Raw genomic sequence first — 72,089 nt, forward strand, 5'->3', positions numbered from 1 at the left:
TACTTAGAATGCAGAGAGAGGAGGGACTGGGATAGCCAGCCTTTTTGGTGATGTCACCAGGTTAAACTATAACTGTTTTGGCCGGACTCCAGCAGTGAGTCTGTTGCTGGAAGAACATGTGGGTCTGACCTGAAGAGCTGTACCTCATGCATTGGGATTTTTGGGACCCCCTCCCCCCTAGCATGGTGTTTGCCTGAACTGATATGAACTAAGAACATGTGAGTTATCTTTTCTTCCTTTAATCCTTTTAGTTTCATAATTACCTTGTACATATTTGCAATTGTCTCATTTATAACATCTTTGTAAAAAATTTTGATAAACACTGCATAAACTTTATGGGTATATTATTTCATGCCAGTTATTTCTCCATGCTCTAAAAACGTACCGTCTCTTGAAGGGAAAGTACGCTACTGTTTTGGGGTTTGCTTCGGACCCGTTTAATTGAGGCTGGTGGCAGTGATACCGTGTACTGTGCAGGCCTTTGGGTTTCACTGTAGCGACTGCGGCTTGATAATTATTGTTCCTGCCTTAGTGGGAGTAGTTATCGCGTCGCTGCAGCGCGCCCAATAGCCAGTACATAGCAGGCAGCCTTTCTGGCGACCAAGTACCCTAGGTGCAGTACCTAATCTGACCTGAGAGTAAGGGGGGCGCCAGAGAGCTGCAAGTGTTAAGTGGAACTGTAAGCGGGATATACACACATCACTGCAGTTCATGGTATATTGAAGAGCAGTGGGATACCTAAAATAAGCCCCTGCTGTAAACTAAGAGGTCAATAACCTTGTGTGTGTTCTTTTCATCACATTGTGGCAGTGGAGGGATAACTAGGATAAGCCCCTCTGCACATGTGATAGCCGTCTGCTGGTCTAAAGTTACCCCGATCCGTGACATATTGTGGGCAGCGGCTAAGGGATCTTGACAGTCGCGGTGTGAATCGTGACAAATTGGTGGCAAGGCGGTGGGATATTAGAGCATTAGTGATTTGGTTTGAGCAATCATTCCTCACTAAAAACTTGCAGAAAGTTCTTGCGAGAACTCTGCGCAAATAAGTTTGGAGAACGAACTCAGTGTTTATTAGCTGTGAGACAATTGTGTACTGGTAATTATCCCCTCCCTTTCTCTTCGTTTTTCTATTCTATCTTTTATTTGGCAACCATGGCTGCGAAAGGAGAAGCCTGGTACGCCCAGCAGAAGAAAGACACTCTTGCTGGGATATGCATGTACCATGGCCTGAACCCCCAGAACAAGACCAAGACTCAAATGGTCGCTGAACTGGTGCAGTGGGAAGCCGCTCTAGACCACTCACAGAGCCCAGAAGCCGCAGATGCCAGCACCAGCGAGCATGGTGCTGCAGCAGAGGTCCAACCACCGAATACGGGCCCTACTGGCAACCAGGGAGGCGCAGACCTCCTCCTGCAGCTGGCTCTGCAACAATGCTCTGCAGATGACCTAGAGAGATGCCTGCAGCTGATCCAGCAATACCAGGAGCGAGCCGAGCGAGAGGCAGAGAGAGGCCCAAGCGGAGAGGGAGTACCAGCTGCAGATGGCCCAACTACAAATGCAGGGGTCGTCCCAGTCCAGTCGTGAGCCCAGCAGCGCTCAGATACCGAAGCCCCGGCCTGACCACTTTCCTGTTATGGAAAAGGATGGGGACTTGGACACGTTTCTGCGGGCCTTTGAGAAAGCCTGCAGACAGTACCAGCTGCCTACACAAGAATGGGCACGGTACCTTACACCAGGGCTGAGAGGAAAAGCTCTGGAGGCGTTTGCTGCCCTCCCTCAAGAACAAGATGGTGACTATGAGGCCATCAAGCAGGCTCTCAGCCAAGTACCAGCTTACACCAGAGGTGTACCGTAAAAAGTTTCGGACCCTCCAACGTGGCCCACACGACAGTTACAGTGATGTGGTGCATGGACTGGGGACCCACTTTGACCAGTGGACCCAAGGACTGTCAGTGACCACCTTTGCACAGCTGCGAGACCTGATGATCAAAGACCAGTTCTTCCATCTTTGCCCAACTGAGGTGCGACAGTTCGTGATGGACAGAGAACCCAAAGACGTGACGAAAGCAGCGCAGATTGCCGATGCCTATGAGGCCAACCGTAGATCGGAAGTGCGGAAGCCAGTCACCACCAGCTGGAGAGGGGGTAAGCCTGCCAGCCAACCCACCAGAGGTCCTGTCCCCGTGGCCAACAGCACCAGACCTACCACCGAACTTCGCCAGTGTTACCACTGCAGGCAGACTGGACACCTCAGTCACCGATGTCCAGCCAAGCAGAAGAACCCCTCATCCCAGGGCCTAATGCAGCAGTTCTTTTGGTGGGTGGTGTGGCTGGGAGGGGGTGTGATAACGTACAGTCTGTCATTGTGGGAGGTCATGTTGCTACAGGCCTCAAGGACACCGGGGCTGAACGAACCCTCATCCGACCCGAACTGGCGGCCCCTGAAGAAATCATTCCGGGGAAAACCCTAACTGTCACTGGGATTGGGGGCATCAGCTGTCCCTTACCGATGGCTCGGGTTTTTATTGATTGGGGTGCCGGAAGCGGGGTGAAGGAAGTGGGGCTGTCTGATAATTTGCCCACTGATGTTTTGTTGGGGACTGATTTGGGGAGGTTGGTTGCATACTTCGTGGATGACCCTCCTCCCCAATCTACTAATGAGGGTAACGTTAACCCTGATGATGATGATGATGATGGGAAATCGCATGTGTTACCTGACCATGCTTTATCTTGTAGTGATGCATCTGTTAACCATTTTTTCCCTAGGATTGATGGTGAAAATGTTGTACCTGTGCCAACTGTATCTGATAATGATGTTTCTGTGAAAGTTGATGTGTCCATAGGTACAGGAGTGCTCAGCCACGTCGCTCTGCGGAGTGAGACGGCTGAGGAACCCCTAGCAGGGGCAAGTGTCGGTGCTACCGGAAATGGGGAGATACATGGGAACCGTGAGGAAGGTGATGCCATGCAATTGACCAGTGCCACCGAGGAAGGTAACTGGCCCATAAGTAGCAATGCTCCTGAGGTAATGGGGGTGGATGGGGAGGTAGAGCCCATAGCACCATCGGCTGATGGGTCTGTAGAAACCCCCGGGGAGACAGCCTATGTAGCTGCTGTCACCCGCAGTCAGAGTGCCCGGAACGCAGATAACTGTTTGCCTCCCGGACCCTCCTCAGTCATCAGTGTGACTGAACCAGAGGTGGACCCAGAGCAGGTCCAAGAGGGTTCCCGTGGGGAAGGGACCCTGACATCGCTTTTGGCTTCCCCTAGCCAGGAGTTTCAGGCCGCTCTGCACACAGATGCGAGCCTAGAGAGTTTGAGACAACTCGCCGGGACGTCATTCTCCGAGACTGATAAGGAGAAGGTGTTCTGGGAAGGAGGAAGGTTGTACCGGGAGATAGTACCCGGAGAATCACAAAAGGAGTGGTTGAGGGAAAGACAGCTGGTCGTCCCGCCGCAATTCCGGGGTGAGTTGTTGCGGATTGCCCATGAGATCCCGCTAGCTGGACACTTGGGGATCAGCAAAACTAAGACCCGGCTGTCTCAACACTTCTATTGGCCTAAGATGGGGACAGATGTGTCAAACTACTGCCGCTCCTGTGTCACCTGTCAAAGAGTGGGGAAGGCGGGGCCTGCTCTTAAGGCTCCCCTGATCCCTTTGCCAGTGATAGAGGAGCCTTTCCAGAGGATTGCGGTGGACATTGTGGGCCTGCTGGCCGTCTCCAGCAGCTCTGGAAAGCGATATATTCTTACTGTGGTAGACTACGCTACCCGGTACCCAGAGGCAGTAGCTCTGTCGTCAACTAGGGCAGATAAGGTGGCGGATGCCCTGTTGGCCATCTTTTCACGGGTAGGATTTCCCAGGGAAATGCTTACTGATCGAGGGACCCAATTTATGTCTCACCTAATGGAGGCTCTCTGTAAGAAAATGCAGGTGAAGCACCTGGTATCAAGTGCGTATCACCCACAGACCAATGGCTTGTGTGAACGCTTCAGTGGTACCCTCAAACAGATGCTACGCATGCTGGTTGAGACACAAGGGCGCGACTGGGAGCGGTACCTCCCACACCTGCTATTCGCTTACAGAGAGGTTCCGCAGGCCTCGACGGGGTTCTCCCCCTTCGAGCTCCTGTACGGCAGGCGAGTCCGGGGACCCCTTGGGTTGGTAAGAGAATCCTGGGAAGAGGGTCCGAACCCTTCTGAAGTGTCCATAGTGGAGTATGTCATGCGCTTCCGTGACAAGATGCAGACCTTGACGGAGTTGGTGCATGACAACATGACGCAGGCTCAGGCTGATCAGAAGCACTGGTATGACCAGAATGCCCTGGAGCGGACCTACCACGTGGGTCAAAAGGTGTGGGGGCTGGTTCCTGTACCAACGGATAAGCTTCAGGCAGCCTGGGAGGGCCCGTACGTCGTCCACCAACAGCTCAACCCGGTCACCTATGTGGTCACGCTTGACCACACTCGGGGTAGGCGAAAGGCCTTTCACGTCAACATGATGAAGGCTCATCACGAACGTGAACCTTTCGTCCTACCGGTCTGCAGCGCACCCGAAGACGGGGAGGAAGACGCCCTCCTGGTCATGCTGGCCCAAGCCAAGGCTCGTGGGTCCATTGAGGACGTGGAGGTAAGCGCCTCGCTAGATGAACCACAGCGGTTGCAGTTGCAAACCACACTGGAACCCTTCCGGGTCGTGTTCTCCAACCGGCCTGGAAGGACTGAGTTAGAGGTCCACGAGGTGGACACCGGGAATAACGCCCCACTACGGCGAACACCCTATCGAATCTCTGACCAGGTGCAGCAGATTATGCGCCAGGAGATCGATGAGATGTTACAGCTGGGGGTGATTCGACGGTCAAAGAGCGCGTGGGCCTCACCTGTAGTTCTTGTGCCAAAGAAGGACCGGACCACCCGGTTCTGCGTGGACTACAGGGGGCTCAACGCCATTACAGCCTCTGACGCGCACCCAATGCCGCGCATCGAGGAGCTGCTTGAGAAGTTAGCTGGCGCAAAATACCTGACAATAATGGATCTGAGTCGCGGATACTGGCAGATTCCCCTGAGCCCCGAGGCGCAGGAGAAGTCCGCCTTTATCACACCCTTTGGACTGTACGAGTCCACGGTCATGCCCTTCGGCATGAAGAATGCCCCTGCCACTTTCCAGCGGATGGTCAATCTCCTGCTTCAGGGACTGGAGAAGTACGCTGTGGCGTACTTAGATGACATTGCCATCTTCAGTCCCTCCTGGGATGAACACCTGCAGCATCTCGAGGAGGTGCTCGGGCGAATTCACCAAGCAGGCCTGACTATCAAGCCGGGAAAGTGCCAGATGGGCATGAGGGAGGTCCACTACCTGGGACACCGGGTAGGCAGAGGCACCCTGAAACCGGAGCCTGACAAAGTGGGCGTGATCGTGAACTGGCCCACTCCCAGGAACAAGAAACAGGTGATGTCTTTCCTGGGCACTGCAGGGTACTATAGGCGCTTCGTGCAGCACTATAGTAGCCTGGCAAAACCTTTGACGGACCTCACCAGGAAGAAGCTACCCCACATCGTCAACTGGACAGATGGCTGTGAGGGGGCCTTCCAGGCGTTGAAGACAGCACTGTGCAACGCCCCTGTGTTGAAAGCAGTCGACAGCAGTCGACCATTCTTGGTACAGACCGACGCCAGCGAGTTTGGCCTTGGTGCTGTGCTCAGCCAGGTGGACTCGGAGGACCAAGAGCACCCCGTGTTGTACCTGAGCCGGAAACTTTTGCCGAGGGAAGTGGCCTACTCCACCATCGAGAAGGAGTGCCTGGCCATAGTCTGGGCCCTGCAGCGCTTGCAGCCCTACTTGTACGGTCGCACCTTCACGGTGGTGACCGACCACAACCCTCTGCGCTGGCTAAGCACCATGTGTGGAACCAATGGCAGGTTGCTACGCTGGAGCCTTGCCCTTCAGCAATTTGACTTCACCATTGAACACAAAGCGGGCAGGGAGCATGGGAATGCAGATGGACTGTCCCGCCAGGGTGAACCCACAGAGGTGCGCATGGAGGCATACCGAGAAGTTCTGCCGCCGTAGCGCACGCTAAAAGGGGGAGGTGTCACGATATGGTATGAAATATCATATAAGTTTAGTTCTGTTGCTAGCAAGCTGTGGGTTAAAAACCCCCCTTCCCTTTCACTCAGCCAAGAGCTGCCTTGCCAATGTATGTGAGAGGGGAGTTTTATTGAAGAAAGGCATTTACGACCGGCATTTCCTGCCGTCTAAGCTCGTGTCCAGGTATCACTGGACTAGAAGCTTCTAGAATCATGAAAGTCTTTTGTTCTGTTTTTGGAAGATATTAGGCAAATCGTTTAAGTTAAGACCACGAAAACATATATTTGTAATCTCCATCGAAGGAGCTACCCATCACTCTAAACATGAGCTTTTAACTCCATCAGGGGAAGAAGTAGGGATTTCTCTGTAAATATACATCCCAAATAGGACATATTTGATCTCACTAGAATGCCAGCGATAATACGAGATGAATGAGGGGTACGGTGCGATGATGATATGTTCAGCAGCGGAATTACAAGTCTTAGAAAGATTTAGCTTATACTTAGTCAGAATGCAGAGAGAGGAGGGACTGGGATAGCCAGCCTTTTTGGTGATGTCACCAGGTTAAACTATAACTGTTTTGGCCGGACTCCAGCAGTGAGTCTGTTGCTGGAAGAACATGTGGGTCTGACCTGAAGAGCTGTACCTCATGCATTGGGATTTTTGGGAGCCCCTCCCCCCTAGCATGGTGTTTGCCTGAACTGATATGAACTAAGAACATGTGAGTTATCTTTTCTTCCTTTAATCCTTTTAGTTTCATAATTACCTTGTACATATTTGCAATTGTCTCATTTATAACATCTTTGTAAAAAATGTTGATAAACACTGCATAAACTTTATGGGTATATTATTTCATGCCAGTTATTTCTCCATGCTCTAAAAACGTACCCTGTCTCTTGAAGGGAAAGTACGCTACTGTTTTGGGGTTTGCTTCGGACCCGTTTAATCGAGGCTGGTGGCAGTGATACCGTGTACTGTGCAGGCCTTTGGGTTTCACTGTAGCGACTGCGGCTTGATAATTATTGTTCCTGCCTTAGTGGGAGTAGTTATCGCGTCGCTGCAGCGCGCCCAATAGCCAGTACATAGCAGGCAGCCTTTCTGGCGACCAAGTACCCTAGGTGCAGTACCTAATCTGACCTGAGAGTAAGGGGGGCGCCAGAGAGCTGCAAGTGTTAAGTGGAACTGTAAGCGGGATATACACAAATCCCTGCAGTTCATGGTATATTGAAGAGCAGTGGGATACCTAAAATAAGCCCCTGCTGTAAACTAAGAGGTCAATAACCTTGTGTGTGTTCTTTTCATCACATTGTGGCAGTGGAGGGATAACTAGGATAAGCCCCTCTGCACATGTGATAGGCGTCTGCTGGTCTAAAGTTACCCCGATCCGTGACATATTGTGGGCAGCGGCTAAGGGATCTTGACAGTCGCGGTGTGAATCGTGACACCTACCCAGGAAGGCAGATGATGGTATGTGGGCAACCGTACCACCTAAACGCCTAAGTTTTACCATAAACGTCCAGGCCCCTGACCAGATACCAAACTTGTCACGGTTTTTTTCTTGCATTTCTACCATCTCTCCATACCGGCCAAGCCACGTCATGATGTCGTAACAAGAAAGCGACTCGTTACAAGTCATCACGGTCACTTTCTTGTTTTGGTTATGACGAGACACCACCTGAATGGCAAAGTCTCGCCAGCCAGGCTCGTTTTTTGCCAACTCATAGTTCGACCAGAAGAGCTCAAGCCCCTCCGGCCGAACAAAGCTGACATCAAAGTCAGGTGTGGAATAGGGATGTATCAAGGCATAGATGTCAATCACCCTGAAGCCCATCCTCAGCAGGAGCTCCACAACTTTAGACGTTGGAGGACATGCATCACTGCCCCTACACCGAAGACGGACCACATTCCTACACACACACTACCCAGCCCGGCTGTTGGGAGAGACCACACTGTATCCCTCCTCTTTGCTCTCTGAAGGCCCCGAGGCCATGCCTCTCTTCAGAAGGATAGATCAACCTCTTGACCCTATACCATTAGTGATCTCTCCCTTCTTTAGAGCCTCAAGGAGATGCCGCTGCAACATGCCGTCCCCGGAGACGAGGAAGACGCCCTATTTCCCCCGGAGGTGACAGCGGTATAACTCCTGATGGGTGCTGCCACCACTGGGGGGGCAACCGGACCAGTGACCACATCTACACCAACAACATCACTATTACCCACCTTCATAACCCCTTCACCCTCTACCAAACCAGCAACCACACCACTAGACAAAGAATTTTCCTCATCCATACCCACCACCACATTCACACCAGTCAGTGTGCTGTACGGCGAGGACGCGCACACTGCCGCTGTGCTGCAAGGCGAGGATGGGCACACTGACTGCCGCTGTGCTTCAAAGCGAGGAAGCGCACACTGACTGCCGCTGTGCTGCACAGCGAGGATAAGCACACTGCCGCTGTGCTGCACGGCGAGGAGGCGCATGCTGACTGCCGCTGTGCTGCACGGCGAGGAGGCGCACGCTGACTGCCGCTGTGCTTCAAAGCGAGGAAGCGCACACTGACTGCCGCTGTGCTGCACGGCGAGGAGGCGCACGCTGACTGCCGCTGTGCTGTATGGTGAAGAGGCGCACACTGCAGCATTGCACGGCAAGGATGCGTGTTATGATCCTTAGTGGTTGAGGATCACAAATTACTCCAGCTAAGTAACAAACATAGGACAAGCTCTAGGGAGGTGGCAAACTGGACTGACCGCAAATCTGAACCTATCCAAACACACTAGAAGTAGCCGGTGAACGTGCCTAAAATCCTAGACGTCTCAAGCCAGCCTGAGGAACTAACTACCCCTAGAGAGAGAGAAAGACCTCACTTGCCTCCAGAGAAATAATTCCCAAAGATATAGAAGCCCCCAACAAATAATAACGGTGAGGTAAGAGGAAGGCACATACACAGGGGTGAAAGCAGATTCAGCAAATGAGGCCCACTAATACTAGATAGCAGAAAATAGAAAAGGGGTCTGTGTGGTCAGTAAAAAACCCTTACAAAATATCCACACTGAGATTTCCAGAACCCCCGCACCAACTGACGGTGTGGGGGGAGAAACTCAGTCCCCTAGAGCAACCAGCAAGCGAGGAAATCACATTTTAGCAAGCTGGACAAGAAACATGATGAATGCTGATAATCAAAAAATGAACAAACAAAAACTTAGCTTGTCTTGGAGAGACTGGGAGCAAGGTAGTCACAAGGAATCTGAAGAGCACTGAATACATTGATAGCAGGCAAGGAACTGAGTATCCAGGTGAGCTAAATAGGAAACCAGCCAAGGATAACGAACCAGCTGATGCTGCCAACCTGCAGAAAGACAACACTACACAGTACCGCTTGTGACCACTAGAGGAGCCCAAAAATAGAGTTCACAACAGTACCCCTCCCTTGAGGAGGGGTCACCGAACCCTCATCAAGACCCCCAGGGCGATCAGGATGAGCCGCGTGGAAGGCACAAACCAAATCGGCCGCATGAACATCAGAGGCGACAACCCAGGAATTATCTTCCTGACCATAGCCCTTCCACTTAACCAAATACTGAAGCCTCCATCTAGAGATACGAGAATCCAAAATCTTCTCCACCACGTACTCCAATTCGCCCTCGACCAGCACCGGAGCAGAAGGCTCAACAGAAGGAACCACAGGTACCACATACCTCCGCAACAAAGACCTATGGAACACATTATGAATGGCAAACGATGCTGGGAGATCCAAACGAAAAGACACCGGGTTAAGGATTTCCAAGATCTTATAAGGACCGATGAAGCGAGGCTTGAATTTAGGAGAGGAGACCTTCATAGGAACATACCGAGAAGACAGCCACACCAAATCCCCAACACGAAGTCGGGGACCCACACCGCGGCGGCGGTTGGCAAAGCGCTGAGCCTTCTCCTGTGACAACCTCAAATTGTCCACCACATGGTTCCAAATCTGCTGCAACCTATCCACCACAGAATCCACCCCAGGACAGTCAGAAGGCTCAACCTGACCCGAGGAAAAACGAGGATGGAAACCAGAATTGCAGAAAAAAGGCGAAACCAAAGTAGCAGAACTAGCCCGATTATTAAGGGCAAACTCGGCCAATGGCAAAAAAGTCACCCAATCATTCTGATCAGCAGAAACAAAAGATCTCAAATAAGTTTCTAACGTCTGATTAGTTCGCTCGGTTTGGCCATTAGTCTGAGGATGGAAGGCCGACGAAAAAGACAAATCAATGCCCATCTTAGCACAAAAAGTCCGCCAAAACCTGGACACAAACTGGGATCCTCTATCAGACACAATATTTTCAGGAATGCCGTGCAAGCGAACCACATTCTGAAAAAATAGAGGAACCAAATCGGAGGAAGAAGGCAACTTAGGCAAGGGCACCAAATGGACCATCTTGGAAAAACGATCACACACCACCCAGATGACAGACATTTTCTGAGATACTGGAAAATCCGAAATAAAATCCATGGAAATGTGCGTCCAAGGCCTTTTCGGAACAGGCAAAGGCAAAAGCAAACCGCTGGCACGAGAACAGCAAGGCTTAGCCCGAGCACAAATCCCACAAGACTGCATAAAGGAACGCACATCCCGCGACAAGGAAGGCCATCAGAAGGACCTAGCCACCAAATCTCTGGTACCAAAAATCCCAGGATGACCCGCCAACACCGAAGAATGGACCTCGGAAATAACTCTGCTGGTCCATCTATCCGGGACAAACAGTCTCTCTGGTGGACAACGGTCAGGTCTATCCGCCTGAAATTTCTGCAGCACTCGTCGCAAATCTGGGGAAATGGCAGACAAAATCACTCCCTCTCTGAGAATACCAGCCGGCTCAGAAACTCCCGGAGAGTCAGGCACAAAACTCCTAGAAAGTGCATCAGCTTTCACGTTCTTCGAACTAGGCAGGTATGAGACCACAAAGTTGAAACGGGAGAAAAACAACGACCAACGAGCCTGTCTAGGATTCAGGCGCTTGGCAGATTCAAGATAAATCAGATTTTTGTGATCAGTCAAGACCACCACACGATGTTTAGCTCCTTCGAGCCAATGTCGCCACTCCTCAAATGCCCACTTCATAGCCAACAACTCCCGATTACCAACATCATAATTCCACTCGGCAGGCGAAAACTTTCTTAAAAAGAAAGCACATGGCTTCATCACAGAGCCATCAGAGCTTCTCTGCGACAAAACAGCCCCTGCTCCAATCTCAGAAGCATCAACCTCGACCTGGAAGGGGAGAGAGACATCTGGCTGACATAAGACTGGAGCTGAAGAAAACCGGTGCTTCAGCTCCCGAAAGGCCTCCACGGCCGCAGGAGACCAATTAGTCACATCAGAACCCTTCCTGGTCAAATCCGTCAAAGGTTTAACCACGCTAGAAAAATTAGCGATGAAACGACGGTAAAAATTTGCAAAACCCAAGAACTTCTGAAGACTCTTAACAGACGTGGGCTGAGTCCAGTCATGAATAGCCTGGACCTTGACTGGGTCCATCTCCACAGTAGAAGGAGAAAAAATAAAACCCAAAAAGGAGACCACCTGTACTCCGAAGAGACATTTTGAGCCCTTCACAAATAAAGCATTAGCACGCAAGACCTGAAACACCATCCTGACCTGCTTCACATGGGACTCCCAATCATCAGAAAAGACCAAAATGTCATCCAGATAAACAATCATAAATTTATCCAGATATTCTCGGAAGATGTCATGCATGAAGGACTGAAACACAGAAGGAGCATTAGAAAGTCCAAAAGGCATCACCAAGTACTCAAAATGGCCTTCGGGCGTATTAAATGCTGTTTTCCATTCATCTCCCTGCGTAATGCGCACAAGGTTATACGCACCACGGAGATCTATCTTGGTGAACCAACTGGCACCCTTAATCCGAGCAAACAAATCAGACAATAGTGGCAAAGGATACTGAAATTTGACTGTGATTTTATTCAGAAGACGATAATCTATACAAGGTCTCAAAGAACCGTCCTTCTTGGCCACAAAAAAAAATCCTGCACCAAGAGGGGAAGAGGATAGGCGAATATGTCCCTTCTCCAAAGACTCCTTTATATAACTCCGCATCGCGGCATGCTCTGGTATAGACAAATTAAAAAGTCGTCCCTTAGGAAATTTACTACCAGGAATTAAATTTATAGCACAGTCACAATCCCTATGAGGGGGCAGGGCACTGGACCTGGGCTCATCAAATACATCCTGGTAGTCAGACAAAAACTCAGGGACCTCAGAAGGAGTGGAAGAAGCAATAGACACCAACAGAGTATCGCCATGAATTCCCTGACAACCCCAACTTGACACAGACATAGCTTTCCAATCTAAAACTGGATTATGAGCCTGCAGCCATGGCAGACCCAAAACGACAACATCATGCAAATTATACAAAACAAGAAAGCGAATCACCTCCTGATGTACGGGAGTCATGCACATGGTCATTTGCGTCCAATACTGAGGCTTATTCTCAGCCAATGGCGTAGCATCAATTCCCCTCAGAGGAATAGGAAATTCCAAAGGCTCCAGGACAAAACCACAGCGCCTGGCAAACGACAAATCCATCAGATTCAGAGCAGCACCCGAATCCACAAAAGCCATAACCGGGTAAGACGACAAAGAACAAATCAAAGTAACAGACAAAATAAATTTAGGCTGTATAGTACCAATGGTGACAGGTTTAGCGAATTTTTTTAAGCGTTTAGAGCATGCTGAGATAACATGAGTAGAATCACCACAGTAAAAGCACAACCCATTTTGACATCTATGACTCTGTCGCTCAATTCTGGTCAGAGTTCGGTCACATTGCATAGACTCAGGTCTCTGTTCAGAAAATACCGCCAAAGGATGAGCAGATTTGCGCTCCCGCAAACGCCGATCAACCTGAATGGCTAAAGCCATAGAATCACTCAGACTTGTAGGGGTGGGAAACCCCACCATAACATTCTTAACGGCCTCAGAAAGACCTTCTCTGAAATTTGCAGCCAGGGCACACTCATTCCATTGAGTAAGCACCGACCATTTCCGAAATTTTTGACAATACACCTCTGCTTCATCCTGACCTTGAGAGATAGCCAGCAATGCTTTTTCTGCCTGATTCTCAAGATTAGGCTCCTCATAAAGCAGTCCCAAGAGCCAGAAAAAATGCATCTACATTAAGCAATGCAGGATCTCCTGGCGCCAGAGAGAAAGCCCAATCTTGAGGGTCGCCACGCAACTAGGAGATAACAATTTTAACTTGCTGAGCGGAATCACCAGAGGAACGAGGTCTCAGAGATACAAATAACTTACAATTATTCTTAAAATTTAGAAACTTAGATCTATCTCCAGAAAACAACTCAGGAATGGGTATCTTTGGTTCTGACATAGGGCTATGAATAACAAAATCCTGAATACTTTGCACCTGTGCAGTAAGATGATCCACACAAGAAGTCAGAGTCTGAACATTCATGTCTGCAGCTGAGCTCAAAACCACCCAGAGTTCAAGGGGATGAAAGAAGCTAAACAGACTGCAGCAAAGGAAAAGCGGGAGGAGAAAAAAAAAATGTACTCAGGTCTTCTTTTTATCCCACTTCTGCGATGCATTAAACACTTTTTGGCCTGCTATACTGTTATGATCCTTAGTGGTTGAGGATCACAAATTACTCCAGCTAAGTAACAAACATAGGACAAGCTCTAGGGAGGTGGCAAACTGGACTGACCGCAAATCTGAACCTATCCAAACACACTAGAAGTAGCCGGTGAACGTGCCTAAAATTCTAGACGTCTCGAGCCTGCCTGAGGAACTAACTACCCCTAGAGAGAGAGAGAGAGAGAGAGAAAGACCTCACTTCCCTCCAGAGAAATAATTCCCAAAGATATAGAAGCCCCCAACAAATAATAACGGTGAGGTAAGAGGAAGGCACATACACAGGGGTGAAAGCAGATTCAGCAAATGAGGCCCACTAATACTAGATAGCAGAAAATAGAAAAGGGGTCTGTGCGGTCAGTAAAAAACCCTTACAAAATATCCACACTGAGATTTCCAGAACCCCTGCACCAACTAACGGTGTGGGGGGAGAAACTCAGTCCCCTAGAGCAACCAGCAAGCGAGGAAATCACATTTTAGCAAGCTGGACAAGAAACATGATGAATGCTGATAATCAAAAATGAACAAACAAAAACTTAGCTTGTCTTGGAGAGACTGGGAGCAAGGTAGTCACAAGGAATCTGAAGAGCACTGAATACATTGATAGCAGGCAAGGAACTGAGTATCCAGGTGAGCTAAATAGGAAACCAGCCAAGGATAACGAACCAGCTGATGCTGACAACCTGCAAAAAGACAACACTACACAGTACCGCTTGTGACCACTAGAGGGAGCCCAAAAATAGAGTTCACAACAGATGCGCACACAGACTGCAGCTCTGCACTGCGAGGACGCGCCCACTGCAGCACTGCCCAACGAGGACGTTCAGGCTATGTGCACACGTTGCGGATTAGGCTTAGGAATTTCTGGTGCAGATTCTAGGCTTAGGAATTTCTGGTGCAGATTCTGTCTCTCCTGGCAGAAAATGCACCTGCGGTTTTTTGTGCGGTTCCGCAGCGGTTTTTTTGTGCGTTTTTGGTGCGGTTTTCTTGCGGATTTGCTGCGGTTTTTACCCCTGCGGTTTTCTATAATGGAGTGGGTACAAAAACGCTGCAGATTCACAAAAAAGAAGTGACATGCTACTTTCAAACCGCAGCGATTCCGCAGCGGATTTTTTCGCAAAGTGTGCACAGCATTTTTTTTTTTTCTCATTGATTTACATTGTACTGTAAATCAATTGTGGATCTGCAGCGTTTCTGCACCTCAAAAAACGCTGCGGATCCGCAGCAAATCTGCAACGTGTGCACATACCCTCACACTCACTGCACTGTCACAGAATATGTAACGACCCCACAGGGGGTTAGTATGTGGACAGCACAACACACAATGGGATGGTACAGGGGAGAGAAAGGCCCTACCGATGGGGAAAGAGGGATAGTCACCACCTGAACTCAAACCTGAGTCTGTCCCTGCACTCCCCTAACGCCCTAAGTGGGGAACTTCTCCCTGCCGCCATCACGAACCTCGTCCCTTGCTGTCACCTCACACTGCCCTGGCTGGTGCACTGGCCAGCAGGGGGCGTGAGACTCACCACTGCAGATAATACCACACAGGGGACAGTGACAAACATGAAAGGGATGGGGGTAAAAACACAACTTAGCTTCAACTTCCTCTGCTGCAGTGCACCGCACAGCAGAATAAAGGCACCAGGATCACAAGGTCACGAAACCAGCAGTGGTGTAACAGCAGCCAGCGAGCTCCTTCCTCCAAGCTTGGTCACTGTAGATTGCTCTATCACCGACAGCCACCTGATGCATTTAAAGGATGGCGGGGTTGGTCACCACCCACCTCCGCTGACCTAGCCATACTGCAGTTACAGCTCATTGCCAGTGGGGGAAAACTGTTATTAACCCCCGCTAAAGTAGAGTGAAACCAGAGCTTCCAAGAATCCAAACATGGATCGTGACATGGACGGCGCGGTCATGCTCACTGACTGCCGCTGTGCTGAACAGCGAGGACGTGCACACTGACTGCAGCACTGCATGGCGAGGACGCGCACACTGCCGCACTGCATGGTGGGGACGCGCACACTGCCGCACTGCATGGTGAGGTCACGCTCACTGACTGCCACTGTGCTGCACGGTGAGTGCATATTTATATATACACACACACATACAGAACTCAGTGTAAATGTCCTGTAGTCTGTGACAGTCTAGAACTGGTGCGTCGTGTCCAGCATTTCCGACTGCGCACGCGCGGCCGGAACTCCACCCCCGCCTCCCTGGAGCTCTCAATGGGGCAGCGGATGTGTTGAAAAACAGCATCCGCTGCCCCCGATGTGCGGCGCTTTCACAGTAAGCGTCGGTACGTCGCCACATCGCATTGCGACGTGCGTCGTACGACGCTAGTGTGAAAGTAGCCTTGCACCACATATTGGCTGCTCTGTGCGCACAGGACCTGTGATGAGGTCACAGGAGGGGAGGAGTCAGGAGTCACATGATCGGGACCTCCATGGAGTGCAGGACTCGGCTGTGCTGGTTGCCAACTTACCTCATCCAGCAGCACCATGTGGCAAGTAAGCTGCCTTGTGTGGGGTCAGGAGGTGTTTACAGTGTGGATGTAGCAGAGCCATGTGTGTATGAGGTGTATGGAGCGGAGCTGAATGTGTACGAGGTGTATGGAGCGGAGCTGAATGTGTATGAGGTGTATGGAGCGGAGCCGTGTGTGTGCGAAGTGTATGGAGCGGAGCCGTGTGTGCGAGGTGTATGGAGCGGAGCCGTGTGTATGAGGTGTATGGAGCAGAGCCGTGTGTGTGCGAGGTGTATGGAGCAGAGCCATGTGTGTGCGAGGTGTATGGAGCGGAGCCGTGTGTATGAGGTGTATGGAGCGGAGCCGTGTGTGTATGAGGTGTATGGAGCGGAGCCGTGTGTATGAGGTGTACGGAGTGGAGCCGTGTGTATACGAGGTGTACGGAGCGGAGCCGTGTGTGTATGAGGTGTATGGAGCGGAGCCGCGTGTGTATGAGGTGTATGGAGCGGAGCCGTGTGTGCGAGGTGTATGGAGCGGAGCCGTGTGTGCGAGGTGTATGGAGCAGAGCCATGTGTGTGCGAGGTGTATGGAGCGGAGCCGTGTGTATGAGGTGTATGGAGCGGAGCCGTGTGTGTACGAGGTGTATGGAGCAAAGCCGTGTGTGTACGAGGTGTATGGAGCGGAGCCGTGTGTATACGAGGTGTATGGAGCGGAGCCGTGTGTATACGAGGTGTACGGAGCGGAGCCGTGTGTGTATGAGGTGTATGGAGCGGAGCCGCGTGTGTATGAGGTGTATGGAGCGGAGCCGTGTGTGTATGAGATGTATGAAGCAGAGCTGGAGGTGTATGGAGCGGAGCCGCGTGTGTATGAGGTGTATGGAGTGGAGCCGCGTGTGTATGAGGTGTATGGAGCGGAGCTGCGTGTGTATGAGGTGTATGGAGCGGAGCCGTGTGTGTATGAGGTGTATGAAGCGGAGCTGGAGGTGTATGGAGCGGAGCTGAATGTGTATGGAGCGGAGCCGTGTGTGTATGAGGTTTACGAAGCGGAGCCGTGTGTGCAAAGTGTATGGAACGCAGCCGCGTGTGTAGGAGTAGCTATGTGTGGCCATTATATGGTACGAAGTATTATGTCCGGCCAATATACAGTATGGAGCATCATGTGCGGCCAATATACAGTATGGAGCATCATGTGCGGTCATTATACAGTATGCAGCATCATGTGCGGTCATTATACAGTATGGAGCATCATGTGGGGTCATTATACAGTATGGAGCGTCATGTGCGGTCATTATACAGTATGGAGCATCATGTGCGGTCATTATACAGTATGGAGCATCATGTGCGGTCATTATACAGTATGCAGCATCATGTGTGGACATTATACAGTATGCAGCATCATGTTCGGTCATTATACAGTATGGAGCATCATGTGTGGCCATTATACAGTATGCAGCATCATGTGCGGTCATTATACAGTATGGAGCGTCATGTGCGGTCATTATACAGTATGGAGCATCATGTGGGGTCATTATACAGTATGGGGCATCATGTGCGGTCATTATACAGTCTGGAGCATCATGTGCGGTCATTATACAGTATGGAGCATCATGTGCGGTCATTATACAGTATGGAGCATCATGTGCGGTCATTATACAGTATGGGGCATCATGTGCGGCCATTATACAGTATGGAGCATCATGTGCGGTCATTATACAGTATGGAGCATCATGTGCGGTCATTATACAGTATGGAGCGTCATGTGCGGTCATTATACAGTATGGAGCATCATGTGCGGTCATTATACAGTATGGAGCATCATGTGCGGTCATTATACAGTCTGGAGCATCATGTGCGGTCATTATACAGTATGGAGCATCATGTGCGGTCATTATACAGTATGGAGCATCATGTGGGGTCATTATACAGTATGGGGCATCATGTGCGGCCATTATACAGTATGGAGCATCATGTGCGGTCATTATACAGTATGGGGCATCATGTGCGGCCATTATACAGTATGGAGCATCATGTGCGGTCATTATACAGTATGGAGCATCATGTGTGGTCATTATACAGTATGGGTAAAAATCAAATTCACCGCACTCTCTTAGGGAATATTATGCAAAATACTTTAAATTTATTATAATATGTTCTGGGAGCATAACGGAATATTTCAATAAAGCGATAAAGCAGACGTTTCGGCTCCACCGGAGGCTTTATCACAATTGCTGTAGACCAAAAGAAAAGCAGAAAAAACAAAATAATGTAGACAACATAAATGAAATATACAAAAAATATACAAAAAATAGATGATAAGTCTGTGAAAAGAGGGACAAGTATCGAGCGAAAGGAGGAGCAGAGAAGGATGTGTAATTACCTTATTCCGATGAATAGGAGCAGGTGTAGGGAAATTGGGGCTAAGGATCCCGATGGTGCTGTATAGAGACTGTAGGGAATATTGAAAGGTGCATTAGCACTTGGATAGTGAGAGTCAGAGGTAATGAGAGGGTTAACACTTGTACCTAATCCTGTGTGGTGCCCATGCGTAGTAGCGCAAGCTATAGCTGCTCAGAGTCTGTAATGACAAATGTCCCAATATGTGAGTATGCGGTATTGTACAAAGGGGCTGGTCAGGAGGAGGAGAAGCTGCCGTAGTCGGGTATTACCTGTGAATATCTCTGTAAATAGCGGCGCTCCCGCGCCTTGCTGTGGTGGCGTGTGGGTAACTGGCCGCAGGTCGGCGTTTAGTATCGTGGGGCCAGAAGGTATCGGTCTAACCCGGAAGTGAGGTATCGCTGCGTCTGTGTATGGACTGCGCATGCGCGGCCTCCGCTATGGAAGCCGGTGTCCCTGACTAATAGCAGCTGTATCTCTAAGGCCTGTCCCACATGTCCAGATAATTCCGGTACCGGAAAAATCGGTACCGGAGTTATCCGTGTCCGTGTGTCCGTAAGCTCACGTAGGCCATCCGTGCGGCACACGTGCGGCAGCCGTGTGCCGCCTGGGTACCACAAATCTTTTTTTTTTTGTGTTTTAAATAAACTTTAGGGCATCCTCCCACCCCCTGTGCGCCCGGCCGTCGGCATTAAAATACTCACCCGCCGCCCTCGACTCTTGCTCTCCGCCCCGCAGCTTTTCCTGTATGAGCGGTCACGTGGTGCCGCCCATTACAGTTGATGAATATGCGGCTCCACCTCCCATAGGGGTGGAGCCGCATATTCATTTCTGTAATGGGCGGCCCCACGTGACCGCATACAGGAGAAGCTGCGGCCAGGACAGGACACTGCGAGGGAGGCAGGTGAGTATTTTAATAACAGCGGGCGGGCGCACAGGGGGTGGAAGGGGGGTGGGGACATGGATCTTTACGTTAAACACGAGAAACCAAAAAAAAAAGGATTATTCATATCTTCTCTACAGCAAACGCTGCTGCAGAGAAGATATGAATGGCGGCTTCAGCACCATGTGGGGGGGACAGCACTTATTGTAGCGCTGTCTCCTGCACGGCACACGGACTGCACACGGACAACGTCCGTGTGCGGTACGTGTTTTACACGGACCCATTGACTTTAATGGGTCCGTGTAATCCGTGCGCTCCCACGAACACTGACATGTCTCCGTGTTTGGCACACGGAGACACGGTCCGCAAAAAATCAATGACATCTGCACAGATGCATTGATTTCAATGTGTCTACGTGTGTCAGTGGCTCCGGTACGTGAGAAAACTGTCACCTCACGTACCGGAGCCACTGACGTGTGAAACCGGCCTAAAGGAACGAGTCTTTTAGCATATGCTTTGCCCGGTCTCAAGTACAAAGATGTGGGTCATTGTGAGTACGTGTCAGGAGAGACATGTGTATAAAGATTGATAGACATCTAGCGCTATTAAGGATGGGCAAAATATAAGAAAACTAAAATGAAAAAAAATGAAAATGAAATACAATAAAATGGTAGAAAATGAGTGAAAATAAATAAATAACTGGAATCAAAATGGGAAAATAACCGTAACGAAGGAATAAATAAGGAAAAAATAAAAAATAAGGAAAAAATAATAATAATAATGGAAAATAATAAATATGGAAAAAAATAAAATGAAATGAAATTGAAAAAAATGAAAATTGTAACAAGGAAAAAAAATGTAAAAATTGAATTTTTCCTGACCAGGCCCATTGTCCAATACCGCATACTCACATATTGGGACATTTGTCATTACAGACTCTGAGCAGCTATAGCTTGCGCTACTACGCATGGGCACCACACAGGATTAGGTACAAGTGTTAACCCTCTCATTACCTCTGACTCTCACTATCCAAGTGCTAATGCACCTTTCAATATTCCCTACAGTCTCTATACAGCACCATCGGGATCCTTAGCCCCAATTTCCCTACACCTCCTATTCATCGGAATAAGGTAATTACACATCCTTCTCTGCTCCTCCTTTCGCTCGATACCTGTCCCTCTGACAGGCTGTACATAATGTATATAATTGTATGTAATTATATGTTGGTTCACTGATGTTGATCTGTTCTTAATAGGATGACTTGGAATTCTGGGGATTCACAGATTTATCATCTATTTTTTGTATATTTTTTTGTATACCGTATTTTCCGGCGTATAAGACGACTTTTTAACCCCTAAAAATTGTCCCAAAAGTCGGGGGTCGTCTTATACGCCGGGTACGGCGTGTGCAGGGAGCGATCCTGGATGTTCCCAGGGTCTGAAGGAGAGGAGACTCTCCTTCAGGCCCTGGGATCCATATTCATGAAAAAAATAAAGAATAAAAATAAAAAATATGGATATACTCACCCCTCCGAGAAGCCTGGCTGTCACCGCTGCAAGCGTCTGCCTCCGTTCCTAAGAATGCAGTGAGTGTAGGACCTGCGATGACGTCGCGGCTTGTGATTGGTCGCGTGAGCGGTCACATGAGCAGTCACGCGACCAATCACAAGCCGCGACGTCATCGAAGGTCCTTCACTCTCCATTCTTAGGAACGGAGGCAGACGCTTGCAGCGGTGACAGCAGGGTTCGTCGGAGGAGTGAGTATATCCATATTTTTTATTTGTATTCTTTATTTTTTACATGAATATGGATCCCAGGGCCTGAAGGAGTCTCCTCTCCTCCAGACCCTGGGAACCACATGCCGTATAAGATGACTGGGCGTATAAGATGACCCCCGTCTTATACAGCAGGTATATCCCAAATTCCATATTTTATATGGAAAAGTTGGGGGTCGTCTTATACACCAGAAAATACGGTATTTCATTTATGTTGTCTACATTATTTTGTTTTTTCTGCTTTTCTTTTGGTCTACAGTGATTTTGATAAAGGCTCTGGTGGAGCCAAAACGTCTGCTTTATCGCTTTATTGAAATATTCTGTTATGCTCCCAGAACATATTATAATAAATTTAAAGTATTTTGCATAATATTCCCTAAGAGAGTGCGGTGAATTTGATTTTTACCTGTATTTGTGACCATCTGGTCCATTACACCAGCACCTCATTTACTTGACAGAGTGCACGCTATATCTATCACTATATTATACAGTATGGAGCATCATGTGTGGTCATTATACAGAATGGAGCATCATGTGGGGCCATTATACAGTATGGAGCATCATGTGGGGTCATTATACAGTATGGAGCATCATGTGTGGTCATTATACAGAATGGAGCATCATGTGTGGTCATTATACAATATGGAGCATCATGTGGGGTCATTATACAGTATGGAGCATCATGTGGGGTCATTATACAGTATGGAGCATCATGTGGTCATTATACAGAATGGAGCATCATGTGGGGCCATTATACAATATGGAGCATCATGTGGGGCCATTATACAGTATGGAGCATCATGTGCAGCCATTATACAGTATGTAGCATCATTTGCGGTCATTATACAGTATGGAGCATCATGTGTGGTCATTATACAGTATGGAGCATCATGTGGGGCCATTATACAGTATGGATCATCATGTGCGGTCATTATACAGTATTGAGCATCATGTGGGGCCATTATACAGTATGGATCATCATGTGCGGTCATTATACAGTATTGAGCATCATGTGGGGTCATTATACAGTATGGAGCATCATGTGCGGTCATTATACAGTATGGAGCATCATGTGGGGTCATTATACAGTATGGAGCATCATGTGCGGTCATTATACAGAATGGATCATCATGTGTGGTCATTATACAGTATGGAGCACTGTGTGGCCATTATACAGTATGGAGCATCGTGCAGCCAATATACAGTATGGAGCATCGTGCAGCCAATATACAGTATGGAGCATCATGTGCAGTCATTATACAGTATGGAGCATCATGTGCGGTCATTATACAGTATGGAGCATCATGTGCGGTCATTATACAGTATGGAGCATCATGTGCGGTCATTATACAGTATGGAGCATCATGTGTGGCCATTATACAGTACGGAGCATCATGTGTGGTCATCATACAGTATGGAGCATCATGTGTGGCCATTATACAGTATGGAGCACTGTGTGGCCATATTTTTTTGTTTATAATTATTGTATATGAAACAGTGTGATCAGCAGTGCTAAATGGGTGTGGTTGGGATGTGGATATGGGTGTGACTAATTATGAATGGGTGTGGTCAGAGGCATGGCCTAAAATTTGCCGCGTTGTGCGCCGCAAACTTTGCCCCTCTTTCCCATCTTCAAAAGTTGGGAGGTATGCCACCACTCACACCAATTTGTCACGAACCCGGGTTGTTTGGTTGCCCCTGGTACCTTCTGAAGGGGATTTATCTATATCTCACTTCCGAATTCCGGTTTGGAACTTGCAGCTCTCTGGCGCTCCCCTTACCCTCACGTCAGTCTGCGTACTGCACCTAGGGTAATTAGTCGCCAGAAAAGCTGCCTGCTATGTACTGGCTATTGGGCATGCTGCAGCGAGGGCGATATAACTACTCCCACTCAGGCGGGAACAATAATTATCAACACCACCATCGCTACAAAGCCTCCCAAATGCACAGAACAAAGTATGCTGCCACCAGCTCCGATTTCCTAATTATTAACAGGTCCAGAGCCAACCCAAATCAGTGGCGTAATTCACCTCAGAGGACACGACATTTCATTTAGAGCATGGATGACAAGCTAGTAAATTTATATTTTACTCCAAAAAAGGTAAGCAGTGTTTACAAGGTATAAAAAGATATAAAGAAGACAAAATCATGTGTACAATACAATTACAAATAAAAAAAAGGATTAACATTGAAAAGAACACTTACAGGTCATTCAGATCATTTCATATCATCTTGGCTGGCCGTGTGCTGAGAGAAAATGGTGAGCATATATCCAGATGCATGAGGACAGCTTGCAGAGCTGCTGTTAGCTCACTCCCTGGACCAACACTCACTTACAACTCAGCAGGGGTAAGATATGCCTTCTCATCGTGACTAGTGTTGAGCATTCCGATACCGCAAGTATCGGGTATCGGCCGATACTTGCGGTATCGGAATTCCGATACCGGGATTCCGATACTTGCCGCGTATCGGATACCGGAATCGGAAGTTCTAAGATTCAAAAAGCAGAAATTCAGCCAATGAGATTGATTCCAAGTGTGGGCACATCCTGTTTAGCATGGAGGGCATGAAACTACTGGCAAGGCTGTGATTGGCTGGTGTAATGATGTCATGATGCAGTTTAAAAGTCGCTGGCGCCATTTTGCGATCACTCTGCTGTGAATTCAGTTAGTGACAGGACGCTGTTTGCTGACTGAGGGACAGTTTAGAGATAGCGATTTGCTTCTTTGTGCTTTCCAAAGGCTAATTTAGCAACCGCTGTGTTCACCTACTAATCACCTTCCTTTTGCCTTGTAGCGCTGTTTTCACAGCGATCTGCAGGGTCTGTGTGTGTGTGTGTGTGAGTGCAGCCCAGTCTCCAGTCTGAGTGCAGCCACATAGGCCATCCATAGTTGGTTGTATTCAGTTCAGGGAGGGTGGTTCATTGCCTCATACTGTTCCTTTTTTTTTTTTTTTTCCCAAGTAGTGTAGTCTGCTGCTAATTTATTCAAAAAAATCCTATTAGTGTCTTTCCACCCGTCTCCAGCTAATTTGTGGAAAAACACTACATAGGATAAAGTAGAGGAGGGTTTTTGGGCCTTGCAGCGCCGTTTACGGCTGTCTGCACGGTCTCCGTGTGACTGCAGCTCGCCCTGTAGTCTGTGAGCAGCCATAGCCTGGTTGTCTCCAGCTCAGGGTTGTTCACTGCGTCATACCGCCAAATCAATTTTCTTTTTTTTCAAAGTAGTGTAGTCTGCTGCTAATTAATTTAAAAAAATCCTATTAGTGTCTTTCCACCCGTCTCCAGCTAATTTGTGGAAAAACACTACATAGGATAAAGTAGAGGAGGGTTTTTGGGCCTTGCAGCGCCGTTTACGGCTGTCTGCACGGTCTCCGTGTGACTGCAGCTCGCCCTGTAATCTGTGAGCAGCTGTAGCCTGGTTGTCTCCAGCTCAGGGTTTTTCACTGCGTCATACCGCCAAATCAATTTTCTTTTTTTTCCAAATAGTGTAGTCTGCTGCTAATTTATTCAAAAAAATCCTATTAGTGTCTTTCCACCCGTCTCCAGCTAATTTGTGGAAAAACACTACATAGGATAAAGTAGAGGAGGGTTTTTGGGCCTTGTAGCGCCGTTTACGTCTGTCTGCACGGTCTCCGTGTGACTGCAGCTCTATCTGTTGTCAGTTCAGCCCCCAAAAAATAAATAAATAATAAAGTTCACCAAACACACCAGTTACACCACTTTACATTTCTGTAGGCCACATTAGCTCATATTAAAGTCTAGTCCACACTTTAGATAATTAGTGCTTCTTATACCTGTTAGGAGGAGTTGCTCAGGAATAAGCACACAAATCCGTTAGTACTTTTCTGCTTATCTTTATCAGTCAACCAAGATGAAGAAGGCAGTGAGTAAGGCACGTGGGCGTGGGAGCCGTCGCGGAGCAGGGAGGGGACGTGGGGATTCTGTGCCTGCTGCGGGCACCGGTGACTCATCAGCACCCACTTTCACCAGGCAACAGTCGTTCATGCGAAGCTTTGTGTCCGAGCGCCGTACACCGCTGCTGCGTGAAGAACAAATTGAAGCTGTTGTCGGATGGATGGCAGCTAATGCATCAACTTCCATTAGTGCCACATCCTCTCAGACACAGAGCACTGGAGAGCAGCCATCTGTCTCTTCACCACCTGCCAAATTGCCCAGGCAGACAGAGAGCCCAGGACAGGAGCCGTCTCTACTTCTGTTCTCTGAATCTCTTGGCTTGGAAACAGGGGGCCAGCCAAGCAGCATTGGAGAAATGGAAGAAGAGGCAGGGTGCAGTGATGCCCAACAGCTTTTTCTGTCTTCCTCTGAAGAGGCGGGTGGGCCAGTGGCTCCGGTCACCACATCGCAGGCCGCATCAGCTGATGATGACACTCAGGTGCCACTTACTGGTGCGTGCTCTGCTGCTGAGACTACCCAGGAGGAGCAGTTGGGGGCAGAGGGTAGTGTAGATGATGAGGTCCTCGACCCATCTTGGCGTGAGGGACAGGAAGGTGGTGGGAGCAGCTCTGAGGAAGAGATTCCCCGTACGGCCCAAAGAGGGAGAGGGAGGGGGAAGACTGCGGATCCTGCAGCCTCCGCTTTGGCACCCGTTAGGAGCATGTCTCTTCCAAAAGCCAAAAAGGGCGCTCCCAAGACTTGCAGTGCCTGGTCCTTTTTTGACACAGTTGCAGATGACATTTGCTATGTCAGATGCAACGTGTGTCATCAAAAAGTCAAAAGAGGGAAAAATGTCAGCAACCTCAATACCTCCAACATGTGGAAACATGTGCGCAACAGGCACCCGGCGGAGTTAGAAAAACACACTGAAGAGGTAGGCCAACCAACAGCGGCAGCTACCACCTCTTCAGCTCGTGTTGCCTCTTCCTCTACCTCACACGCAGCTGGTTCGGCGTCCTCCCAGGATCGCCGTGGAAGAACCTCTGCCCCTGTTGTCCAGAGACCCGCTGTAATTCCACCCGCAGCGCCACTTTCCCAGTCATCCACACACTCCCAGCCCAGTCTACAGCCATCGGTAGTACAGGCATGGGAGAAAAGGCGGCCTTTCTCGTCAAACCACCCACGAGCACAGGCTCTGACTGCAGGCATTGCCAAACTTCTGTCACTGGAAATGCTGTCATTCAGGCTGGTGGAGACTGACAGCTTCCGTGACTTGATGTCATTGGCAGTCCCACAGTACAATGTGCCCAGCCGCTTTTACTTCAGCAGGCAAGCCGTCCCTGCCCTGCAGAAGCATGTGGAGGGACACATAAAACACGCGCTACTGAACGCCGTCAGTAGCAAGGTCCACCTCACCACCGATGCGTGGACCAGTCAACATGGACAGGGGCGATACCTTTCCCTCACTGCCCATTGGGTTAATGTCGTTGAGCCGGGTACAGACCGTGCGAGTGGCGCAGGACGTGTCCTGCCCACTCCAAGGATTGCAGGAATCCATTCTGTACGCATTGACTCCTCCTCTTACACCAGTTCCTCAGAATCATCGCTGCAGGAGCCGTCACAGTCCACCTCCACATGGACCCGTGATGAACGTGTACCTGTTACGACCGACATGAGCACAGCCGTGGCCAAACGTCAACAGGCCGTCTTGAAATTAATTTTCTTGGGGAATCGTAGCCACACAGCGCAGGAGCTCTGGAATGCCATCAAGCAGGAGAGCGATGTGTGGTTTGTGCCAGCGAATCTCCAGCCAGGCATGGTAGTGTGTGATAATGGCCGAAATCTGGTGGCAGCTCTGGGCCTCGGCAACCTCACTCACATCCCATGTCTGGCACATGTGCTCAATTTGGTCGTGCAGAGCTTTTTGAGGGACTATCCGGATCTTGATGCACTGCTGCACAAGGTCCGCCTAGAGTGTGCTCACTTGCGGCGTTCCAGCACGGCAAAAGCGCGCATTGCGGCTCTGCAGCGCCGACACCGCCTGCCGGAACATCGCATCATATGTGACCTACCTACCAGGTGGAATTCCACGTTACATATGTTGGAGCGGTTGTGTGAGCAGCAGCAAGCTGTAATGGAGTACCAGCTGCTTCAGGCGCAAAAAAGTCGCAGTCAGCGCCGTACAGACTTCACAACCACAGAGTGGGCCACTATGAATGACGTCTGCCAGGTTTTGCGTCCCTTTGATTATTCCACGCGGATGGCGAGTGCAGATGATGCACTAGTCAGCATGACTGTCCCCCTTATCTGCCTGCTTGAAAAATAACTGCAAGCGCTAAGGGATGATGTTGTGGAAGAGGTGGAGGATGAGGATTCACCATTTCCATCATCTTCTGGACAGTCAGCGCCACGTGGTTCCTCACAAACGCGTAGGCAGGGGACCGTTTGTGAGGAGGATGAGGAGGAGTCAATGGAGGAGGAAGACATCCGTCCAGAGGAGGGAGTTACACAATTGTCCAGTACTCAGTGTGTACAGCGAGGGTGGGGTGATGACGAGCGGGCAGAGATCACGCCTCCAGCAGGGGACAGCGTTTCTTGGGCAGTTGGCAGTCTGCAGCACATGGTGGATTACATGCTGCAGTGCCTGAGAAACGACCGCCGCATCGCCCACATTCTCAACATGTCTGATTATTGGGTGTTCACCCTCCTCGATCCTCGCTACCGGGACAACGTAGAAAGCCTCATCACACCGTTGAACCGGGAGCGAAAAATGCGGGAGTACCAAGACACACTGGTCAATTCCATCATCTTCTCCATTCCAACTGAGAGAAGTGCTGCTAGTGCATTCCAAAGCAGCTCAGTGCGTCCAGGCCGTGGTGGAGGCTCTGCACAAAGAGGGAGCAGAAGCAGTGCCTCTGCCCAAGGCAAGACCAGTATGGCCGAACTGTGGCACAGTTTTCTGTGCCCGCCACAAAAGTCTACACCATCACAGACGGCTCCAGTCAGCAGGAGGCAACGGTTCCGTCAGATGGTGACAGACTACATGTCTTGCCCTCTTGCTGTACTCCCAGACGGCTCTTCCCCTTTCAAGTTTTGGGTCTCAAAGCTGGATACATGGCCAGAGCTAAGCCAGTATGCATTGGAGGTGCTGTCTTGCCCTGCGGCCAGTGTATTATCGGAACGTGTCTTTAGTGCTGCAGGTGGTGTACTAACTGACCGTCGCATGCGACTATCCTCCGATAACGTTGACCGGCTTACTTTCCTGAAAATGAACAAGGCCTGGATCTCGCCGGAATTTGCCACTCCTCCTCCTGATTGAATAATTAGGTCACTGTATACGTTATCCAGGTCTCCTGTTGTGTTCATCTTTCTACCACCTGAACTTAAATTCCTGGGCTCCAACACCGCCAGTTGAGGCTCAGACGTGCCGTCTGCACAGTCAAAACATACGACCCAGTGTTATTGGGTTTCAGTAACGTCAGCTGATCCCCAGCTGTGTAGCCGGCAATGTGTCATGCGACCGCCACGCTGACACAACAACTGAAATGTAAGGGAATCTGTCCCCCCCCCCCCCCCAAGGCGTTTGTTACTGAAAGAGCCACCTTGTGCAGCAGTAATGCTGCACAAGGAAAAAGGTAGCTATTTTGGTTTTGCTCCTTGCACACGCAAAACTTAACACTTATAAAATGTGTCCACTGATACCGTAAAACCGTCCCGGAGGTGGGACTTTCCTTCGTAATGTGACGCAGCCCAGCCGTCATTCCTACCCCCCCGGCGCCGCGCACCGGCTCCTCAGCGTTGTTTTATTCCGTCCAGGAGCCTGCGCTGTTATGTTATCCCGTGGCCAGGCACACTTAGCGCTGCCCGTCTTCTGGCATCATTTGGTGTCTGGATGGCTGCGCCTGTGCGGCCGCGCTGGCAGAGAGCCCGCCTCGCAGTGTCTTCTGATTTAATCCCACTGGGGGCCTGGGATCCATGGACATGCGCAGTGCATATCTGAACCTCCACCTCTCACTCATTTCCCTATGGCTTCTTCAGACTGTTCGGTGTCAGCTGGTCCCTAACAGCATGCCACGGCCGTGACACCGCACAGTCTGAAGAAGCCATAGGGAGATGAGTGAGAGGTGGAGGTTCAGATATGCACTGCGCATGTCCATGGATCCCAGGCCCCCAGTGGGATTAAATCAGAAGACACTGCGAGGCGGGCTCTCTGCCAGCGCGGCCGCACAGGCGCAGCCATCCAGACACCAAATGATGCCAGAAGACGGGCAGCGCTAAGTGTGCCTGGCCACGGGATAACATAACAGCGCAGGCTCCTTGACGGAATAAAACAACGCTGAGGAGCCGGTGCGCGGCGCCGGGGGGGTAGGAATGACGGCTGGGCTGCGTCACATTACGAAGGAAAGTCCCACCTCCGGGACGGTTTTACGGTTGCAGGGGACACATTTTATAAGTGTTTAGTTCTGTGTTTGCAAGGAGCATGATGAAAAGAGCCACCTTTTCCTTTTGCATCTTTTGTGCTGCACAAGCTGGCTCTTTCAGCTACAAACGCCTTGGGGGGGGGGTTAAAGGTTCCCTTTCGACTTTCTCAGGCTTCGGCCTACATTGTGTTCCTCTGCTTTTCCACCTGTCCCTGGGCTCCAACACCGCCAGTTGCCGTCCAGAAGTGCTGTACGCACAGTCAACAGTCCCTCCTCTGTTATTGGGGTTCAGTAACGTCAGCTGTTCCCCAGCTGTGTGTGTGGCAATCCCTCCTACCTCCTCCTACCTCCTCCAACCTCCTCCTCCTCCACCTGTCCCTGGGCTCCAACACCGCCAGTTGCCGTCCAGAAGTGCTGTACGCACAGTCAACAGTCCCTCCTCTGTTATTGGGGTTCAGTAACGTCAGCTGTTCCCCTGCTGTGTGTGTGGCAATCCCTCCTACCTCCTCCAACCTCCTCCTCCTCCACCTGTCCCTGGGCTCCAACACCGCCAGTTGCCGTCCAGAAGTGCTGTACGCACAGTCAACAGTCGCTCCTCTGTTATTGGGGTTCAGTAACATCAGCTGTTCCCCTGCTGTGTGTGTGGCAATCCCTCCTACCTCCTCCTACCTCCTCCAACCTCCTCCTCCTCCACCCGTCCCTGGGCTCCAACACCGCCAGTTGCCGTCCAGAAGTGCTGTACGCACAGTCAACAGTCCCTCCTCTGTTATTGGGGTTCAGTAACGTCAGCTGTTCCCCTGCTGTGTGTGTGGCAATCCCTCCTACCTCCTCCAACCTCCTCCTCCTCCACCTGTCCCTGGGCTCCAACACCGCCAGTTGCCGTCCAGAAGTGCTGTACGCACAGTCAACAGTCCCTCCTCTGTTATTGGGGTTCAGTAACGTCAGCTGTTCCCCTGCTGTGTGTGTGGCAATCCCTCCTACCTCCTCCTACCTCCTCCAACCTCCTCCTCCTCCACCCGTCCCTGGGCTCCAACACCGCCAGTTGCCGTCCAGAAGTGCTGTACGCACAGTCAACAGTCCCTCCTCTGTTATTGGGGTTCAGTAACGTCAGCTGTTCCCCTGCTGTGTGTGTGGCAATCCCTCCTACCTCCTCCTACCTCCTCCAACCTCCTCCTCCTCCACCCGTCCCTGGGCTCCAACACCGCCAGTTGCCGTCCAGAAGTGCTGTACGCACAGTCAACAGTCCCTCCTCTGTTATTGGGGTTCAGTAACGTCAGCTGTTCCCCTGCTGTGTGTGTGGCAATCCCTCCAACCTCCTCCAACCTCCTCCTCCTCCACCTGTCCCTGGGCTCCAACACCGCCAGTTGCCGTCCAGAAGTGCTGTACGCACAGTCAACAGTCCCTCCTCTGTTATTGGGGTTCAGTAACGTCAGCTGTTCCCCTGCTGTGTGTGTGGCAATCCCTCCTACCTCCTCCTACCTCCTCCAACCTCCTCCTCCTCCACCCGTCCCTGGGCTCCAACACCGCCAGTTGCCGTCCAGAAGTGCTGTACGCACAGTCAACAGTCCCTCCTCTGTTATTGGGGTTCAGTAACGTCAGCTGTTCCCCTGCTGTGTGTGTGGCAATCCCTCCTACCTCCTCTTACCTCCTCCAACCTCCTCCTCCTCCACCCGTCCCTGGGCTCCAACACCGCCAGTTGCCGTCCAGAAGTGCTGTACGCACAGTCAACAGTCCCTCCTCTGTTATTGGGGTTCAGTAACGTCAGCTGTTCCCCTGCTGTGTGTGTGGCAATCCCTCCTACCTCCTCCAACCTCCTCCTCCTCCACCTGTCCCTGGGCTCCAACACCGCCAGTTGCCGTCCAGAAGTGCTGTACGCACAGTCAACAGTCCCTCCTCTGTTATTGGGGTTCAGTAACGTCAGCTGTTCCCCTGCTGTGTGTGTGGCAATCCCTCCTACCTCCTCCAACCTCCTCCTCCTCCACCCGTCCCTGGGCTCCAACACCGCCAGTTGCCGTCCAGAAGTGCTGTACGCACAGTCAACAGTCCCTCCTCTGTTATTGGGGTTCAGTAACGTCAGCTGTTCCCCTGCTGTGTGTGTGGCAATCCCTCCTACCTCCTCCTACCTCCTCCAACCTCCTCCTCCTCCACCCGTCCCTGGGCTCCAACACCGCCAGTTGCCGTCCAGAAGTGCTGTACGCACAGTCAACAGTCCCTCCTCTGTTATTGGGGTTCAGTAACGTCAGCTGTTCCCCTGCTGTGTGTGTGGCAATCCCTCCAACCTCCTCCAACCTCCTCCTCCTCCACCTGTCCCTGGGCTCCAACACCGCCAGTTGCCGTCCAGAAGTGCTGTACGCACAGTCAACAGTCCCTCCTCTGTTATTGGGGTTCAGTAACGTCAGCTGTTCCCCTGCTGTGTGTGTGGCAATCCCTCCTACCTCCTCCTACCTCCTCCAACCTCCTCCTCCTCCACCCGTCCCTGGGCTCCAACACCGCCAGTTGCCGTCCAGAAGTGCTGTACGCACAGTCAACAGTCCCTCCTCTGTTATTGGGGTTCAGTAACGTCAGCTGTTCCCCTGCTGTGTGTGTGGCAATCCCTCCTACCTCCTCCTACCTCCTCCAACCTCCTCCTCCTCCACCCGTCCCTGGGCTCCAACACCGCCAGTTGCCGTCCAGAAGTGCTGTACGCACAGTCAACAGTCCCTCCTCTGTTATTGGGGTTCAGTAACGTCAGCTGTTCCCCTGCTGTGTGTGTGGCAATCCCTCCTACCTCCTCCAACCTCCTCCTCCTCCACCTGTCCCTGGGCTCCAACACCGCCAGTTGCCGTCCAGAAGTGCTGTACGCACAGTCAACAGTCCCTCCTCTGTTATTGGGGTTCAGTAACGTCAGCTGTTCCCCTGCTGTGTATACGGCAACGTGTACTGCGACCGCCACGCAGGCACAACAAGTTAAATTTAAGGGAACCTGTCCCCCCCCCCCCAGGCGTTCGTTACTGAAGGAGCCACCTTGTGCAGCAGTAATGATGATGCAAAGGGAAAAAGTGCCTCTTTTCGTGATGCTCCTTGCACATGCTGAACCAAACACTTATGAAATGTGTCCCCACACAGCGTTAAACCGTCCGGTAGGTGGAACTTTCCTTTGTCGTGTGACGCAGCACAGCCATCATTTTTACCCCCTTGGCGCCGTGCGCCCCCTCCTCAGCGTTGTTTGAATCTGTCCCGGTGCCTGCGCTGTTAGGTTAGCCCTTGGCCATGCACACATGTTGCGCTGCCCGTCTTCTGACCTCATTTGGTGTCAGGCTGGCTGCGCCTGTGCGGGTGCGCTGGCCGAGATCCCGCCTCGCAGTGTCGTCTAATGTAATCCCACCGCGGGCCTGTGATCCGTGCCCGTGCGCAGTGCATATCCTCTCCTCTCACTCCCCTCCCTACGGCTTCTTCAGACTGTGCGATGTCAGCTGGTCCCTAATAGCATGCCACGGCCGTGACACCGCACAGTCTGAAAAAGCCGTAGGGAGGGGAGTGAGAGGAGAGGATATGCACTGCGCACGGGCACGGATCACAGGCCCGCGGTGGGATTACATTAGACGACACTGCGAGGCGGGATCTCGGCCAGCGCACCCGCACAGGCGCAGCCAGCCTGACACCAAATGAGGTCAGAAGACGGGCAGCGCAACATGTGTGCATGGCCATGGGCTAACCTAACAGCGCAGGCTCCGGGACAGATTCAAACAACGCTGAGGAGGGGGCGAACGGCGACAAGGGGGTAAAAATGATGGCTGTGCTGCGTCACACGACAAAGGAAAGTTCCACCTACCGGACGGTTTAACGCTGTGTGGGGACACATTTCATAAATGTTAGGTTCCGCATGTACAAGGACCATAATTAAAAGAGCTAAGTTTACCTTTTCCAGCATTAGTGCTGTACACAATGGCTCTTTCAGCTACAAACGCCTGGGGGGGGGGTTAAAGGTTTCCTTTCAACTTGCTCGAGTGCAGGCTTCGGCCTACACTCCGCTCCCCCTGCTCCTCCTGCTGACCCTGGGCTCTAACACCGCCAGTTTTTGCCCAGATGTGCTAGCTGCACAGAGAAAAACACCAGCCAATGTGTCAGTGGGGTCCAGCACCGCCAGCTGTTCCCCTGCTGTGTAGCCGGCAACGTGTCCTGCGACCGCCACGCAGACACAAGAACTGAAATTGAAGGGAACCTGTCCCCCCTCCCCCAGGTGTTTCTATGTTTTACAGCTACCTTGAACAGCAGTAATGCTGCATGTGTTCAAGGTGGCTCAGAAACTTATTCTCCTTGCCCATGTTGAAGTGAACACGTCTAAAATGTGTCCTCTGTGACCATTAAAACGTCCCTCAGGTGTGATTTGACTTTGTATTGACACACGCAACAAGCTCCTTGGTAACGCTGCCCGTCTTCTGGCATCATTGTTTGGCTGGCTGCGCTTCTGCGGCCGCCCTGACCCACACAACAGCCCTCGTTGTCTTATTTAATGGGACTGCGAGGGTGTGATTGATGGGCAGGATCAGTGCATCAGTTCGCCTGTCCCTCCTCTCCTTCCGCCTTCTTCGGACTGTGCGGCTTCATGGCCGTGGCATGCGATAAGGGATCAGATGACGCCGCACAGTCTGAAGCGGGTGTAAGGACCCGAGTGTGAGAGGCGAACATATGTGCTGCGCCAGGCCCTGAATCCCAGCCCCGCAGTGTTTTAACAATGTTAAGACACTGCGGGGCTGGGATTCATGGGCATCGCGAACCGCACCGGCCAACATTACATGATGCCAGAAGATGGGCAGCGCTAACGGCGCTAGGCCAGGGGATAACACGACAGCGCAGACTCCTGTACAGCAAATAACAACGCTCGGGAGGCTGCACCCAGCACCAAGGTGGGATTCTTGACATCTGTGCTGCGTCTCATTACAAAGGGAACTCGCGCCTCCAACACAGTTTGACTGTATAAAGGACTAAATGTTATACGTGTTCCATTCAGCGTGTGCAAGGAGAAAAATTACAAGAGCAACCTTTGACTTGCGCAGCACTGCTGCTGCATAAGCTGTGGCTCTTCTACTTTCTAACCCCTGAGGGGGGGTTAAAGGTGACCTTTGAAATCGGTTCAATTAGGCTTCGGCCTACACTCTGCTCCACCTGCAGAGCCCGGGCTCCAACAACGCTAGTTGCTGTCCGGAAGTGCTGGCTGCACAGAGCCAAACACCTCGCCAATGTGTCAGTGGGGTCCAGCACCGCCAGCTGTTCCCCTGCTGTGTAGCCGGCAACGTGTCCTGCAAAAGCCACGCAGACACAACACACGCAAAGCTGCCGCCTGTGCAGGCTTCGGCCTACACTCCCCTCCCCCTGCTCCTCCTCCTCCTGCTCCTCCTCCTGCTGTCCCTGGGCTCTAACACACCGCCAGTTGGGGCCCAGATGTGCTAGCTGCACAGAGAAAAACACCAGCCAATGTGTCAGTGGGGTCCAGCACCGCCAGCTGTTCCCCTGCTGTGCAGCCGGCAACGTGTCCTGCAAAAGCCACGCAGACACAAGAACTGAAATTGAAGGGAACCTGTCCCCCCTCCCCCAGGCGTTTTTACGTTATCCAGCCACCTTGTACAGCGGTAATGCTGCATGTGTGCAAGGTGGCTCAGAAACGTATTCTCCTCGCACATGTGGAACTGAAAACACGTCTGAAATGTGTCCTCTGTGTGACCATTTAACCGTCCCGGTGGTGTGACTTTCCTTTGTAATGACACGCTGCAACCCCCTTGGTAGCGCTGCCCGTCTTCTGGCATCATTGTTTGGCTGCCTGCGCCTCTGCGGCCGCCCTGACCCACACAACGCCCCTCGGTGTCTTATTTATTGGGACTGCGAGGGTGTGTTTGATGGGCAGGAGCAGTGCATCACTTCGCCTGTCCCTCATCTCCTTCCGCCTTCTTCGGACTGTGCGGCTTCATGGCCGTGGCATGCGATAAGGGATCAGCTGACGCCACATAGTCTGAAGCAGGTGTAAGAACCCAAGCGAGAGGCGAACATATGTACTGCGCCAGGCCATGAATCCCAGCCCCGCAGTGTTTAAACTATGTCAATACACTGCGGGGCTGGGATTCATGGGCATCGCGAACCGCACCGGCCAACATTAAATGAGGTCAGAAGATGGGCAGCGCTAACAGCGCTAGGCCAGGGGATAACACGACAGCGCAGACTCCTGTACAGCAAATAACAACGCTCAGGAGGCTGCACCCAGCACCAAGGTGGGATTCTTGACATCTGTGCTGCGTCTCATTACAAAGGGAACTCGCGCCTCCAACACAGTTTGACTGTATAAAGGGCTAAATGTTATACGTGTTTCATTCAGCGTGTGCAAGGAGCGAAATTAAAAGAGCAACCTTTGACTTGTGCAGCACTACTGCTGCATAAGCTGTGGCTCTTCTACTTTCTAACCCCTGAGGGGGGGTTAAAGGTTACCTTTGAAATTGGTTCAAGTAGGCTTCGGCCTACACTCTGCTCCCCCTGCAGAGCCCGGGCTACAACACCGCTCGTTGCTGTCCGGAAGTGCTGGCTGCACAGAGCCAAACACCTCGCCAATGTGTCAGTGGGGTCCAGCACCGCCAGCTGTTCCCCTGCTGTGCAGCCGGCAACGTGTCCTGCAAAAGCCACGCAGACACTTGCTCTTGTACCTTCTGCTCCACATCCTGGTTCCAGTACCGTCAGCTGGTTCCGGGCAGAGCCTTTGGCTTAGGTGCCTCCCTCTGGGTATCCGAGTTCCACCAACGTCAGGTGGTCCTTGGTAGTGCTTTCAGGCACGGGTACCTCCTGCTTAGTAACCGGGTTCCAGTAACGTCAGCTGGTCCTCGGTAGTTCCATTGGCTCTTGGACCTTCGGCTACCCATCCGGGTTCCAGCACCGTCAGCTGGTTCTCGGCAGTGTCTTTTGCTCTTGTACCTTCTGCTCCCCATCCTGGTTCCAGTACCGTCAGCTGGTTCCGGGCAGAGCCTTTGGCTTAGGTGCCTCCCTCTGGGTATCCGAGTTCCACCAACGTCAGGTGGTCCTTGGTAGTGCTTTCAGGCACGGGTACCTCCTGCTTAGTAACCGGGTTCCAGTAACGTCAGCTGGTCCTCGGTAGTTCCATTGGCTCTTGGACCTTCGGGTAGCCATCCGAGTTCCAGTTCCATCAGCTGGTTCTCGGCATTTTCTCAGCCTTCTTGTACCTTCTGCTACATTTCCAAGTTCAAGAGACTAAACACGATGACCCGGAAGAACACCCCTAAGATGACGACGACACCAGAGACGACAACCACCGTGATGACGACGACCCTGGAGACGATGACCCTGAAGACCACCCCGATGACGACGACCCCGGAGACCACCCCGATGACGACGACCCCGGAGACGACGACCCTGGAGACGACGACGACCTGGAAGACCGAGAAGCAGAAGAACAAGAGGCTGCAGAACAAAGAGCAGAAGGACATTAAGCATAACACAAAATATCAGAGCAAAAAAATATTATGTAAATTATAAGCAGAAGAAGACTAAGCAGTGTATGGGGGTGAGTCCGTTCCTCCTCGTGGTGCCCCTGGATAAAGCCTGATGCTGCAGGCCAAACTGAACGCGGACAAATGTAACTGGTTTGTGACAGGCAGAACGGAAGGTGTAATCTTCAAACTTTTATAGATAACAACTACGGGAATGCCTGTCACAAATAAGAATATGATGAAGAAGTTGAATATGATGAAGATAATAGTAAAATAAAAAGAATATGAACAATGTAACCCAAAAAATAATAGGTAGAAGATGAAGAAGAAGATGAATAAGGTGAAGAAGTTGATGTCAAAGAAGCTGATGATGAGGATAATTAAGAAGAAAGCGTGGGAGAAGTAAAAAAGAAGGTGAAGGGCATGGAAGTAGTGAAACATCAATATCTGACATAAAAAAAAAAAAAATAACATAGTCAAATTCTTTCTAACGCCGAACTTCATAAAAAAAAATTAAAAATCATGCTATTCTATTACATTGGGCTAAACCTCTGTCCCTTTAATATCTCCGCCACGTCCCCCAATACATCCTACATTATTCTTAGTTGTTTTCCTTCATGTAGAATGAACCTACAAGTTTATAAAGGGTTTATTTTAATTCCGATATTTTCGTCCCATTGACTTGCATTGGGATCGGGTATCGGTATCGGATTGGATCCGATATTTTGACGGTATCGGCCGATACTTTCCGATACCGATACTTTCCGATATCGGAAAGTATCGCTCAACACTAATCGTGACATCACTGAGTGGGCTGAGTTATGATATGCACTCCTCTTTCTACTCTTTACATTTTGGCTTCACCAAAGACATTCCTGGGGAAAGGGAGGGGGGAACGAGTGGCTTGACAGAGTCTGGTATTTTGCAGCGTAGCTATAAACTATTCAGTGGGGGCCGCTACACATTGGTATCACGTTGCACAGAGTGTGTCTGCCATAGGGCTTTGTTTCTGTATCAGCGAATGCAGTGGGAGAGAAAGGGGGGTCAAATCTGCAGAGTGTGTATCTGTGCCATGGTACCTTCTAGAACTAAACTCACATTATGGCATTTTTACATTATCATGACAAGTATATTATATACTATACTAGATGGTGGCCCGATTCTAACGTATCGTGTGTTCTAGAATATGCATGTCCACATAGTATATTGCACAGCCAACTTAGTATATTGCCCAGTTATGTAGTATATTGCCCAGTGGCGTAGTATATTGCCCAGCCACGTAGTATATTGCCCAGCCCACGTAGTATATTGCCCAGTAACGCAGTATATTGCCCAGTGACGTAGTATACAGCACAGAGCCACGTAGTATATTGCACAGCGACGTAGTATACAGCACAGAGCCACGTAGTATATTGCCCAGCCCACGTAGTATATTGCCCAGTAACGTAGTATATTGCCCAGTGACGTAGTATACAGCACAGAGCCACGTAGTATATTGCACAGCGACGTAGTATACAGCACAGAGCCACGTAGTATATTGCCCAGCCCACGTAGTATATTGCACAGGCCACGTAGTATATTGCACAGCGACGTAGTATACAGCACAGAGCCACGTAGTATATTGCCCAGCCCACGTAGTATATTGCCCAGTGACGTAGTTTATTGCCCAGTTACGTAGTATATTGCCCAGTGACGTAGTATACAGCACAGAGCCACGTAGTATATTGCCCAGCCACGTAGTATAAGTCACGCATATTGCCCAGCTACGTAGTATATTGCCCAGCCACGTATGTCACAGGTTACAAAATAAAAAATAAACATATCCTCACCTTCCGAGGGCCCCTTGTAGTCCTGTCGCCTCCTTCTCGCGCAGCCGCGCAGGACCTGTGATGATGTCGCGGTCACATGACCGTGACATCATGGCAGGTCCTTCTCGCAGACTATCCTTGCCACCGGAACCTGCCGCTTGCATGGAGCGGTCACCGGAGCGTCGCAAGGAGCGGGAAAGGCGGCGGAAGGTGAGTATATAATGATTTTTTTTTAAATTGTTTTTAGCATTAGATGTTTTTACTATTGACACTGCATAGGCAGCATCAATAGTAAAAACTTGGTCACACAGACAGAAGTGACCCTTACACAATTATATAGTAGATACACAATGCTCAGCATAAGTGAGTACACCCCCATATTATCAGTACATGTAATAAAATGTGATAAAAATGCCTTAAAACATTCTCTGTCATTATTCTGGAATTTGGCAAATGTTAATATTTTTGGTAATCCTAACTGACCTAAAATGGGAAAGGTTTATTCTGATTTCATGTCAGATATTTAGAAAAACCTGCAGATGCTGTCTGCTACAGCCATCTTCCAAATTCCATCTTTCAAATTACAGATTTCTAATTACACTACTCTGAATTAGACTAGAATTCGAAGATGCCTTTGGCTGCTCACCACCATCACTCCCATAATATTGTCATCTTCATCACCATCTATATCATCTCATCTAACCAAGTTGTCTCCTCTTCCCACAGATATGCTCTGAATGTACTCATCTTTCCCCAGCTCCTGTGAACTGCATTTACTCTCTCTATGGCAGGGGTCCTCAAACTACGGCCCACGGACCACAAGCGGCCCTCCGAGGACATTTATCCAGCCCCTGGGCCCGTCCGACATTGAACTTCACTACAGTTCAATGCTGGCGGGCCCTGTAATCGCGAGTGGAACTACGAGGCGGCGAGCAAAGACGATGCGCGGCCCTCCGTATGGAGCACAGACCATGTTCTTGGATCACGCCACCTGTGCAGCCTGATGATGTCATGCTGCCTGTGCCAGAAAAAGGCGGAGTCGAGCAGGCGCCTTTTCAGAGCAGTGGGAGACATAGGTGAGTACTGGTATTTTTTTTGTTTTTTTAACGCCGGTCCCAGACTATGCTGCCTATTGGGGATTATGCTGCCTATTGGGGACTATGTTGCCTATTGGGGACCTGTGCTGCCTATTGGAGACTATGCTGCCTATTGGGGACTTTTACCTGCCTATTGGGGACTATGCTGCCTATTGGGGACATTTCCCTGCCTATTAGGGACATTTCCCTGCCTATTGGGGACTATGCTGCCTATTGGGGACATTTCCCTGCCTATTGGGGACTATGCTAACTCTTGGGGACATTTACCTGCCTATTGGGGACTATGCTACCTATTGGGGACATTTCCCTGCCTATTGGGGACTATGTTGCCTATTGGAAACCTGTTATGACCTGGTGGTTAAGAGGCCACGCTGATATGACCTGGTGGCTAAAGCGCAACATGGGACGAGCTCTGAGGAGGTGGTAACTCTACTGACCGCAGTCCCTAATCCTAACAACAACACTAGTAATAGCCGTGGGATGTTCCTGACTCTCCCTAGACACCTCTTCACAGCCTAAGAACTAACTACCCCTAAAGAAGGAAATAGAAAGCTATCTTGCCTCAGAGAAAACCCCAAAAGGAAAGATAGCCCCCCACAAATATTGACTGTGAGTGGAGAGGGAAATGACGTACACAGAAATGAAATGAGATTTCAGCAAAGGAGGCCAATACTAAACTTGATAGACAGAGAGAAAAGGATACTGTGCGGTCAGTATTAAAAACTACAAAATCCACGCAGAGTTTACAAAAATGAACTCCACACCGACTCACAATGTGGAGGGGCAAATCTGCTTCCCCAGAGCTTCCAGCTAGTCTGAATATGACATAGTGACAAGCTGGACAAAAAGAGACATATTTGCAAAGCAATAGAGTCCAAAGCAAATGGACAAACAAGAACTAGCAAAAACGTATCTTTTGCTGACAAGGACAGGCCATATGAGAAATCCAAGGAGAGAACCAAATCCAACCAAGAACATTGACAGCTGGCATGAACTAAAGCCCAGAGCAGGTTTAAATAACAAACCCAGGCAAGGCGATCAGTGAAGGCAGCTGCTACAGCTACCTAAAAAAGCAGCAGTTCCACTCGAAACCACCAGAGGGAGCCCAAGGGCAGAACTCACAAAAATACCATTAGCAACCACAGGAGGGAGCTCCAGAACGGAATTCACAACAGGGACCTGTGCTGCCTATTGGGGACTATGCTGCCTATTGGGGACATTTACCTGCATTTTTGGGACATTTAACTGCCTATTGGGGACCTGTGCTGCCTATTGGAGACTATGCTGCCTATTGGGGACTTTTACCTGCCTATTGGGGACTATGCTGCCTATTGGGGACATTTCCCTGCCTATTGGGGACTATGCTGCCTCTTGGGGACATTTACCTGCCTATTGGGGACTATGCTACCTATTGGGGACATTTCCCTGCCTATTGGGGACTATGCTACCTATTGGGGACTGTGCTGCCTATTGGGGACCTATACTGCCTATTATGGACTATGCTGTCTATTGGGGACTCTCGCACTACACCAGTCTGAGCCTGAGGTAAAAGCAGAGTTCCACCAGTATGGGCACTGGTGAGGCTGAAAGCTTATTGACTGGCTACATTGTTGGGCAGTGCAGTCTGTATGTCTCCGCGTGGACAATTTTATTGCTGGTATATTGTTTTTGTAGCACTGTGTGTATATATATATATATATATATATATATATATATATATATATATATATATATATATATATATACAGTACAGACCAAAAGTTTGCACACACCTTCTCATTTAAAGATTTTTCTGTATTTTCATGACTATGAAAATTGTACATTCACACTGAAGGCATCAAAACTATGAATTAACATATGTGGAATTATATACTTAACAAAAAAGTGTGAAACGACTGAAATTATGTGTTATATTCTAGGTTCTTCACAGTAGCCACCTTTTGCTTTGATGACTGCTTTGCACACTCTTGGCATTCTCTTGATGAGCTACAAGAGGTAGTCACTGGGAATGGTTTTCACTTCACAGGTGTGCCCTGTCAGGTTTAATAAGTGGGATTTCTTGCCTTATAAATGGGGTTGGGACCATCAGTTGTGTTGTGCAGAAGTCTGGTGGATACACAGCTGATAGTCCTACTGAATAGACTGGTAGAATTTGTATTATGGCAAGAAAAAAGCAGCTAAGTAAAGAAAAACGAGTGGCCATCATTACTTTAAGAAATGAAGGTCAGTCAGTCCGAAAAATTGGGAAGACTTTGAAAGTGTCCCCAAGTGCAGTGGCAAAAACCATCAAGCGCTACAAAGAAACTGGCTCACATGAGGACCGCCCCAGGAAAGTAAGACCAAGAGTCACCTCTGCTTCTGAGGATAAGTTAATCCGAGTCACCAGCCTCAGAAATCGCAGGTTAACAGCAGCTCAGATTAGAGACCAGGTCAAAGCCACACAGAGTTCTAGCAGCAGACACATCTCTACAACAACTGTAGTAGTAAGAGCACCCCGTTCTCATCAAAACGCCCACTTCATTTTTGACAGGTGCCCTGCCCCTTTTTGACACCTAACACTAAGCCCACCCCACTTCCGGTCATAACCCCTCCCCATTTTCCTCCCACTCTCCGCCTCTGTGTGTCAATACCTGTTACGTCAGTTCCGTCCCCGCCCCGGAAGCCACCCTGTTCAGCCTCTGTTATGTTCCCCATGACCGCCCATTCGCCGCCCATCTTGTGGGCTTATGTGTCAGTCCTTAATAGGTGGAGAGACCAAGTCCACCCCACTTCCTGTCTGAACTTCTCCAGTGTGTAAGAAAACATGACTTGACATGTTTTGTGAGAGAAGGCAGTCTCAGGATCCCGTGATGGTTGTAGCGTTCATAATAATGACGTAATAAAAAAATCAAAGCGTACTTCACTGCATTGTTTAAAAAAATAAAATAAAATAAATTTATTGTAGCTTCACGTAGAGGTATCCACAAATCAAGAAATGAAAAAGGTGTAAATAGATCTAAAAATACAACGTTATACACACAAATCTATAGGTCTTTTCATATTCTAGTTCCAGGGTCGTTCAACCAGTTTTAGCTCGAAAGCTCATCTAATCAGGTTTTCAGCAAACTATTTATTAGTACCCACTGCCTTATACCTCCAGGACAGTTTTTAGCTAGAAAGCTCATCTAATCAGGATTTCAGCAAACTATTTATTAGTACCCACCGCCTTATACATCCAGGACAGTTTTTAGCTAGAAAGCTCATCTAATCAGGTTTTCAGCAAACTATTTATTAGTACCCACCGCCTTATACATCCAGGACAGTTTTTAGCTAGAAAGCTCATCTAATCAGGTTTTCAGCAAACTATTTATTAGTACCCACCGCCTTATACATCCAGGACAGTTTTTAGCTAGAAAGCTTATCTAATCAGGTTTTCAGCAAACTATTTATTAGTACCCACCGCCTTATACATCCAGGACAGTTTTTAGCTAGAAAGCTCATCTAATCAGGTTTTCAGCAAACTATTTATTAGTACCCACCGCCTTATACCTCCAGGACAGTTTTTAGCTAGAAACCTCATCTAATCAGGATTTCAGCAAACTATTTATTAGTACTCACCGCCTTATACCTCCAGGACAGTTTTTAGCTAGAAAGCTCATCTAATCAGGTTTTTCTATAGCTCCAGGAGTTTTTAGCTAGAAAGCGCCGCTAAACAAGATTTCCAGCAAACTATTGACATGAGTGTGTCATATTAACAGACACACCAAAACAGATTGAATGATTTATTGAACAAGAAATAATTAGATCTAAGCATTTTATAGTACACATTCCAAAAATGAAATAACGTTATAAAAACACTTTAGTAATATAACAGAAATAGAGCAAGATCATGTCGCGCAGGGCGGTTTGCAAGCCTGATTATAGCCGCATAATGGCGAATGTAAAATCATGATAGAGTTAGAAAGATTTTGTACAAAAGAGGCAACTAGACGATCATTACGTTTTAAATCATTTGTAAACTTTTTCAGTACTCGCTTCAATGTCATACCCGCAGCAACGTGATACAACACGTAAATACAAAACTGTCTACAAAAACTTGACATAGAGTCTTGCAGCTGGCGGTTCTGATAACAATATGACTATGTGTTTGGAGCGGCCCCCAAGCGCAGGACAGCGGGGTACTCGGTACCGGGTCTCTCTCGGTTCTGGGGATGTCACGGTGGCCTGACCCGGTCCGTGGCCCTGCTAAGGGGCGTCCAATTAAAGATGTAGGTGACGGTGTAGGTCACAGTAAAAGACGAGGACACAGGGTTGCAGTCTCTACCTCTTTACTGAAGACTTCAGCGTCCACAGTCCAGAGCACTGCTAACAGGGCTGTCTGAGACCGGCCGGTCCGAAGGCACATCCAGAGTTCCCTCTGCAGGTGGAAATCAGTAGCCTTCCTACTAGCGCCTGGGTGTTGTAGTACTTCCCTGCTGAGCACCACGGGATAGTCCTCACAACTGTCGTGTATGTTTCTGTTCTTTCTCTCTCCGTCCCCCAGATGATATGGATAGGACGCACCCGTATGACGGGGTAGGCCTGGAGCTATTTTATAGGGACCCTAGAGACGCCCCTCTCCCACAATTGCCTCCGTTGTCTTCATTAGGTGAAAAAGGTGAGACAGCCAACCTAAAATTAACTGCCCTGCCGTGATTGAAGTAATGCGTAGAGTCTATTACTTCCTCGGCGTTCCGGCCACCGGCTACGCGCCACAGTAGGATGTTGCCGATCTCGGGGCACGACTCCTACTGGTTCTATCGCCTTTCTGCTGTGATCTCGTTTCTCACTTCTCCACAATAAACCTCGCTTCGTGTCTTCTTAAGATGCCGCCGCAATGAGGTGCAGGCGCGGCTCCGTAATGATCTGTCCTTTGCTAGGCCTCTGTCAGGATCCCACCCCTGACAGGGACCCCCCTGAATCTTCCCAAGCAATGCTCTCCTCTCACTAGATGTTACCTGGGCAAAACCCAGTCAGCTTCTCTCTAACTTCCTATCCAACCCCCAGTTTTACCAGTGTGATGAGTGGCCTAATACATAGAACCTTTTGCTCCCCCTGGTGGCTGGAGTGTGAAGTGTAATGTGTGACTGTGATACCTGGTCAGGTGAACTCTTTTAGTGCAATCAGACGTAACATCACTTCCCTTAGCGGCAGAGCGACGTTACTGCAACGACCAGGTCTCTGGGGCGCTGCACTCCCCCCCCCCCCGTTAAATCCAGTACTCCCGGACTGGGAAAGAAGAACAACAATACATGTTAGTAAAAGACATACAAAATTTTGAAAATGCTATGAGCAAGTAAATTTTAACAGTGCTTCCCTTTATGGGAGGTGAGGACACTTGAACGTTACAAACAGAAACATATTTACATGGTGTTTAAGATTTTAAATGACACTTATTAAATAACTGACTATAAATAACTATCATTACCCAGCCGGGCATTCTATCCACTATCTACTTAAGTGCAAACTTTTTTCGAACAATAATTTAACTTTTCCTTTAAGGGCGTAAGGGCAGGTACCCACTAAAGGCATGCTACAAGACTAAAAGTGCAAATCAACATTTTCCTGAGCTCTCTTTCTCATATGCAGGACTCTCGTCTACCCCCACGGGCCTACTGCATCTTTCCTTGGCTCTCTATCATTAGTTCCGATAATCACTTTAACTTCAATTTTATTCACATATCATTATCAACATTTCTATTCCTTATCACTATCTTTCTATCTACATACTACTACTATGCAAAACATTATTACCATTTAACTTTCTTAAGGCAACATTATATTTCGGCTTATTGCAACAATGAACATTCCCCTTAAGAGGGACATCTCAAGTCTCTTTGAGGTAGTGCAAACTATCAATTTGCAAGTCTGCGGTAAACAAGAACTTCTGCGCTGTATCCAGGAACAGTCTCTTCAAAAAGCTCTTTCCTTTGTAAAACCAGTAGGGGGCACCTTTAAGAAGGTGCAACTATATACAGCAACAGTTTGTGAATCATTCACTGTCCATGATTCGGCAGTCTTTGATAAACGTAGTCAACTTGTGCAAAAACAAACATAAAACAATAGGGATCCCGGGTAAACGAAGGGATCCCTTTAAGGATAACCCTGGTCAGGTTAAAACAGCAAAAACAGGAAAAACAGTTTGAAAGAACTATTTACATACTCGTGGCTCCAAGGTTTACTCTCATAGTAGGTTGCAAGACACCATCTGGTAGCGAACACTTCCTGACCGGGGAAGCTCCAGTTCCTTGTTCTCGGCTGATGCGGCGTCAGTATCAGTGGTTCGTCTCTCAGGCGCGGTCAGGTCACCCGGTGTCTGGATTCGAATGTCAGCTTTGGTTGCAAGTTCAGTAACAGCAGTAATGCACACAGTGGTGATAGTAGCAGAATTTGTCAGGTCCGGGTTAGTCGTAGTCAGGGCAGCAGGTGGCGCCACTGCAGGCTCGCATCTTTGGACGTACCGAGCACACCATCCCTGCGCACTCCGATGGCGAGTGTAGGTCATCTGGTCTCCTTTACATAATAGTGGATTGTCACATCTGTTGCGGAACGGGGTCTTCACATTGTAGCTGGTAAAGAAGACTTCAGTCGGCAGTCCCGGTTCTTGTATAGAGCCCCAACCCCGTTTCGGGTGAAAAGCTAGTACAGTCCCCTGTTTTACCAAGTTCTTCTTACCGCGTTCAGACTTTGGTTCTTGTACTTTCGGTGGGTCACTTTGTTCTGTCTCTTTTCGGTTTTTCCAGTGTAGAATTAAGCATTGTTTATATTGTTCCCAGGTGAGCACAGCAATGCTGAGGCCATCCTGCCTGGCCCCATCTGGCCCAATCCTCGGGGTATCCCATTGGAAGATAACCCCCTCCGAGCTCACATCTAGTGGTTCCCCATAGTTGTCGGTAACGGAGGCACCAACTTCTCCATAGTATCGGGGGTTACCACTACCAGCTCAGCAGAGAGGAATCGGTCACTGTCGGGACGGGGAGCGGTCGCGGGAGCAGGATCGGTCGGGAGAGCAGGGGCGCTTTCCATACCTGCGTCTGATGTGGTTCCACCGATGCCGGTCTGTTCCACTGATGAGAACACTGGAGTCGGCAGCAGCTCGGACCGTGGTTCTTCCGATGCGACCCTCTGGGACAGCTCCGACTTCCATGGCTTCACATCAGCTGGCTCCGTGTCCGGGATAGGTTGACTCGGCTCCTCCGCCTGCGGCTCCGAGAGGTCGGGATCCTCCAGCTGCGGTGGGTTCGGATCCACCTCCGGTCGGTGGGGATATTCCGGGATCACTTCGTCGTCGTTCCGGTACTCGCTGGTCACCCTCACTGTTTCGCAGTCGGCAGCTGCACACACACATGGTTCTGCCATCTTCTGAGGGTGGAGCTCCTTCTTGTCTTGGTTCCCGCCGTTGCAAATCAGGGGGCCGTTCTCCTCTGCTTTGGGGCAGGTCGTCATCTTGCAGCAATAATCGGAGGGGGCGGTCGCCACTTTTGGTGCCGCTTTGATAGTCTCCTCCAATGGCACGCCCTTCTTCTTCTCCTGCGCTCTTCGTGGCGCTGTAATAGCGGCGATTTTGGCGGGAATTTTTGGCGGCAAATAGCAATACAGTCTTTGCAATAAATCACAATTCAAGCACAATTCAGTCACAGTTCCAAGGCACACATGACCTGATTCCTCAGGCTTAAGTAGATCCTGTTCGTGACACAAAGTTTGGAGCGACCCCCAAGCGCAGGGCTGCGGGGTACTCGGTACCGGGTCTCTCTCTCGGTTCTGAGGATGTCACGGTTGCCTGACCCGGTCCGTGGTCCTGCTAAGGGGCGCCCAATAAAAGGTGTAGGTGACGGTGTAGGTCGCAGTAAATGACGAGGACACAGGGTCTCTTTACCTCTTTACTGAAGGCTTCGCCATCCGCAATCCAGAGCACTGCTAACAGGGCTGGCTGAGACCGGCCGGTCCAAAGGCACATCCAGAGTTCCCTTTGCAGGTGGAAAACAGTAGCCTTCCTACTAGCGCCTGTGTGTTGTAGTACTTCCCTGCTGAGCACCACGGGATAGTCCTCACAACTGTCGTGGATGTTTCTAATATTCTCTCTCTCCGTCCCCCAGATGATATGGATAGGACGCACCCGTATGACGGGGTAGGCCTGGAGTTATTTTATAGGGACCCTAGAGACGCCCCTCTCCCACAATTGCCTCCGTTGTCTTCATTAGGTGATTAAGGTGAGACAGCCAACCTACAGTAGAGTTAACTGCCCTGCCGTAGTTCAAAGTAATGCGTAGAGTCTATTACTTCCTCGGCGTTCTGGCCGCCGGCTACGCGCCTAAGTAGGATGTTGCCGATCTCGGGGCACGACTCCTTCTGGTTCTATCGCCTTTGTGCTGTGATCTCATTTCTCACTTCTCCACAATATCCTTCGCTTCGTGTCCTTTCTTAAGATGCCGCCGCAATGAGGTGCAGGCGCGGCTCTGTAACGATCTGTCCTGTGCTAGGCCACTGTCAGGATCCCACCCCTGACAGGGACCCCCCTGGATCTTCCCAAGCCAACGCTCTCCTCTCACTAGATGTTACCTGGATAAAACCCAGTCAGCTTCTCCCTAACTTCCTATCCAACCCCCAGTTTTACCAGAGTGTGAGGAGTGGCCTAATACATAGAACCTTTGGCTCCCCCTGGTGGCAGGAGTGTGAAGTGTAATGTGTGACTGTGATACCTGGTCAGGTGAACTCCTTTAGTGCCATCAGATGTACCATCACTCCCCCTTGTGGCAGAGTGACAGTACTGCAACGACCAGGGCTCTGGGGCGCTGCACAGACATGAGGCACACAGCATGGAGCTGGCAGCAGAGAGAAGTCACAACAAGGCCCAGAGAATTAAGTGAGTTTGAGTGTAATGCAGGTGGGGGTTGGGAGGCCATGCAGCGATGCCAGCAGGGTTGTTACAAGATGGGGACAGATGTGACAAACTACTGCTGCTCCTGTATCACCTGCCAAAGAGTAGGGAAGGTGGGGCTTGCTCTTAAGGCTCCCCTGATCCCTTTGCCAGTGATAGAGGAGTCTTTCCAGAGGATTGTGGTGGACATTGTGGTCCCGCTGGCCGTCCTCAGCAGCTCTGGAAAGCAATATGTCCTCACTGTGGTAGACTACGCCACCCGGTACCCAGAGGCAGTGGCTCTGTCCTCAACCAGGGCAGATAAGGTGGCGGATACACTGTTGGCCATCTTTTCACAGGTAGGATTTCCCAGGGAGATGCTTACTGATCAAGGGACCCAATTCATGTCTCGCCTAATGGAGGCTCTCTGTAAGAGAATGCAGGTGAAGCACCTGGTATCGAGTGCGTATCACCCACAGACCAATGGCTTGTGTGAGCGCTTCAATGGTACCCTCAAACAGATGCTACGCATGCTGTTGTGAATTTGCTTTTTGCTCCCTCTAGTGGTTACTAGTTTTTTGACTCTGGTTTTTCTGTCATTCCTTTTATCCGCACCTGGGTCGTTAGTTAGGGGTGTTGCTATATAAGCTCCCTGGACCTTCAGTTCTATGCCTGGCAACGTAGTTATCAGAGCTAGTCTGCTGTGCTCTTGTCTACTGATCCTGGTTCCAGTTATTTCAGCTAAGTCTGCCTTTTGCTTTTTGCTATTTGTTTTGGTTTTGTATTTTTGTCCAGCTTGTTCCTATCTATATCCTGACCTTTGCTGGAAGCTCTAGGGGGCTGGTGTTCTCCCCCCGGACCGTTAGACGGTTCGGGGGTTCTTGAATTTCCAGTGTGGATTTTGATAGGGTTTTTTGTTGACCATATAAGTTACCTTTCTTTATTCTGCTATCAGTAAGCGGGCCTCTCTGTGCTAAACCTGGTTCATTTCTGTGTTTGTCATTTCCTCTTACCTCACCGTCATTATTTGTGGGGGGCTTCTATCCAGCTTTGGGGTCCCCTTCTCTGGAGGCAAGAAAGGTCTTTGTTTTCCTCTACTAGGGGTAGCTAGATTCTCCGGCTGGCGCGTGTCATCTAGAATCAACGTAGGAATGATCCCCGGCTACTTCTAGTGTTGGCGTTAGGAGTAGATATATGGTCAACCCAGTTACCACTGCCCTATGAGCTGGATTTTTGTATTCTGCAGACTTCCACGTTCCTCTGAGACCCTCGCCATTGGGGTCATAACAGTTTGCCAGGCCAGTATTAAATGTTTAATGCATTGCAGAAGAGGGATTATAAGAAAGAAGATTCTGAGTTTTTTTTTTCTTCTTCCCCTTTACCTCAGAGTGGCTATGCTTGCTGCAGACATGAATGTCCAGACCTTGATTACAAGTGTGGACCAGCTGGCTACTCGTGTGCAGGGCATACAAGACTATGTTATCAGAAATCCTAGGTCAGAACCTAAAATACCGATTCCTGAACTGTTTTCCGGAGACAGGTTTAAGTTTAGGAATTTCGTGAATAATTGTAAATTGTTTTTGTCCCTGAGACCCTGTTCATCTGGAGATTCTGCTCAGCAAGTAAAAATTGTTATTTCGTTCTTACGGGGCGACCCTCAGGATTGGGCTTTTTCGCTGGCGCCAGGAGATCCGGCATTGGCTGATCTTGATGCGTTTTTTCTGGCGCTCGGTTTACTTTATGAGGAACCCAATCTTGAGATTCAGGCAGAAAAGGCCTTGCTGGCTATGTCTCAGGGGCAGGACGAGGCTGAAGTGTATTGCCAAAAATTTCGGAAATGGTCCGTGCTGACACATTGGAACGAGTGTGCACTGGCCGCTAATTTTAGAAATGGCCTTTCTGAAGCCATTAAGAATGTTATGGTGGGTTTTCCCATTCCCACAGGTCTGAATGATACTATGGCACTGGCTATTCAAATTGACCGGCGGTTGCGGGAGCGCAAAACCGCAAATTCCCTCATGGTGTTGTCTGAACAGACACCTAATTCGGTGCAATGTGATAGAAAAACCGCAAATTCCCTCATGGTGTTGTCTGAACGGACACCTGATTTAATGCAATGTGATAGAATCCTGACTAGAAATGAGCGGAAAATTCATAGACGCCGGAATGGCTTGTGCTACTACTGTGGTGATTCTACACATGTTATCTCAGCATGCTCTAAACGTATAGCTAAGGTTGTTAGTCCTGTCACCGTTGGTAATTTGCAACCTAAATTTATTCTGTCTGTAACTTTGATTTGCTCACTGTCATCTTATCCTGTCATGGCGTTTGTAGATTCAGGTGCTGCCCTGAGTCTCATGGATCTCTCATTTGCTAAGCGCTGTGGTTTTACTCTTGAACCATTAGAAAATCCTATTCCTCTTAGGGGTATTGATGCTACACCATTGGCAGCAAATAAACCGCAGTATTGGACACAGGTTACCATGTGCATGACTCCTGAACACCGCGAGGTGATACGTTTCCTGGTTTTACATAAAATGCATGATTTGGTTGTTTTAGGGCTGCCATGGTTACAGACCCATAATCCAGTCCTGGACTGGAAGGCTATGTCAGTCTCAAGTTGGGGCTGTCGTGGTATTCATGGGGATTCCCTGCCTGTGTCTATTGCTTCTTCTACGCCTTCGGAAGTTCCGGAGTATTTGTCTGATTATCAGGATGTCTTCAGTGAGTCTGAGTCCAGTGCACTGCCTCCTCATAGGGACTGTGACTGTGCTATAGATTTGATCCCAGGCAGTAAATTTCCTAAGGGAAGACTGTTTAATCTGTCGGTACCTGAACATACCGCTATGCGTTCATATATCAAGGAGTCCCTGGAGAAAGGACATATTCGTCCGTCTTCTTCCCCTCTTGGTGCGGGATTCTTTTTTGTGGCAAAAAAGGACGGATCTTTGAGACCTTGTATTGATTATCGGCTTTTAAATAAGATCACTGTCAAATTTCAGTATCCTTTACCGCTGTTGTCTGACTTGTTTGCCCGGATTAAGGGTGCCAAGTGGTTCACCAAGATAGACCTTCGTGGTGCGTACAACCTTGTGCGCATTAAGCAAGGTGATGAATGGAAAACCGCATTCAATACGCCCGAAGGTCATTTTGAGTACTTGGTGATGCCTTTTGGGCTCTCCAATGCGCCTTCAGTTTTTCAGTCCTTTATGCATGACATTTTCCGGAAGTATCTGGATAAATTTTTGATTGTTTATCTGGATGATATTTTGGTTTTTTCTGATAATTGGGATTCGCATGTGGAGCAGGTCAGGTTGGTCTTTAAAATTTTGCGTGAAAATTCTTTGTTTGTCAAGGGCTCAAAGTGTCTCTTTGGTGTACAGAAGGTTCCCTTTTTGGGGTTCATTTTTTCCCCTTCTGCTGTGGAGATGGACCCAGTCAAGGTCCGAGCTATTCTTGATTGGACTCAGCCCTCGTCAGTTAAGAGTCTTCAGAAGTTCTTGGGCTTCGCTAACTTCTACCGTCGTTTTATCGCTAATTTTTCTAGCATTGTGAAACCTTTGACGGATATGACCAAGAAAGGCTCCGATGTAGCTAACTGGGCTCCTGCTGCCGTGGAGGCTTTCCAGGAGTTGAAACGCCGGTTTACTTCGGCGCCTGTTTTGTGCCAGCCTGACGTCTCACTTCCCTTTCAGGTTGAGGTGGATGCTTCGGAGATTGGGGCAGGGGCCGTTTTGTCGCAGAGAGGCCCTGGTTGTTCTGTTATGAAACCTTGTGCCTTTTTCTCTAGGAAGTTTTCGCCTGCCGAGCGAAATTATGATGTGGGCAATCGGGAGTTGTTGGCCATGAAATGGGCATTTGAGGAGTGGCGTCATTGGCTCGAGGGTGCTAAGCATCGTGTGGTGGTCTTGACTGATCACAAAAATCTGATGTATCTCGAGTCTGCTAAACGCCTTAATCCGAGACAGGCCCGCTGGTCATTGTTTTTCTCCCGCTTTGATTTTGTTGTCTCGTATTTACCAGGTTCAAAGAATGTGAAGGCCGATGCTCTTTCTAGGAGCTTTGTGCCTGATGCTCCTGGAGTCGCTGATCCTGTTGGTATTCTTAAAGATGGAGTTATCTTGTCAGCTATTTCTCCGGATCTGCGACGTGTTTTGCAGAGATTTCAGGCTGATAGGCCTGAGTCTTGTCCACCTGACAGACTGTTTGTCCCGGATAAGTGGACCAGCAGAGTCATTTCCGAGGTTCATTCCTCGGTGTTGGCAGGTCACCCGGGAATTTTTGGCACCAGAGATCTGGTGGCCAGGTCCTTTTGGTGGCCTTCCTTGTCAAGGGATGTGCGGTCATTTGTGCAGTCCTGTGGGACTTGTGCTCGAGCTAAGCCTTGCTGTTCTCGTGCCAGCGGTTTGCTCTTGCCCTTGCCTGTCCCGAAGAGACCTTGGACACATATCTCCATGGATTTCATTTCTGATCTTCCGCTATCTCAGGGCATGTCCGTTATCTGGGTGATATGTGATCGCTTCTCCAAGATGGTCCATTTGGTTCCTTTGCCTAAGCTGCCTTCCTCTTCCGATCTGGTTCCTGTGTTTTTCCAGAACGTGGTTCGTTTGCATGGCATCCCTGAGAATATTGTGTCAGACAGAGGATCCCAGTTCGTTTCCAGGTTCTGGCGATCCTTTTGTAGTAGGATGGGCATTGATTTGTCGTTTTCGTCTGCTTTCCATCCTCAGACTAATGGACAGACGGAGCGAACCAATCAGACTTTGGAGGCTTATTTGAGGTGTTTTGTCTCTGCTGATCAGGACGATTGGGTGACATTCTTGCCGTTGGCTGAGTTTGCCCTTAATAATCGGGCTAGTTCCGCCACCTTGGTTTCGCCTTTTTTCTGCAACTCTGGTTTCCATCCTCGCTTTTCTTCGGGTCATGTGGAGCCTTCTGACTGTCCTGGGGTGGATTCTGTGGTGGATAGGTTGCAGCAGATCTGGAATCATGTGGTGGACAACTTGAAGTTGTCACAGGAGAAGGCTCAGCGCTTTGCCAACCGCCGCCGCGGTGTGGGTCCCCGACTACGCGTTGGGGATTTGGTATGGCTTTCTTCCCGCTTTGTTCCTATGAAGGTCTCCTCTCCCAAATTTAAACCTCGTTTTATTGGGCCTTACAAGATATTGGAAATCCTTAATCCTGTATCTTTTCGTCTGGATCTTCCTGTGTCGTTTGCTATTCACAATGTATTTCATAGGTCCTTGTTGCGGCGGTACATTGTGCCTGTAGTTCCTTCTGCTGAGCCTCCTGCTCCGGTGTTGGTTGAGGGCGAGTTGGAGTACGTGGTGGAGAAGATCTTGGATTCTCGCCTCTCCAGGCGGAGGCTTCAGTACCTGGTCAAGTGGAAGGGCTATGGTCAGGAGGATAATTCCTGGGTGGTCGCCTCTGATGTTCATGCGGCCGATTTGGTTCGTGCCTTTCATGCCGCTCATCCTGATCGCCCTGGTGGTCGTGGTGAGGGTTCGGTGACCCCTCACTAAGGGGGGGGTACTGTTGTGAATTTGCTTTTTGCTCCCTCTAGTGGTTACTAGTTTTTTGACTCTGGTTTTTCTGTCATTCCTTTTATCCGCACCTGGGTCGTTAGTTAGGGGTGTTGCTATATAAGCTCCCTGGACCTTCAGTTCAATGCCTGGCAACGTAGTTATCAGAGCTAGTCTGCTGTGCTCTTGTCTACTGATCCTGGTTCCAGTTATTTCAGCTAAGTCTGCCTTTTGCTTTTTGCTATTTGTTTTGGTTTTGTATTTTTGTCCAGCTTGTTCCTATCTATATCCTGACCTTTGCTGGAAGCTCTAGGGGGCTGGTGTTCTCCCCCCGGACCGTTAGACGGTTCGGGGGTTCTTGAATTTCCAGTGTGGATTTTGATAGGGTTTTTTGTTGACCATATAAGTTACCTTTCTTTATTCTGCTATCAGTAAGCGGGCCTCTCTGTGCTAAACCTGGTTCATTTCTGTGTTTGTCATTTCCTCTTACCTCACCGTCATTATTTGTGGGGGGCTTCTATCCAGCTCTGGGGTCCCCTTCTCTGGAGGCAAGAAAGGTCTTTGTTTTCCTCTACTAGGGGTAGCTAGATTCTCCGGCTGGCGCGTGTCATCTAGAATCAACGTAGGAATGATCCCCGGCTACTTCTAGTGTTGGCGTTAGGAGTAGATATATGGTCAACCCAGTTACCACTGCCCTATGAGCTGGATTTTTGTATTCTGCAGACTTCCACGTTCCTCTGAGACCCTCGCCATTGGGGTCATAACAGCATGCTGGTTGAGACCCAAGGACGCAACTGGGAGCGGTACCTCCCACATCTGCTATTCATTTACTGAGAGGTTCCGCAGGCCTTGATGGGGTTCTCCCCCTTCAAGCTCCTGTACAGCAGGCGAGTCCGGGGACCCCTTGGGTTGGTAAGGGAATCCTGGGAAGAGGAGTCGAACCCTTCTGAAGTGTCCATAGTGGAGTATGTCATGCGCTTCCGTGACAAAATGCAGACCTTGAAGCAGTTGGTGCATGACAACATGAAGCAGGCTCAGGCTGATCAGAAGCACTGGTACGACCAGAACGCCTGGGTCGGACCTACCACATGGGTCAAAAGGTGTGGGTGCTGGTCCCCCTACCAAAGGAAGAAGCATTATAGCGAAACGCGTGTTGGGGCCTCTCTTCCACGTCCGGCTTATAGGTTGGTACTTCTGTCATTATTAAATCACGGTCCCTTCCTCTCTATCTGGTATGCACATGTCTTTGTGTTAGAGGTGGAAATCTGCAGCAATGGAGTTTGTATAGGAATTGGTCAAATTGGCTGTAGCTCCCTTTACTATATTGTATTGATTGGGCTTTCACTTATTCACTTGTATCACCCTTTAGTGCACTTGCATATTTGTGTGAGCCATCATCCAGCTTTAAACATTGCCATTTAACTAGTTACTGTCCAGCCACCTCTGTATTAGCATTTAGAGGATTTTTTTTTTTAATACTGTTGGGACAATTTCTGATATTTTTGTCTTTGCATTTGTATTTCAACCCTGCCGGACGAGGCACTTAGGTGTCACTATCCCTGTCATTTTTTTATGTATTTTAATGATTATTTTCTCTTAAATTATTCATTATTAAAGTGATTATATTGATCTCATTTTGCTCTGTGATTCATTTTTTTTGTTTTGGGTAATATGATCGGAAGCACTGGTATGACCAGAACGCCCGGGAGCGGACCTACCACGTGAGTCAAAAGATGTGGGTGCTGGTCCCCCTACCAAAGAATAAGCTTCAGACAGCCTGGGAAGGCCTGTACTTTGCCCACCAACAGCTCAACTCAGTCACCTACATGGTCATGCTTGACCACGCTCGGGGTAGGCGGAAGGCCTTTCACGTCAACATGATGAAGGCTCATCACGAATGTGAAGCTTACGTCCTACCAATTTGCAGCCTGCCTGTTGACGGGGAGGAAGACCCCCTACTGGACAAGCTGGCCCAATCCAAGGCCAGTGGGTCCATCGAGGACGTGGAGGTAAGTGCCTTGTTAACCGAACCCCAGCGATTGCAGTTGCAGATCATGCTGGAACCCTTCCAAGCCATGTTCTCCAGCCGATCTGGAAGAATGATGTTAGCGGTCCACGAGGTGGACAGCGGGAATCATGCCCCACTATGGCGAACACCCTCTCGGATGTCCAACGAGGTGCAGCAGGTTATGCTCCAGGAGATCGATGAGATGTTACAGCTGGGGGTGATTCAACGGTCAAAGAGCGCGTGGGTCTCGCCTGTAGTTCTCGTGCCAAAGAAGGATCGGACCACCCAGTTCTGCATGGACTACAGGGGGCTCAATGCCATCACAGCCTCTGACGCGCACCCAATGATGTGCATCGAGGAGCTGCTTGAGCGGTTAGCTGGCGCACAATATCTGACCATAATGGATCTGAGTCAAGGATACTGGCAGATGTCCCTGAGTCCCGAGGTGCAGGAGAAGTACACCTTTATCACAACCTTCGGACTGTACTAGTCCACAGTCATGCCCTTCAGCATGAAGAATGCTTCTGGCACTTTCCAGCGGATGGTCAACCACCTACTTGAGGGACTGGAGAAGTACGCGGTGGCATACCTGGATGACATTGCCATCTTCAGTTCCCCCTGGGATGAACACCTGCTGCATTTCCAGGAGGTGCTCAGGCGAATTCACCAAGCTGGTCTGACCATCAAGCTGGGAAAGTGCCAGATGGGCATGAGAGAGGTCCACTACCTGGGGCACCTTTATGTGGGAAGTCCATAAGGCCAGAGCCTGGGAAAGTGGACGAGATCACATCCTGGCCCACCCCCAGGACCAAGAAACAGGTGATGTCATTCCTGGGCACTGCAGGGTACTCTAGGTGCTTCGTACATAACTATAGCAGCCTGGCAAAACCCTTGACAGACCTCACCAGGAAGAAGCTACCCCACATAGTCGACTGGACCAACGACTGTGAGGGGGCCTTCCAAGCTTTGAAAACAGCCCTGTGCAACACTCCTGTGTTGAAAGCAGTCGACAGCAGTCGATCATGCTTAGTGCAGACCGACGCCAGTGAGTTTGGCCTCGGGGCTGTGCTCAGCCAGGTCGACTCGGGAACCACGAGCACCCCATGTTGTACTTGAGCCGGAAGCTTCTGCCGAGGGAAGTGGCCTTTTCCACCATCAAGGAGTGCCTGGCCATAGTCTGGGCTCTGCAACAGTTGCAGCCCTACCTGTATGGGCGCACCTTCACTGTGGTGATGGACCACCACCCTGTGCGCTGGCTTCAAGTCACGTGTGGAACCAACGGAAGATTGCTATGCTGGAGCCTTGCCCTCCAGCAGTACGACTTTACCATCAAACACAAAATGGGCAGGGAGTATGGCAATGCAGATGGGTTGTCCTGCCAGGGTGCCTGCAGAGTACCAAGAGGTTCTGCCTCCATAGTGCAGTCCAAAAGGGGGAGGTGTCACGATAATGTAAAAATGTCATATTGTGAGTTTAGTTTCAGAAGGTTACATGGCTTTCCAGTCACACGCTGCAGATTTGACCCCCCTTTTCTCCCCCTCTGCATTTGCTCATACAAAGACAAAGCCCTATGGCAGACACTCTGTGCAACTTGATACCAATGTGTGAGCAGTTTATGGCTTTTAGCTGCAGCACACAAATCCCCCTAAAACTACTCATTCCCTCCTCCCAACCAATACCAACCCAAACTGGTATAGCCCCTTCCAAACTGCATGAGATCCTTTGTTCTATTAACGTGATATATATGGGCACCAATCCGGGCTAGGGATATAAGAATTATATATTCCGGTTGTCCATCGATAGATCTATCACTCACTGAAAGCTCTAGCAGCTAAATGCAACGAGTGCATAGCGTGGATTTCTCCTTAAGCAGTTAATGTAAGTACGCCGTGCTTACACTTAAAAGAATCGCCCCGACGTGGTGCACCTCAGGAGCCTGGTGTATTTCGTATACAAGATTCATACAGCGAGATATACATAAAAGTAGTTTTCATATTCTAAGTAAAGGGGAGGTGTCAGCCTCTAAGTATCACCACAGGGGGAGTGCCTGGGTTTTGGGCTAGGAATAACTTAGTGAGACAGCACTCTTGCAGTTTCTTTTGTCCATGGTCCAGCTGCTGTACAGAGGGGTGCTATGCATCTGGATATATGCTCGCCCTTCTGTTGTGATTCGGTTATTTGGCTCCCCCAGTGGTCGCTTGTGGTACTGGTGTCTTGTGAGCTTTTCACCTGTTTCTATCAGGATGTGGGAGTTTCCTATTTAGCCTTGTTCCTCAGTCATTCCAATGCCGGCCATCAATGTAACCAGAGTCTTTCTGTTGCATGTACCTGCTCCCAGTCTGCTGACCAGCTAAGTTGGACATTTCTGTCCTTAGTCTATTTTTGTATGTTTTGTCCAGTTTGCAGTTATGTGATTCTCTGCAGCTGGAAGCTCTTGTGGGCTGAAATTGCCACTCCGGTGCCATGAGTTGTCACATGAGTTAAGGTAATTTCAGGATGGTATTTGATAGGGTTTTGTAGCTGACTGCGAAGTCCACTATTGTATCCTTCTGCTATCTAGTTAGTGGGCCTCGCTGTGCTAAATCTGTTTTCATACTACGTTTGTCTTTTCACCTTAACTCACCGTTATTATATGTGGGGGGCTACTATCTCCTGTGGGGAATTTTCCTCTGGAGGCAAGCCAGGACTGTGTTTCATCTATTAGGGGTAGTTAGTCCTCCGGCTGGTGCGAGACATCTAGCGAAAACGTAGGCACGTTCCCTGGCTCCTATTAGTTGTGTGTATAGGTTTAGCATCGCGGTCAGCTCTAGTTTCCATCACCCGAGAGCTTGTCCGTTTTTCTATGTTTCCGATGTTCCCCTGCCATTGGGAACCATAACAGTATGGCCGGCCGACATGTTTAATCTATGGGCTGAAGCAGGAGAGAAAAAGGAACTGTGTGGAATTTTTTTTTTTTTTTTCTCTGAAGTTGCACTCCAGCTCTAATTGCAGTCTCCTGCTTTCCTCTCCTCTTAACCCCTGAATGGCTCAGATTTTATCTGTTGAAATATGGATCTCCAGAGTCTGGCTACAAATTTGAATAATCTTGCTGCTAAAGTTCAGAATATACAAGATTTTGTTATACATACTCCTCGGTCTGAACCTAAAATTCCTTTACCAGAGTTTTTCTCCGGAGATCGATCTTGTTTTCTGAATTTTAAATACAATTGTAAATTGTTTCTTTCTCTGAGATCTCACTCTGCTGGAGATCCTGCACAGCAGGTTAAAATAGTGATTTCATTATTGCGGGGTGACCCTCAAAATTGGGCATTTTCATTGGCACCAGGGGATCCTGCGCTGCTCAATGTGGATGCGTTTTTTCTGGCCTTAGGGTTGCTTTATGAGGAACCTAATTTAGAGATACAGGCTGAAAAGGCCTTGATAGCCCTCTCTCAGGGGCAAGATGAAGCCGAAATATATTGCCAAAAATTTCGAAAATGGTCTGTGCTTACTCAGTGGAATGAGTGCGCTCTGGCGGCAAATTTCAGAGAAGGTCTCTCTGATGCCGTAAAAGACGTCATGGTGGGGTTTCCTACGCCTACGGGTCTGAATGAGTCCATGACAATGGCTATTCAGATTGATCGGCGTTTACGGGAATGCAAACCTGTGCACCATTTGGCGGTGTCTTCTGAGAGGGTACCAGAGAGTATGCAATGTGATAGCTTTCTGTCCAGAAGCGAACGACAGAATTATAGGCGCAAAAATAAGTTGTGCTTTTATTGTGGGAATTCAACTCATGTTATATCAGCATGCTCAAAACGAACAAACAAAGTTGCTAAATCCTCTGCTATTGGCACTTTGCAGTCCAAGTTTATTTTGTCTGTGACTTTAATTTGTTCGTTATCTTCTATTGTCGCGGATGCTTATGTGGATTCTGGTGCCGCTTTGAGTCTTATGGATTGGTCCTTTGCCAGACGCTGTGGGTTTGATCTAGAGCCTCTGGAAGTCCCTATACCTTTAAAGGGTATTGATTCTACACCATTGGCTAGTAATAAACCACAATACTGGACACAAGTGACTATGCGTATGACTCCAGACCATCAGGAGGTGATTCGCTTCCTTGTGTTGTTTAATCTACATGATGTATTAGTGCTGGGATTGCCATGGTTGCAAACCCATAACCCAGTCCTTGACTGGAAAACAATGTCTGTACTAAGCTGGGGATGTCAGGGAAATCATGGGGGCACACCTTTGGTTTCCATTGCTTCATCTATTCCCTCTGAGATCCCGGCTTTTTTGTCTGATTATTGTGAGGTTTTTGAGGAATCTACTCTTAATTCTCTTCCTCCTCACAGAGATTGTGATTGCGCCATAGATTTGATTCCTGGCAGTAAATTTCCTAAGGGTCGTCTATTCAATCTGTCTGTACCTGAACATGCTGCTATGCAAGAGTATATTAGGGAGTCCTTGGAAAAAGGACATATTCGTCCTTCTTCGTCTCCTTTAGGAGCAGGGTTCTTTTTTGTAGCCAAAAGAGATGGTTCTTTGAGACCTTGTATTGATTATAGACTCTTAAATAAGATCACCGTCAAATATCAGTATCCTTTGCCATTGCTGACAGATTTATTTGCTCGCATTAAGGGGGCGAAATGGTTCTCTAAGATTGATCTTCGCGGTGCGTATAATTTGGTGCGAATTAAGCAGGGGGATGAGTGGAAAACCGCATTTAATACGCCCGAGGGCCATTTTGAGTATTTGGTAATGCCTTTTGGTTTGTCAAATGCCCCTTCGGTCTTTCAGTCTTTTATGCACAATATTTTCCGTGAATATCTGGATAAATTCATGGTTGTGTATCTGGATGATGTTTTGATTTTTTCGGAACACTGGGAGTCTCATGTTCAACAGGTTAGGAAGGTTTTTCAGGTTTTGCGGACCAATTCTCTGTTTGTAAAGGGTGCAAAGTGTGTTTTTGGGGTTCAGAAGATTTCTTTTCTGGGGTACATTTTTTCCCCTTCTTCTATTGAGATGGATCCTGTTAAGGTTCGGGCAATTTGTGACTGGACGCAGCCGACTTCTCTTAAGAGCCTTCAGAAATTTTTGGGCTTTGCTAATTTTTATCGTCGATTCATAACTGGTTTTTCTAGCGTGGTCAAGCCTTTGACTGATTTGACTAAAAAAGGTGCTGATGTTGCCGATTGGTCTCCTGCTGCTCTGGAGGCCTTTCGAGAGCTTAAGCGCCGCTTTTCTTCTGCCCCTGTGTTGCGCCAGCCTGATGTTTCACTTCCTTTTCAGGTGGAAGTTGATGCTTCCGAGATTGGAGCGGGGGCGGTTTTGTCACAGAAAAGTTCAGATGGTTCAGTGATGAGACCTTGTGCGTTCTTTTCTCGAAAATTTTCGCCCGCCGAGCGAAACTATGATGTTGGTAATCGGGAGCTTTTGGCGATGAAATGGGCATTCGAGGAGTGGCGTCATTGGCTTGAGGGTGCTAGACATCAGGTGGTGGTCTTGACTGATCACAAGAATTTGATTTATCTTGAGTCGGCCAGACGTCTGAATCCTAGACAGGCGCGCTGGTCATTGTTTTTCTCTCGGTTTAATTTTGTGGTCTCGTATCTGCCAGGTTCTAAAAATGTGAAGGCTGATGCCCTTTCTAGGAGTTTTGAACCTGATTTCCCTGGTGATTCCAAACCTACGGGTATCCTTAGGGATGGGGTGATATTGTCTGCTGTCTCCCCTGACCTGCGACGTGCTTTACAAGAGTTTCAGGCGGATCGGCCTGATCGTTGTCCGCCTGGTAGATTGTTTGTGCCGGATGAGTGGACCAGTAGAGTCATCTCGGAGGTTCATTCTTCTGCGTTGGCAGGTCATCCGGGAATTTTTGGTACCAGGGATTTGGTGGCTAGGTCCTTCTGGTGGCCTTCTCTGTCTCGGGACGTGCGTACTTTTGTGCAGTCTTGTGATGTTTGTGCTCGGGCCAAGCCTTGTTGTTCTCGGGCTAGTGGATTGTTGTTGTCCTTGCCTATTCCTAAGAGGCCTTGGACGCACATCTCTATGGATTTTATTTCGGATCTCCCGGTTTCTCAGAAAATGTCCGTCATTTGGGTGGTGTGTGACCGTTTTTCTAAGATGGTTCATTTGGTACCCTTGCCCAAATTGCCGTCTTCATCGGAGTTGGTTCCTTTATTTTTTCAGAATGTGGTCCGTCTACATGGTATCCCAGAAAACATCGTTTCTGATAGGGGATCCCAATTTGTGTCTAGATTCTGGCGGGCGTTTTGTGCCAGGATGGGCATTGATTTGTCTTTTTCATCTGCATTTCATCCTCAGACGAATGGCCAGACGGAGCGTACTAATCAGACCTTGGAGACTTATTTGAGGTGTTTTGTGTCTGCTGATCAGGATGACTGGGTCACCTTTTTGCCGTTGGCAGAGTTTGCCCTTAATAATCGGGCCAGTTCTGCCACTTTGGTTTCCCCTTTCTTTTGCAATTCGGGGTTCCATCCTCGTTTTTCATCTGGTCAGGTGGAATCTTCGGATTGTCCTGGAGTGGATACTATGGTGGACAGGTTGCATCGTATTTGGGGTCAGGTGGTGGACAATTTAAAGTTGTCCCAGGAGAGGACTCAGCATTTTGCTAATCGCCATCGTCGTGTTGGTCCTCGTCTTCGTGTTGGGGATTTGGTGTGGTTGTCTTCCCGTTTTGTCCCTATGAGGGTCTCTTCTCCTAAGTTTAAGCCTCGGTTCATCGGTCCTTATAGGATTTTGGAAATTCTTAACCCTGTGTCTTTTCGTTTGGACCTCCCAGCATCCTTTGCTATCCATAATGTTTTCCATCGGTCGTTATTGCGGAGGTATGAGGTGCCAGTTGTGCCTTCTGTTGAGCCTCCTGCTCCTGTGCTGGTTGAGGGTGAATTGGAGTACGTGGTGGAGAAAATCTTGGACTCCCGTGTTTCCAGACGGAGACTTCAATATCTGGTTAAGTGGAAGGGCTACGGTCAGGAGGATAATTCTTGGGTTTCAGCTTCAGATGTTCATGCTTCTGATTTGGTCCGTGCCTTTCATAGGGCTCATCCAGATCGCCCTGGTGGTTCTTGTGAGGGTTCGGTGCCCCCTCCTTAAGGGGGGGGTACTGTTGTGATTCGGTTATTTGGCTCCCCCAGTGGTCGCTTGTGGTACTGGTGTCTTGTGAGCTTTTCACCTGTTTCTATCAGGATGTGGGAGTTTCCTATTTAGCCTTGTTCCTCAGTCATTCCAATGCCGGCCATCAATGTAACCAGAGTCTTTCTGTTGCATGTACCTGCTCCCAGTCTGCTGACCAGCTAAGTTGGACATTTCTGTCCTTAGTCTATTTTTGTATGTTTTGTCCAGTTTGCAGTTATGTGATTCTCTGCAGCTGGAAGCTCTTGTGGGCTGAAATTGCCACTCCGGTGCCATGAGTTGGCACATGAGTTTAAGGTAATTTCAGGATGGTTTTTGATAGGGTTTTGTAGCTGACTGCGAAGTCCACTATTGTATCCTTCTGCTATCTAGTTAGTGGGCCTCGCTGTACTAAATCTGTTTTCATACTACGTTTGTCTTTTCACCTTAACTCACCGTTATTATATGTGGGGGGGCTACTATCTCCTGTGGGGAATTTTCCTCTGGAGGCAAGCCAGGACTGTGTTTCATCTATTAGGGGTAGTTAGTCCTCCGGCTGGTGCGAGACGTCTAGCGAAAACGTAGGCACGTTCCCTGGCTACTATTAGTTGTGTGTATAGGTTTAGCATCGCGGTCAGCTCTAGTTTCCATCACCCGAGAGCTTGTCCGTTTTTCTATGTTTCCGATGTTCCCCTGCCATTGGGAACCATAACACCCTTCCCCCAGCACATGGCCAGTCAAGATGATACAATGACATAACGACCTGTGAGTGTTCTTTTCAATTTTAATCCAATTTTATTTGTAATCTGTATTGTACATATGATATTGTCTTCTTTATAATATCTTTTTATACTTTGTAAACACTGTCTACCTTTTTTGGAGTAAAACATAAAATTACTAGCTTGTCTCTCCTTGCTCTATAACAAACTGTCACGTCCTCTAAAGTGAATTACGCTACTAATCTGGGTTGGCTCTGGACCCGTTCATAATTAAGAAATCGGAGCTGGTGGAAGCGGATTTGTCCTGTGTGTTTAGGAGGCTTTGTATTAACGTCGGCATTGATAATTATTGTTCCCGCCTGAGTGGGAGTAGTTATATCTAGGGTTGAGCGAAACGGGTCGGCCATTTTCAGAAGTCGCCGACTTTTGGCAAAGTCGGGTTTCATGAAACCCGACCCGACCCCTGTGTGGGGTCGGCCATGAGGTCGGCGATCTTCTGAATCTGGTATCGGAATTCCGATACCGAGTTCCGATATGTTTGCGATATCGGAAATCGGTATCGGAATCCACATTTAAGTGTAAAATAAAGAATTAAAATAAAAAATATTGATATACTCACCTCTCTGACGCAGCCTGGACATCGCCACTGGTAACCGGCATCTTCCGTTCCTAAGAATGGCGCTTGAAAGACCTTTCGATGACGTCACGGCTTGTGATTGGTCGCGGCCACCCACGTGACCGCTCAGCGACCAATCACAAAGCCGTGACGTAATTTTCAGGTCCTAAATTCCTCATTCTAGGAATTTAGGACATGAGAATTACGTCACGGCTTTTGATTGGTCGCTGAGCGGTCACGTGGGCCGCCGCGACCAATCACAAGCCGTGACGTCATCGAAAGGTCCTTCACGCGCTCATTCTTAAGAAGGAAGGCTGCCGGAAAGAAGCAGGGCGCGTCCGAGGGTGAGTATATACCTAATAGAAATATACTCACCCTCGGCTTCTTTCCGGCAGCCTTCCTTCTTAAGAATGAGCACGTGAAGGACCTTTCGATGACGTCACGGCTTGTGATTGGTCGCGGCGGCCCACGTGACCGCTCAGCGACCAATCAAAAGCCGTGACGTAATTCTCATGTCCTAAATTCCTAGAATGAGGAATTTAGGACCTGAAAATTACGTCACGGCTTTGTGATTGGTCGCTGAGCGGTCACGTGGGCCGCCGCGACCAATCACAAGCCGTGACGTCATCGAAAGGTCTTTCAAGCGCCATTCTTAGGAGCGGAAGATGCCGGTTACCAGCGGCGATGTCCAGGCTGCGTCGGAGAGGTGAGTATATCAATATTTTTTATTTTAATTCTTTATTTTACACTTAAATATGGATCCCAGGGCTTGAAGGAGAGTTTCCTCTCCTTCAGACCCTGGGAACCATAGTATCCCATTGCACTGCATTGGGTTTCGTGTTTCGGCCGACCCCGACCCCGACTTTTTTATAGGATCGGCCGATTTCGCTCGACCCGACTTTTGAGAAAGTCGGGTTTCGTGAAACCCGACCCGATCCTATAAAAATAAAAGTCGCTCAACCCTAGTTATATCGCCCTCGCTGCAGTGTGCCCATTATCCAGTACAAAGTAAGGCAGCCTTTCTGGTGACTAATTATCCTAGGTGTAGTACTCTTTCTGACCTGAGGGTAAGGGGGGGGGGTGCCAGAGAGCTGCCAGTTCCAAACCGGAACTGGGAAGTTGGATATAGATAAATCCCCTTCAGAAAGAACCAGGGACAACTAAACAACACGGTTCATGAAAAATTGGTGTGAGTGGTGGGGATGATAACCGTATCCTCCCCAGGAATCGTGACATATTGGTGGCAGCGCGGTGGGATTCCTGACAGTGCATCTAATAGATGCGCCTTTTCTGGGCAGCTGTGAGTTTTGCCGGGTTGGTTGTAAAATATAGGGGGCCCCACGTCGGGTTTTCTTTCATTCATTCTCCCCAGCTCGTACTGATTGCCGGCAGAGCAGGAGAGAACGGATGACAGCTGGCTTCAGCGCCACAAGCAGGGGACAGCGCTTACTGTAGCGCTGCTTCCCGGTGGCCATCCGTGTGGTCCTGATGCGGCACACGGGAGGCACACAGCTGCCGCACATGTGCCACACGGATGTATCACACAGACACATGGACACGGATATCTCCGGTACCGTGTTTACCGGTACCGGAAATATCATGAAGCGTGAAACTGGCCTCACACATGGATGTGAACACTTTTCTGCCCAATAATGACAGAGGTATTCTCAGAGCGACACCTTTATGGGCGAACCAGAAAAAAAGATGTCTGCAGCTTTCAGAGCACAGTGGCTCCTTCTTCAGGCTGGAGAATTAATATGGAAAAGGCAGAACATATAGGAGACATTACAGCAGGACATTGATAATAAGGTGGAGGTGAGGCCTCCTAAAGAGGTGCCAGGAAAAGCAAATTAGGCATTGTCTTGCAGATGGAGAGGCAACGGGAAGGTTCTTAGTGATCTGGAGTCCATCTGGTGGAGGTGTGAATTGTCTGTCACGATAATGTAAAAAAATGCCATGTTCGGAGTAATTTTTCAGAAGGTGCCATGGTTCCAGGAACACACTGTGGGCTCTGACCCCCCTCTCCTCCCTGCCTGCCAGCACAGGCTGGAAGTTTAAGCCACTCTTTTTCCCCCTTCCTCAGGAATGTCCTTGCTTGCCACTGTGAAGTCGAAAGTAAAGAGTAGCAAAGAAGCATGGTCAGGGGGGCATTTCCTTTGTTCTCTTAAACTGATACATAATTGCGCAGCTTAGGTCTGGAAGCAGGACAAATACATTTTTGGTCTCTGCATTGGCCGGGCCATCACCCAGTGCATTTTCCAATTTACCGTACCCTTGGTATCCGAGAAACGAATTACTGCTTACTCACGGTGTATAGCCAGGTCATGTTTGGTCTTAATAGAATACTAGTCGCAAAACAAGATCAATGGTAATTCCATCGTCGCTATACGAGGTTGCATCCTGGAGATGCGGGGATATGAATGTTCCATAACTCTGAGTCCCTCTGAGAAAGTAGGAGTGCATTCCATAGCTCCGCCCACTCTGTGATGTCATGACCGCAGGGTATATCTGAAACCTGCTGGGTTATGAGCCTTTGCCCAGGAAAATAGATAACAGCAGCTCTGCAAGCTATTCCGATGCACTCTAATGTTCACCCCTCCCCCAGCCACATGGTTCGCCATGATCTGAAATGATATGAGTGAACTGTGTTTCTTTTCAACTTTAATCCCTTTTTAGTTGTAATTGTTTGTACATACGATACTTGTCTACTTTTATAACATCTTTTTGCCCTTCTGTAAGCACTGTCTACCTTTTTTTGGAGTAAAATATATAAAATTACTAGCTTCATTTCTCCTTGCTCTATAACGTACTGTCACGTCCTCTGAAGTGAATTACGCTGCTAATTGGGGTTGGCTCTGGACCCATTATTAAGAAATCAGAGCTGGTGGCAGCTGATTTGTCCTGTGCGTTTGGGAGGCTTTGTAGCAACGGACGGCATTGATAATTATTGTTCCCACCTGAATGGGAGTAGTTATATCGCCCTCGCTGCAGCGTGCCTATTAGCTAGTACAAAGTAAGACAGCCTTTCTGGTGACTAATTATCCTAGGTGCAGTACCCTGTCTGACCTGAGGGTAAAGGGCGCGCCAGAGAGCTGCAAGTTCCAAACTGGAACTGGGAAGTGGGATATAGATACATCCCCTTCAGAAAGAACTGGGGGCAACCAAACAACCCCAGTTCATGGCATATTAGTGTGAGCGGTGGGGATGATAAAAATATCTCCCCTGTGATTCATGACAGTATCCATGTAGTGAAATCCGGGTGTTACTGGAGTCCTAGAGTCATCATTGGGCAGAACAGTATTCACTAACACGGCACCACAATGTCATCTGCACAAGAAAACACGAGAAGCCATGGCAAGAAACTGGAAGGAGAAGATACATAATAGTTATTAGAAGGATGACAATGAGTGGAACAGGCGGCCACGAGAGGTGGTGAGTTCTCCTTCAATAGAAGTCTTCAAACAGAGGCTGGACAGACATCTGTCTGAGATGGTGTAGTGAGTCCTGCATTGATCAGGGGGTTGGACCAGATGACTTTGGAGGGCCCGATGACCTCAATGCCCAGGAGGTACCAATGACCCCAGAGGTCCCGTTGACCCTGGAGGTCCCCTCCAGCTCTTACATTCTAGGATTCAGTGAGAAATTGGGTAAAATGTTCTTTTTCTTGGGGGTGTACTCACTTATGCTGATCAGCTCTTCTTTCCCAGTCTGTACACAGACGTATGTGTGATGTCCGGTTTCTTAGGGTCAGTAATTCTCGAGCACCCGCAGACCCAGCAGCAGTAGCAGCCTTCCTCCATGTAGTATGTGGTGATGACCAGCAGGGGGCGCTGCAGGGCAGGAGAGGCGGCATCACCACACCTGGGGGCACCACTGCTCCCCCGGGTTTATCTGCTGATTTCCCACCTTGGGAACTGAGATTTTCCCACATAGCCTCCTTGTCCTTCGTCCCAGGAGCACACTGTGCCGGCATTGCACCATTAGCCGCATGTGCCTGCAGACTATTGCTCCATAAATACCATAAGGCTCTGTGCACACGTTGCGGATTTGGCTGCGGATCTGCAGCAGTTTTCCATGCGTTGTACAATACCATGTAAAAGTATGGAAAACAAAATCCGCAGTGCACATGCTGCAGAAAATACTGCGATGAAACGCTGCAGGGTATTTTCTGCAGCATGTCAATTCTTTGTGCGGATTCCGCAGCATTTTAGACCTGCTCCATAATAGGAATCCACGTGGTAATTTCGCGGTAAATCTGCAGGTAAAATGCAGGGCGTTTTACCTGTGGATTTTTAGAAATCTGTGCGGGAAAATCCGCGGCAGATTCCGCAATGTGTGCACATAGCCTAAATCTGCAGAACATTACACAGTGTGACAACTTTCTGAGCAGCAGTGTATCACACAGTGAATGAAATGTTTAGTTGTCAGACTTTGCGCAATGGCAAACTCCTGCAGAGCATTGCGCGGCGTGAATTGCCTATTCCTGCAGAGCATTGCGCGGCGTGAATTGCCTACTCCTGCAGAGCATTGCGCGGTGTGAATTGCGTATTCCTGCAGAGCATTGCACGGCGTGAATTGCCTATTCCTGCAGAGCATTGCACGGCGTGAATTGCCTATTCCTGCAGAGCATTGTACGGCGTGAATTGCGTATTCCTGCAGAGCATTGTACGGCGTGAATTGCCTACTCCTGCAGAGCATTGTGCGGCGTGAATTGCCTATTCCTGCAGAGCATTGCACGGCGTGAATTGCCTATTCCTGCAGAGCATTGTGCGGCGTGAATTGCGTATTCCTGCAGAGCATTGCGCGGCGTGAATTGCCTATTCCTGCAGAGCATTGTACGGCGTGAATTGCCTATTCCTGCAGAGCATTGTGCGGCGTGAATTGCCTATTCCTGCAGAGCATTGTGCGGCGTGAATTGCGTATTCCTGCAGAGCATTGCACGGCGTGAATTGCCTATTCCTGCAGAGCATTGCACGGCGTGAATGGCCTATTCCTGCAGAGCATTGCACGGCGTGAATGGCCTATTCCTGCAGAGCATTGCACGGCGTGAATGGCCTATTCCTGCAGAGCATTGCACGGCGTGAATTGCCTATTCCTGCAGAGCATTGCGCGGCGTGAATTACCTATTCCTGCAGAGCATTGCGCGGCGTGAATTGCCTATTCCTGCAGATCATTGCGCGGTGTGAATTGCCTGTTCTTGCAGAGCATTGCGCGGTGTAAATTGCCTATTCTTGCAGAGCATTGCGCGGTGTGAATTGCCTGTTCTTGCAGAGCATTGCGCGGTGTGAATTGCCTGTTCTTGCAGAGCATTGCGCGGTGTAAATTGCCTATTCTTGCAGAGCATTGCACGGTGTGAATTGTCTTCCTGCAGAGCATTGCGCGGTGTAAATTGCCTATTCTTGCAGAGCATTGCACGGTGTGAATTGCCTATTCCTGCAGAGCACTGTGCGGCGTGAATTGCCTATTCCTGCAGATCATTGCGCGGTGTGAATTGCCTGTTCTTGCAGAGCATTGCGCGGTGTGAATTGCCTATTCTTGCAGAGCATTGCACGGTGTGAATTGTCTATTCCTGCAGATCATTGCGCGGTGTGAATTGCCTGTTCTTGCAGAGCATTGCGCGGTGTGAATTGCCTATTCCTGCAGAGCATTGCGCGGTGTGAATTGCCTATTCCTGCAGAGCATTGTACGGCGTGAATTGCGTATTCCTGCAGAGCATTGCACGGTGTAAATTGCCTATTCTTGCAGAGCATTGCACGGTGTAAATTGCCTATTCTTGCAGAGCATTGCGCGGTGTGAATTGCCTATTCTTGCAGAGCATTGCGCGGTGTGAATTGCCTATTCCTGCAGAGCATTGCGCGGTGTGAATTACCTATTCCTGCAGAGCATTGTACGGCGTGAATTGCGTATTCCTGCAGAGCATTGCACGGTGTAAATTGCCTATTCTTGCAGAGCATTGCACGGTGTAAATTGCCTATTCTTGCAGAGCATTGCGCGGTGTGAATTGCCTATTCTTGCAGAGCATTGCACGGTGTGAATTGTCTATTCCTGCAGATCATTGCGCGGTGTGAATTGCCTGTTCTTGCAGAGCATTGCGCGGTGTGAATTGCCTATTCCTGCAGAGCATTGCGCGGTGTGAATTACCTATTCCTGCAGAGCATTGTACGGCGTGAATTGCGTATTCCTGCAGAGCATTGCACGGTGTAAATTGCCTATTCTTGCAGAGCATTGCGCGGTGTGAATTGTCTATTCCTGCAGATCATTGCGCGGTGTGAATTGTCTATTCCTGCAGAGCATCACAGTGTCCTCATTGGCGCTCTTCTGGGCCGTCGCTGACCTGCGGGGTGACAGCGCAGTGACTGCTGGATGCTCGTCTCCGTCCCATGTGGGTAATTAGAGGTGTGCGCGGGGCGGCGGGAGCAGCCAATTTGTATCTCACTTTACATATTCCTCCAGCAGCATGAATAAATCATCAAGAGCGACAGGCGAGGAATCGAAAGGAGCAGCACCCGCGCCAGCTGAACCGGGGAATGAACGGGGAGATACTGAAGGGCCTGGAAGTGGGGGGACCCTGCCGAGTGCGGAAATAACGGGATGAAATGGGGAAACACCGCTGGGTCTGGTGGAGCTGGATGAGGCTGGAGACGCCGCCGGGTCTTGATGGAGAGGGACGAGGCTGGAGACACCACTGGATCTGGATGGAGCGGGATGAGGCTGGAGACGCCACTGGATCTGGATGTAGCGGGACGAGGCGGGGAACGCTGCCAGGTCTGGATGGAGAGGGACGAGGCGGGAAACACGGCCGAGTCTGGAAGGAGCAGGATGAGGCGGGAAACACGGCCGAGTCTGGAAGGAGCAGGATGAGGCTGGAGAAGCCACCGGATCTGGATGGAGAGGGATGAGTCTGGAGACGCCACTGGATCTGGATGGAGCGGGACGATGCGGGGGACGCTGTCAGGTCTGGATGTAGCAGGATGAGGCGGGGAACGCTGCCAGGTCTGGATGTAGCAGGACGAGGCGGGGAACGCTGCCAGGTCTGGATGGAGAGGGACGAGGCGGGAAACACGGCCGAGTCTGGAAGGAACAGGACGAGGCTGGAGAAGCCGCCGAGCCTGGATGGAGAGGGATGAGGCTTGAGAGGCCACTGGATCTGGATGGAGTGGGATGATGTGGGGGACGCTGCCAGGTCTGGATGTAGCAGGACGAGGCGGGGAACACTGTCGGGTCTGCATGGAGCGGGACGAGGCGGGGGACGCTGCTGGGTCTAGATGGAGTGGGACGAGGCGGG

General features: G+C 49.4%; 1 long non-coding RNA gene across 1 annotated transcript; it reads right to left on the reverse strand.

Moving 5' to 3' along the window:
- Positions 1–18,605: 18,605 nt before the first annotated feature.
- Positions 18,606–19,049, reverse strand: LOC143786072 (uncharacterized). Its single transcript, XR_013218232.1, has 3 exons — positions 18,877–19,049; positions 18,733–18,785; positions 18,606–18,656 (listed from the first exon to the last, which is right to left on the reverse strand). It is a non-coding gene; the product is annotated as an uncharacterized LOC143786072 (long non-coding RNA).
- Between the last annotated feature and the right edge of the window lie 53,040 nt (positions 19,050–72,089).

Source organism: Ranitomeya variabilis, chromosome 7, assembly GCF_051348905.1.
Source record: "Ranitomeya variabilis isolate aRanVar5 chromosome 7, aRanVar5.hap1, whole genome shotgun sequence".
Classification (NCBI taxonomy): domain Eukaryota; kingdom Metazoa; phylum Chordata; class Amphibia; order Anura; family Dendrobatidae; genus Ranitomeya; species Ranitomeya variabilis.